The sequence below is a fragment of the Cavia porcellus genome, unplaced genomic scaffold (genome assembly GCF_034190915.1).
Source record: "Cavia porcellus strain 051 isolate PalLab524CR breed Dunkin Hartley unplaced genomic scaffold, mCavPor4.1 scaffold_12, whole genome shotgun sequence".
NCBI lineage: Eukaryota > Metazoa > Chordata > Mammalia > Rodentia > Caviidae > Cavia > Cavia porcellus.
The window spans coordinates 32513144-32585232 of NW_026947495.1; positions in this window are offsets into that span (position 1 = coordinate 32513144).

The following is a 72089-nucleotide window of genomic DNA, read 5'->3' on the forward strand; positions in this document are numbered from 1 at the left end:
ACTCTCAACCTAATAGCCCTAAAGTTTTTATGAAAATTATTTCATTGGCTAAATTTAGTAAACTCTAGTTTCCCATTTATTGTTGATGGGCATCTAAAAGAATACAGCTGCTTTGAAAATAATTCAGCAAATAATTTTTTCAAGTTATATGGTTATTATCATATGATCCAGAGAGATAAGTATTTATCCACGTCTAATAAAAATATTTGTCTGCACCAAACATGTATATAATTATGTAGTTTTTTTTAAATAATATCCCCTAACTAGAAAGATCACAAATGTTCTTCTATTAGTCATAAATAAACAATTTCTGATAAAGTCATACAGTGGAATGCTAGTCACCAATATAAAAGACTAGGTGGATTAAATGTTAAAAAAGGAAATCTCAAAAGCATATGAAATAAAAGAAATCATAAACAATGTGCTACAAACTCTACCATTCCAATTACTTGCCACTAAGACAAAGGCAAAACTAATAACAGAAGTCTGATTCATAGATTTCAGAGTTTTGAGAAGGGGGACTCAGTTATCAAAGATGTGGTAACTTTATTCAGATTATAATTATGATCTATACATAAATTTCTGTGGTCAATACAAAACAGAGAACATTTTTTGGAGCTAAAGTGTAGTTAACTGAAGTGCATACTTAACACAGACAAATTTTGTTGAACATAAATTGCAACACAACCTGAATTTTATAAAAAAAATAGGTTTGTGAAGATGAAAGATGAACTCTCTCATTATCTCATTCTTCAAAAATATTTTCTAAGAAATATTTCTTTATATCCAGGATTCTAAACTTTTGTACATATCAAGATATTTATCTGTGGTCAGAATCTATATTCTACTTTCTATTTGTTTTCAATTAACTATCCCAAATTTCTGTTGATTTAGAAAAGAAATTTGATAGACTATATATTCAGCATAATATTTTATAGACATATCTATTTAAATAACCTCTAACATATTTAAGCTAATTCCATGTTTTGCAACCATGAATGATCTTATGTGAATATCTAAAAATATTTATATCTATTTGAGCTTATGCACTTGTGTAGTTTTTTATTAGAATAAATTCCTATGGATTGACTTTAAGAATGCAGGTCTAGATACATTTGAATATTTGACACAAAATGGCAAATTGCTTTTCACAAAGGTTGCATAAAATTGTGCTTCCATTAAAATTGTCAGAAGCCTGTCATATTTATGATGTCCTTGCTGAATATTACTAAAAAAATCTTTTTTCAATCCCTGATACCTAAAATAAAATAAAATATCTTTAAAACACAACTAAGATCCTCAACTATTAATCTTATGCATGAATCTTCTCATGAAAACCTAAACTATTTTTAAATGTTTGTTCAGTATTCATTTCACATATGCAGGGTATGTAATATTAAAAATAAGGTTTTCTATGATTTTTATCAACAAACTTAGTTTCTTTTCCATTATTGATTGTGATGAGTGTATGATTCTTCATATTGCTTTTTTACCTACTTTGTGAAGTCCATAAAATTGACCTCCTGGGCTCTAACGTCTCCTGGCTTCTGTGTGGGATTTGTAGTGGGACACATCCCTGTTGTGAAAGTTTTTCACTCTAATGTCCCATGGCTCAGGTTTCCCTGGAGCAAAAGGTATTTTCTTCCCTATGCATCCCTTGCCCAGCTCCAGCCCTCCTGCTCAGGCTCTACCTTGCTGGTTGTGAGGCTGTGAGCATTTATTGCTTCTGCAGGGGTCTGGGTCATTTAACCCTGAAGTTATCACCTTTTGGAAGGCTATTAAAGTTCTCTTCAGGTCATAATTTAATTTTACCTTTCTCCTACTGGAATACTAAGTTATGCAAGAATGAAACACAGAACAATTAACTTTCTAATAAGACAGTTCATTTATCAATTAGGGCTTAATCAGAATTCTACACTAAGCCATAAACAAGTAGGAGTTTAGTCAAATTAGTAAATTAATTATGTCATATGAATATTAAGTTTAGGTTATTTTGTCTAAAGCCATGGTTCTTTAAGGTTTACATATATAAAGTATTATATATATAATATTTATAAATGAAGAAAAATCATAGGAACTAAGTCAAATAAAATTCACATAATGGATCCAATACATTTAGGGAAACATGAAGGAAAATTATGAAATGTGAGTGTAATATTAAGACAAAAATATCTTTAAAACTAGTGCTTTCTGTATAAGGTTGCCAGAGTTAGCAAAAAACTAGGATGCCCAGTCAAATTGAATTTCAGATAAACAATGAATAACATTTTATAAGTATGTTTATCTAAAATGCAAATGTAACTTGGCATTCTATATTTCATCTGGCAACTCTATTCTTGTGCATAATTCATCAACACTTTCCAAATTTCTCAAGACTCATCTATTGCAAAATCAACAAGGAAAGGTGTGCTGGTAACAGAATCAAGTGGATCAACACCTGGTATTGAGGACATTAGTGTCTGGAAGAAACTTCAAAGGGGACAAGTCACTCAAAAACATGTTACAATCACAGGAATCCATTTATTGAACCATTAGTTGGAGAATCAGGCAGGAGAGAGATTATTGCATGCACATTTCTTGGGGTAAGTTCAATAGCAGTGCAGCAGTGACAAAAGGAGGATGGAAATGCAATAGCAGGTTAGGTGTAGATATCCAACGATGGGCAGAAAAAGTTCAAAGATATTTTCTGAAGTTGCATGTCATAATAGAGTGAGAATTTTTTTAAATCCAAAAACTGTTAAATTTTCCATCAACATTAGCACTGGGAAATGCCAACAGGAAGAGGTTGAGGAGGGGGAGTTAAATTTTATTAGTAAGGGTTGTTGCATGAACTTCTCCTCCCACAACAGCAAAGAATGAGACATTCCCAATTTTTGCCATCAACCCAAAAAAGAGAATTCTAAGAAATCATCCAAAATTTCAAAGTGTTCTGCACTGTTAGGGGATATAGTGGTCTGATATTGTATTTACATTAAAATATAAAAGAAAAAGTTTGAAAAATAAAATATATGGCTGTAAAGACAATGACTACATAAAACACCTAAAACTATAAGTTGAAAAGAGACAAGTGATTCAATGGATCAGAATTCTGTCACAATCAATATGGAAAAATTATGGTTTTATTTGATCGCATTTAAGGAAGAACATTTAAACTATGCAATAAATCTCAGCAGAAAAGTGCTGGTTATGGCTTGCAGTCTACAGATTGCAGAAGGAGGTACATGTTGTAAGTCACAAGAGAGAGCATCATCCTTATGAAGATAACAAGAGGTGAGAGATGTCCTAATATGTGATAGTAGCTTCAGAAAAAACTTAAAACTATCCACAAAATAGCATTTGAATTTATATATGTTACACTTTCACAGAAAATAAACTGATTTTCTTTAGCTCTTTGCTCTCCAAATATGGAGGGATCAAGTATTACAAGCATGAAGGTAAAAAGGGTCAAGAGGAAAATGAAGGTAAGGGATGGAAAACTCCACACTTACAATGCAGAATTCCCAAGCAGAAAAAGACTACACAGGAGGGGGGACAGAGACATCTTCAAATTAAACCAAATTGGATGTATTGCAGTGACACAATTTGTCCATTTCAAATGCTAAATTCACACTATTTTACATCTTCAATTCAGAGGAATTATAGTCTTGGACCCTACCCAAGTTTTCATCTTCTATAAGAGAGAAGCTAGCTGCTCAGAGGACATTTCAAAGAACTGGAATATAAATAAAGCATTGCTTCACAATTATTTCATAAGTCATCTTAATCAAAGCACCATTTACATTCCTTTTAAAATAAAATTACTTCTGTATAAGAAAGGAAGATATCACTTATTATTAAGCTTGCAATAGTCTGTATCCTGGTATCCCTTGCTTTAGCATAGTGAAAAAGTGATTGACAAAGATTAGTGAAAAACTATCATGAATTTGTGGGCATTGTTGTAAGCTGGCTAAGGCACCCTTATCCTATTCTGTAAAGCATCCTGACCCCGACCTGTGTTTCAACTCTTGTTTCTTGTGAATTATCCCCTTCCAGAACAGCTATTTGGTCCTGAAACCTGCTGACTCTTAGGTTGTAAAGCTTTTGTTGACCACTAATTATAAAACACTCGGTCCCAGGACCAACTGGCCCTGGTTGTAAAACATTTTGCAGAGATTAAACCCCTTTTTATATAAACTCCCTCCATTTTCTTTGTGGCTTTTCCTTTTAAAAACCCCTTGTATCTAACCTGGTTACACGGTTCTGCAGATTCCAATGTAGGCTGCTTTGCTGGGTACCAGCTAAAATAAAGCGCTTCTTTTAAAGATGTCTTGCCCCATTTTTTGAATAACATCTTGAGGCCTCGTTTTTGGGGTACAACAGGCATGACTATGTAAATCAAGAGGAATAAAAGAAGAAACTATCAATTTAGAAATTTATATCTCATGGAATTCTCACTCAAAAATGAAAGCACAAAGTTGAATGTAGTGGCACATGCCTGTAATATTAGCACTTGGGAGGCTGAAGCAGGAGAATCACTGAGTTTGAGGCCAACTGGTTACATAATGAGTTCAAGGCCAGCTGAAACTTCATAGTAGGACTCTGCCTCCAAACCAACAATGACAAAACAAAACCAAAAAGCATAACAGTATCAGACAAATGGAAGTTGAAAATAATTGTTGCCTGGATACCTTCCAAGGAAAAAAAAATGTTCCAAATTTCCTAGAGAAAAAAAGAAATAGGTCAGAAACAGACATTCATAGAAAAGGACAGAAAACAGTACATGCACTGATTATAGTTTAGGAGTGAGTAAAGGTAATGGAGGCAGTATTGTCAGAGAAAGAAGGGAGTGCTCAGAAACGCTTTGCCCTCAGCCAGGAACGCCAGCCTTGAAGCAATGCAATGTTACCTTAAACGGATCCATAATAGTAGTAAATGCACTACTGCATTATATTTTTCATTGCTATATATAGTGTATAGCAAATTCAAGAACAAATAAAATGTTTAAAACAATAATGTAACTGGTATTCTAGGAGAAGAGAGAAACTGAAATCATATAATACATTGCATTAAAGAATAAAGAGCCAGGGATCTAGCTCAGTGACATACTACAAGCCTGGTGAGTATGAAGTCCTAAGTTTATTTTTTTTAAATTTTATTTAAGGAGAAAAAGAAAAAAAAATCAGAAAAAGGGTACAAGCTATACAGAATTTCAGAAAAAATAAACAGTAGGAAATCACTAGTTAGTAGATTACATATTGTCATCTTAGAAATAGTTGTTCAAGTTACAAAATTAAAGCATACAAAGTGGACATTCAAACAGTGAGACTGCAAACAGTTCTGTTCAATGATCTAACAAAAACTCAGTAATATGGTTATCTATCTCATACGCTTAAATATGCATGCAATTATATCCTTTAGAACACTTTCTTTTCCTCTCTTTTGTACAATGACAATTACACATTTTGGGTTTTATTACTCTCACAGTTCTTACTACTTTTTTTAAAGAGAGTAAGACCAAATGTGACATAACAAAACAGAGTCAGTCAAATCAAAAGGATGGATACAATACATAATGTAAAAACAAAATACAATGTGATCAACAATGGTTACCATAATGCCTCTTGCTATCTTAAAAGGAATTGCCTATGTGATCAGTTGTAATAAAATTGAATAAAACAGTAAAGAACAAAACAAATAAAACCAAAACATTGGAGACATTACAAGACTTCAAAAGAAGATAATAGTCAACCAGAACGGGCATCACAGTGCATCTTATTGTCTTCACAGTTGTTGCCTATACTCTCGAACTTGGTACTATCAAGCAAAACAGAATACAGGAAAATCAGACAAAACAAGTTGGTGAGAACAATACAGGGTTTCAAATCAAGTTAATAGGAAATCAAAGTGAGTTACTATATATATCCTGCTATTTTTATTTATTTTTCCCTTAATTAAAAAGATAAAAATAAAAAGTAAATAATAAACAGGAGATTGAGATAAAAGAGGGCATAACAACAAAACAACACAGGTCAAAACATAACCATTTAAGCAAAATAGTGTTTCACCACAAGATTTCCTGAAATAAAAGTAGTTACCATAGAGTCTCTTTCCTTGAAATCTTTGAACATAACTTCATATACTGTAGCATCAAACATATCAAGACAATGTAAAACCATTCAAAAGAATGACAGTATTACAGGGTATTTAGAATCAACTAACATAAAATGAGCAATGGTTTTTGTATAATTTCCTTGTCTATAAAAGTTTTTGTTTGTATTATCACATATAATAAAATCCAATAAGAGACAACATGTTAAGACTGATGGAGACAGAAGAACAAAAGCTTGATGGGACTTCAAATCAAAATGATATTAAATCAGTACTAGCTATTATAATGTCTTGTTTTCTCCAAAATAGCTGTTACTACCATCCAACCTTCTCTGTCTCATTTCTGTTAAGCTCTTTTTCTGTCATTAGTTGTCAGTTTGTCTTCTTCATTTTGCTTTCTGCTCCATTCATTGTGGCCTCTCTGCCACTGTTTCTGGAATTTTGGTATTTTTCTTTTTTAGAATGTCCTGCAATATTCTCTGTAGAGTTGAATTGGTGGTTGGAAATTCCCCTAGCTCCTCTTTATCCTGGAAGCACCTTGTTTTTCCATCAATTTCTAGGGACAGTTGTTCAGATATATCAATCTTGGCTGGAGGTTATTATCTTTAAAAGCTTGAATTATTTTCACCCATGCTCTTCGTGATTTGATGTTTTGTGCTGAGAAGTCTGCTGTAATTCTGATGGGTGTTCCCTTGTAAGTGATCTGTTTCTTGTCTCTGACAGCTTTTAATATTCTGTTCTTTCATTGGATTTCTGGGATCTTGATTATTATATGCCTGGGTGTAGTTCTGTTTGGGTTGTAGGTGGCTGGAGTCCTATATGCCTCATACATCTGAGTATCTTTATCTTTTGCTAAATTAGGGAAATTCTCCTTGATTATTTCTGTGAATAGCCTTTGTAGTTCATTTGTTTATGTCCCTACTTCTTCTTTTATGTTCTTAATTCTTAAGTTATAGATCTTCTTATCATCTTCTAGCCTTTGTATTATTGCTGTTTGTTTCCTTGTTACTTTTAAAAGTTTTTCATTTCATGCTCCCACATTACAAATCTGTCCTCCAGTTCAGATAATCTATCCTTAGTTTCTTTCAAACTGTTATGCCAGCTTTCAATAGAATTTTTAGTTTCGTGGTAATCTCTTTGAACCTGCTTCACATATTCTATGTTTTCTCTATTTTCTCCATCAAAAAATTCTCCCCTTTTTTTCTGTTCTTCCATTCTACCATCTGTTTTTTCTTGGGTGTGCTTAGCATTTCTCCAACTTTTCTACTTATATCTTGCTTTACTTCGTGAAATATTTCACTTTTGAACTTGTCTATGAGGCTCCAGAGATATTGCTTTAGGTCTATTGGTACCGTGTCTGATATTGCAAGTTTTCTGTTCTCATTCTCCTTTGCATTTACCTTTCCTGGATCAGTGTTCTCAGGATTGGGCACTGAGGACCCTTTCTTGTTGCTCCCTCTTCCCATATTTTTTGTTCCTTCTATACAAGCATATACAGGAGGCACAGTTTCTTTCTTTGGCAGTTACAGTTTGTTTGAATCTGCCAGCTAGGTGTTCCTACCCACTGCAGTGTACTAGGGAGACACAGACCTGGGCAGCCTATGCTGAGCCTGCCCCTCCAGGTCAACCTACTGAAGGCTTCACTGCTAGCATGTACCGCCAGGTGCTGGAAACCAGTTTGGGCTAGCCTACTGGGTCTTAGTCCATGGTATCACCCAAGCCAAACACTCTCCACCAACCCAGCTTAAGAGGGGAATATGCGACTAAAGTCACTGCAGCATCCTGTTCCGGCTAGTCTGCCCAGTCCCAGAATGTCCTCAGTTGAAGCCTCCTTATCTATGAAGAGGTCCTCGTTTCTTTCACTCACCGCGGGTCAATGCAGGACTCCCCGCCAGTCCTGCTATCAACTCTGTTTGCTGATCTCTGCTCTCAGAGTTTTCACATCTTTGTCCCTGCTGTGCCGATTCAGACGCAGCAGCAAATTCAAATCGCAGCTCCATAGGTGCGGGTTCCAGCTTCAGCACTGAGATTTTATCTGTTCCAGTTATAGCACCGGGGTTACATTTCCAGTTGGTTTCTCTCAGCTTAGTTCATTCCTGTGTCAGCAGGGTATATCTCCCCTTGCTTAGTACTCCTCACACCGCACCATTCCTGGATTCTAAGCTGGCAGTCTCAGAGAGTCTCCATGGCTGCTGTTATCTATCTGCCATGTTTTCCTGCAAGTGGAAGTCCTAAGTTTAATACTTCGTACAAAAAACAAAATTAAAAAATGAAGAAAGATTGGAAGACTTAAAAAAATCAACGTAGCTCAAGGCAACAAAGAGAAAACAATTACAGTTAAAATATAATATTACTAAAACACTTCTATGTGAATGTTCTAATGGTTTTGTTTTTAATAGTAAAAAACTATAAATAACCAAACACACTTTAATATAATGAAAAACAAATTGTGTTATATTCTTGAAATAGAATGCTTCTTAGTATTAATATGACTTAACTTCAAATTCATAATGAATCTCAAAAATAATTTTGACAGCAAAAACACTCAAAAATTTCATGTTGTATGCTTCTATTTATAAGAAAATTTCTAACTATAACCACACTATATTATGAAAATCTGTAAGTAGATTTTGAGGTGATTATCAACAAAATGACATCACTTGCCTTAAAATGATGCTATAGCTTTATAAAAATGCAGATATTAAAATTTATGGAATAGCACATTTAAGAATTACTCGATTTACTTATGGAAATTTACTTCAAGAGAGAAAATGGCATTGGAAATACATATTGGCTTTAGTTATAGATTTCAGAAAAAGGAATTCATTGGCTCATTGGTTCATGGAACTGAAAATACTTTCTGTACAATTTATTTTAGGAAATGCTAAAATATTTCCTAAAATATAGCAATAAAAATAATGTATAAAAACCATGCATTCTCTCTTTTAGGAGTATTCTTTGCTATTAGCTACAATTTTAGGTTTCTTTAGATGGTTCTCTGCTAGTAATAAGTCTCTTTTTTCCCTATTTTTAATCAAAATGAGTGCATTACCTGGAGACTTTATGCTTTCATACCATTTTATCCAGAAAGGAAGGGAACTCTCCTAAGAAGTAACCTTAGGAAAAAGAAGCTTCTATTTTATTAAAGCACCCAAAAACATTATTTATATATCTAAAATTTCACCCTATTAAGCCTGTCTCTGGAGTTAGTAATAGTGTCAATTACGTTAAACAGAAAAGAATAAGATATTCTCTCTCTCTCTCTCTCTCTCTCTCTCTCTCTCTCTCTCTCTGTCTCTCTCTCTCTGTCTCTCTCTTTCTCTCTCTCACACACACACAAACAAACACACACATTCAAAAAATCTATATCCTTGTATCAGAATGATATAGTGAAACTACCTTCCTGCAGAAAATAATACATTATTGCTTTCCATCCTAACTTTGAAATACTAGTTTTTAAAAACAATTTTAAAAATTCTACCATTTTAATGAGTATCTGATGGTAACAAAGATGCAATTTGAAGTTCACTGACATTGTTAGCCAATTCCATAGCAAGTATTGGACTTCCATTAAAGACTTGAAAGCAAGTGGAGATAACAAGAAACTCAATTGCTCTATACGTTCTCAGTGAATTAATAATATGGTGATTATCAGGCCTTGTTAGATTCATTTTCCTTTTCCAAAGAAGTTACTGTATAACCCTTGAATTAATTACAAAGTTTAGAGTAAAAGTTAACTGAAAATTTACTTCTGAGTTTAAGAATCTGTAGTATTTATCGGTTAATTTTAGTGTCACTTTTGATTGCAAATCGAATCCTACCATCTTATCATCATCAGTTTGCTTCTTATACATTAAGATTATCCACCTAAATCAAGTATCGCTGTTTAATTATCTAAAACACCAACAAACTTCATTTATTTTCACTATACCTTTTATAATCGTTAACTATGTATTCTTACTATTTTCCTATAGAATTTTCAGTGTAATCCTGATTTTTTTTTTTTTTTTTTTTATCGGTATCGGGGATCAAACTCACGACTGCCTGCTTGCAAGGCAGGCGCTTATGCCACTGAGCTAAATCCCCAGCCCCAAAATAATTATTTTTCACTATTATGATGTTAGAAAGGAACTTTTATATGACAGGTGACAGGATTTTCTATGTAGAATTTAGATGCTATAGTATGGTGGGGTGTCATAAGAATTCTAAATCAAATGATGTGGCAAAATACTGAGTATAAGAAGTGGAAGTGGAAGGAAAATACTTTGAAACACTTAATGGCCAACTGAATAGAAGTATATTTACATGATCTTGAAACTAAGCTATTCTTAAAGAAATAAAAAGACATCAAAATTTCTTACATTAAAGAAAGAGGAACTACAAGGCCATAATCAACTGTTTATAATGTGATGTTAATTTCCAAGTCAAGCAATTAGTTAACATACACACACACAAAATAGTCTCAAAATGACTATAAATTATTTGCAATTTCCTGTCATCTGTTATTTTAATAAAAGCTGAATATAACTCAATACTCGGTAGAAAACACTGATGTCATTTAACTAATAAACTGCATTTAGTCTCTCTACTATTTCAGAGTTCTCCAATGGAAAAATGCATACAAAAGAGCATAATTACCTTTACACCTTTTTCTAAGTTCTCTTGGACTCTATAATTATATTCCTACCTAGGATTCTGCCCATTTCTTCGTCTGCAAACTGAAAGGAAAAGCCAATAGATGTCAGAGTTGGGATATATTTTGGTTATCTCTTTGGTTTCCAATTTCTACTTACCTTTTTCTAAGAGTGACCCATATTTCCAACCTGCCTGGCCACCATGACACATTCAGAGCTAAAACCACTCAGCTGAAAGCAATGTAACTTAATTCAGTTTGGAGGTGCATTTCTGACTACATGTATGTGATTCATGTATAAGGATCATAAGCTTATCTTAAGCTTTACAGATTTCTGACAATGTGGAATTCAAAGTGAACATTCTGAAGATGGTAACAATTTTAATAAATTAAAATAGTGACATTAAGTCATGGGTACATCTTTTGTTCAATATAGAGTAGCATGAAATTAAATTTGCTTCTCTGCTTTTGAAATACAATTAAATTCCCATTCTCCACGTATTTGGCTTACCCTGGTTAGCTCAGATATTTTTTACTTGAAAGTAAATGAAGTCAGATGCACATATTTTTTCAAATAAGTGTTGTGTCATTTCATAAGTCAGTTTTGTCTGTATCAAGCATACATAAATGCCTCCACAAATACACCACTACTATCTCCTAGCTCATACAAAAACAGAATGTGACTGCCTCAAATTCAACATAATAGGAGATAGAGCTGGTTTTGCCAAATACTATAAACTTCCTACGGTATCATCACTTCTGAGCTCTTCTTTGCTCTTTGTTTCTACCAAAAAGGAGCTTTTCTTCTTCATTTTCTTCATATCCCTTGGAAATAATGCACAATCTCTAACTATGACTAATAGATTTTTGAGGTACATGAGTAATAAAACTGACGTTCAATTCACTTGTTATAAAGAGATCAGATTAATCATGAATTACTTTCTCTCACAGAAAGACAATTCAAGGCATTTCAATTCCAGAAACAAAATACAGGGCTGGGGGTGTAGCTCAGTGGAAAGTCACTTGTCCATTATACTTGAGACCTGGCACCAGAATAAAACAAAATAAATTCAAATCACATATTTGCAAGATAATTATTTTTGAATTGCCTTTGGAAGAAAAATAAAGAAATGAACAAGGTAACATCATGTCAGTGATTCCTGTTCTTTGAAAAGGGAGTGAAGAGTGAAGGAAAATCCCAGTGAAAACAACAGAAAAATAAAACGTTTTATAAATGTTGGATAAGTGTTTATATTTATGGAAAATTTATGTGACAGACACAATTTAAATACTGATAATCACATTTCAAAAATAAATTTTCTTGATAAGTTTAACATTAGTACTGTAACAGTCAATCAGAATGTCAGTATACACTAATACTTTCTTTAAAAAGAAATTTGTTATCTTCTTGTAGATGTCTTTAAATTTATCCATTTTATGAATCAGCTCGACTTTTTCAAAACTTTACTAAAAGATGTAAGTGCAATCTAGTTCACAACCTTACCAAATTTACAGAGAATTAAAATATTGAGAACCAGTGTGGTAGATTATCTGATGAGCAGTCTGTAAGACACAGTTGAACTGAATCAGCATAGTACTGGGTGTGGAAGGCCCACCTGAAGATTGTTGCCAATATCCTATAAAGGCAACCAGAGGGTAAGATGGAGTGTTGTTGATCCTGCTGGAGAAACTTGCTGTGCTAATTTTCCTGCTTTGAGCTTGGGGGAAGTCTGATGCTTACCTTGAGCATTGCTTCCTGGCTGTAGTGCAGATTCCTTCTGCTGGCACAGAGCCTTGGTCCAGCTGACGTAGACTTCTTAGCTTCCACTACTAGCCTTTGAGCCCCCCCCCCCCTTATAGATCCTTGATACAGGTATGCATGTGACACCGACATAGACTGTAGGCCTCAAGTTGGACTCATGGAGGACATTACCATGGGATCCAGGTCCTCAGCTTGATTCTTTGGGTCTTCAGTGTATGAACAAATCTTCTGCACTCCTTTGCATTTGACTCTGAGTGAATATTATAAAATAATGCTATAAATTATGTGCCCTGTGTTAAATCGCTTTCCCTTGTAAACCCTGACTTCAGCAGCCAGTTTTAACTTTCCATATTTATCTTTTTTATGTTTTATCAAGATGCAGTATGAATCCTTCACTATTTTCACAAGAACTAGTTTCCTGGAACAAAATTATTATTAATAAGAAAATTATTTCCTTGCTGAGTTTTTTAATTCAAATTTTGTGAAATTTTCTTTCTTTTGCTTCAAGCTTTATGATATAAATTAGTGAAAAATAAAATTCAAAGCAAAAAGTAAAAGAAAAGGTTTGCTACATGTAAATAGGGAGTTTCTTTAAGAAGGTTTTACTTAGATTTGTGGAGATTTGAAGGAAATGCAGTGAGGATTTTTCACTTATGGAATTTCTTAGAGTTTCATTGTAGAGACATGTCATTTTATAGGGGCAACATGAGGGTTCCCTAATCTTCCAGGATTCATCATTTTTTAACACTCACATATTTTTACCAAAGGAACATCTACGCTCTTAGAAGATGAGCAGCTTTCTCAAAATTTCTAAGGATTACAAGCTGGAAGGATGGATGCATAACTGGCACGTGAGTGCCATATGCTCCTGGTTTTACCAGTTATCTGTTTTAAAAGTTTTGCTCCTGCTGGATTATTAACCTAATTTACAGTTTTGCCTTTTATTATTCTCTCTTACTACTCATTTTAATCCTTCCTTTAGTCTTCCACAAGGCATTTTATTAAGAGACAAAAGATATCTGGGCATGATAATAACAAAATGGGGCAGGAAACCATTGGTGTTCAACCTTCACTCCATTGAGCTGCACTCCCCCCAGCTGTGTCAACCATAGGAAATGTTTTCCTGAAAATGATTCCTTTTGCTATATGCTACTGCTGCAATTTACTGTTCTGTCCCCTGTAGCCAGAGTTGTTGCATTGTTTCTTCCTAATTCCTTTTGTTACCTCCACAAGCTGTGATTCTACTTCTCTTCTAAATTTTAATATTACATTACCTTAAACTACAATATAATGTGCTAATAATCATATTACTATAAATACCTGTAACAGTTTATTTCCTTCACACCACTTGAAGAAATTTGTGTATTCATGGTGTTTTCATAGTTTCTCAGAATACAACTAGAATCATTTTAACACTTGTTTTTGTGCATAACAAACATTTTCCTGATATAAAATGCCTCAGTTCTTCTAAATATTTGTAACCAAACCATCAAAGAAATGCTATTGTTTCATTTTAAATGTGAGAAAATTATATATCTGATCATATAAACATATTACCTAAGGTTACAAAAATATGAAGTTGTATCATTTTTATTAGAGAATCTCTGACCCTTACCACGTACCATTAAGGTGTATTCATAGTGTATAATTTAGAAATATATCTGTATAGCTATGTTTACAACTTTACAATCCTTTAAACTTTAATAAATATTTTCCAAGAGGGTCATTGACTTTAAGGAGAAATGTGTATAACTCTGTTATTCTTGATCATTAATCCTGTTTTTAAAAAATTAAACCTGCTTGTATTATACTAAATATTAGTAGCAAATGATCTAAAAGTATACTAATTATGATCAAGGATTGTAGAATGTTAAAGGTATGCAAATTGGAGTCCTAAAATTTATCAATAAAAAAGGAATCAGTAAAGAAGGAAGAAAGAAAAAGAAAGAGAGACCAGTTTCTAAAATGTGACACAGCTTCCCCCTATTATTGGTAGGACACCGTGCAGATTAATCTGGTATTGTGAACTTCACTGAGCTAGGCATAAGTTAAAATTATTGGTTTATACAATTTTGCTTTCAAGTTAGCTTGTCAGAGAAGCTGACAATCTCAATACTGTTGCTTTATAGACTTACTTAGCAAAATAAGTTGTTGAAAAGCTACCCATCAAAAAACCAAAACCCCAAAACTTTGCTGTCTTTAGGCCAAAGAACATAAAATGTACTTGATCTCATATTGTTTGAAATGCATCCATGCATATAAGGTCTTTAGAGGCAGCAAGTTAGAAGCAGTAGAAAATGGGAAAAAAAAACCTGGCAATTCCAACTTAAAATAGCATTGAAAAAAATGACAAATCCACAAATCAAAAAACTCTTTCCAAAACTTATTAGCTTCATCTTCAATAATAGTTCATGTACTTACCACTTTTTTGGCCTAATAGGTGTTCTAGATGCCATTACTAAAGAAGGAGAAGGAGAAGGAGAAGGAGAAGAAGAGGCCCTCTCAATATTATATAAAAATTGCTGCCAAATTCCTAACATTATACCTTTTCAGAAACCAATACTACAAAAATATGCCTGTTTATATAAAAAGCATGACATTCATTATAGTAGAATAACTTAAATACTGCAGTTTAGTTTTCTATTTATTTTTTATATAGTTTTCATGCTGTACAACTTTTTTTGTAGAATCTCAGATTCACATATTTCAAATTATTAATCACGATTCTAATCTTGCATTGGGTTATTAATGAACACTGTTGAAGCTGATTACAGCATTGTGATTGGAGATACAATTAGTACTGTAATGTTGGTAACCAGTCTTCCACTTTATTTTTTCACAAGTGAAGTAAAAGTGTTTAATTACGATATTTTTCAGTATTCATTTTGTAGTTTAATAAGGTTTCCTGACAGATAACTGCAGTGATTATGTGTTTTGTGTGGCAAACATTTAATAGCAGAAAATGAGCTTATTTATTAGCACATTTTGTTTATTTTAAGTCTCTTCAATGGGAAACAAATGCACATTTATCCTGTTGCATTCCTCACATAATTATTTATATGTGGGGATTTTTAATAAGTATGGTATTGTCTACTGACATTCTTCCTTTGATATGTAAAGGAAAATGGATATGACTATACACTCAGGTGCTGAAAAAGACATACTGTTTCTTAATATATGCACTACTGTCATCTCCATATGTGAAGTGATTTGTGTGCTCCATCCCAAAACTTTTAGCCTGATGATTGGTGCAGTAAGGATGGGTTCATGGTTATGCAGCTTTGAAGGTGGTGAACCGTAGCCCAAGTTTTATCTGGAAACATGAAAGGGTCTTTCTGATGATGAAGTTAGCAGCAAATATAGCCCGAGGACAGCCTGATGACAAAAGTAGCTGAGAGGTGTGAGGACAACAATTAATTACCTTGCTACTTACCTGCCCTGAGCAGAATTTAATTAAATACAGTTCACACCTCTATAGCTCCTCCTGTCATGTCGTCAGAGGTTTCAAGCTACTTAAGTTGGCATCTTGTCAAGGGAGGAAAGTATGCTGGGATGCAAAAAGCAAGGGAATCCTGACTTAAAAATTAGGCTTTCATTATGATTAAAAATTAGGAAAAACAGGTAAAGAAAAGACCCATTATGATGTGGGGCAAGATCATAATCCTTTAAAGCCTTCATTTTACAGAAATACAGCAATGGAATATTCCTAAAGGTTAATGTTATATTTACAATTAATTTTAAATAAATGTTTACAAGTTACTATTCTGAAAGCCAGTACTTAATATATGAAAAAATAATTATTGAGTAGAATATTTCTATCTTGTGTATATTATTTGAGTGAAGATACCACAAGTTTTTTTTTGTTTTGTTTTGTTTTGTTTTTTGTTTTTTGTTTTTTGTGTATGAGACTCAGGACCTTGCACTTGCCAGATAACCACTTGTGCTGCTGAGCTAACTCCCCAGCCCCAATACTATATTTCTTAGCCAATATCATTGTTGGAAATATATCAGTAAAGTTGCTCATCTTTATAAAGTTCTTCTGTATTAAACTGATTACAGTCACCTAGTATGATGACACACAATTCCAGCACTCAGAAGGCTAAGACAGGAGGACTGCTTCATGTTTGAGACCTGCCTAGATTACACGGTGAGTTCAAACCCAGTGTTAGATACATAGCAACACCATGTCTTGAAACAAAACAACAGCAAAAAGATAATTGTCATGATTTCCATTTAATGATCCTGTTCTTAGTGTTGGAACCAGTATAGTAATTAGGGTCATTTTTGTACTTAGGAATTTGAAGGAATTTAAGTAGTGTTTCAAATTAACAAGCCTCCCCTTTTCCCAATGCATAACCACATCTACTGTCTTCATGATTGAATGAGTACTAAAGAAGATAATACATATTTATAGATAATCATGTTACCTATTTTACCATAAATCACTTCTGCCAATATTTTTCTTATTTGAAAAACTATAAGCAATGTTGCAGGCATTCTAAATACATTCACTATATCTTGAAATTATTATTTTATTTAATTCAATATGTATTCATTAACCCAACAGGATTCTTCAATGTCATATGGGGTACAAGAGTAGATTCAAAAAAAGTACACAAAAATTTTTTTCTTAAGAAGACACTTTATTGAATGAACATTTCAAAATAAGCACATAATACAGAAAACACATGAATGACAAGGAGAATTGATAAAGGTAGAGTCAATATGATATAAAGTTTTCAGTGAAGAAATGGAAATAAGAGCTGAGAGTCCTTTTTTGAGAGAAATGGTGATCTCTGTAGTTTATCATAAAGCCCAGCCATAACTAACTGTTAAGAAAATCCATTTAATCTTTTATAGACAACATCTTTTGGAAAATACATAGACCTCTACACCACCAAACTTGATGGAATATACTCCAGGATCCTCCATCTTTACCAATTTTCCCTTGGTATTACCCTACCATGCTCAGGCTTACGGAAGAAAGCAAGCATTCTGTTGTTGTACTTTTTTTAAATCAATGAGTATTTTTCATTGTGCCCTTATCTGTTCTGTGTCCCTGCTCACTTTCCCAGAATAGTTGGATATAACTATCAACATTGAGTCTGGAACATCTCAGTGGGATGTGTAGAGTGAATCTTCCCTTCCCTTTACTGATATGAACATCTGCACCAAAATACATACCAATTTTCAGGTTTGAGATATTATTCAGTATTTTAAATATTTAATTTCCTAGGTATAATCTCCTACAGTTACTCACAATCAGTGAACTTTGTATCATAAATAAAGGTTTATCACATCCACTGGAATGTAGTGATGATATCAGCCAGGAATCCTTGTACAGGTATCACTAGCTACCTTGGTACTGGATTCTACATAAGTCACCAAAATGCCGGACATTCACAATGCAAAGGAGAAAACAGTTTATTTGCCTCATCATTTCCGAACTTTCAGTCCTAGATCAACTGACTCTAAGGAAGAAGTGTCATAGAGAAAGGTGACGGAGGATCACTGCTCAGTTTAGAGCAGCTGGAAGAAGCAATCATGGGAAGATCCTGACAGGAAGGAGCCAAGGACCAGACACGCTGCTGAGTGTCAGGCTCCCATGGCCCAGACAGCCATGAGAAGAAGTAGGCTTTCCTGACCGCCAAGTGTCTCTCAAACCAATCAGCTTGATGGCCAAGAATAAGCTTCGCAGACTCCTTACGTCTTTCTGAATGAACCCTCCTCTCTCTCGGTTCCCCATCCCCACCATGAGACTTGTTACTTCATTTTCTAGAATTCAGAGCACTCATGTGCATGTGAGTTTTCCATCTGGAACAATATCCTCCTACGCATTTGTGTGTGACATGAAGAAGTGGAATGAATGAAGCCAATGGGAAGAAAGTGAAAGAGCTTTGGTATAAGGTTCAGGAATTTCTGTTGAAGCTCTTAGGCTTGCAGGTGACAGCTGTTTCCAGTCTTCACACCATCTGGAAAGATTATGTACTTCACACTACGTATAGTTCATCTCCACTTGCAACCATTCAAATTCAATGTTTATTTTATGATTAAAATAATACCTTGGGTTGATTGCTAAATCTGCCAAGAAATATCTGGAATATAGTTCTATGCTTAAAATTAAGATGACATAGGAAAGAATTCATATATTACTTCTAGTGGTGTCCCTGTAAACTAGCAGAGAGTTTCATACATAATGAAATCATAACAAATGCATATTTGTTAGGTGAATTAATGAACCTGAATAAATGAAAGAATGAGTGACTAAGACTCATTTGCATCCCCTTCTGTCCCTGTCTCTACCAGGGAAGAATTATCATTAGTAATGAGTCACTGGAGTCTGTCAGTTCTCAAAAGCCAATACCCTGTAATGGTACAGACTTTGATTATATATACCCACGAGTATTTGCTTCTGATTCTTCCTTGGGACATGCTGTCCTGTAGGTTACATGTCATTATCACAGGCTTATGCCTAGAACTGTTTTCACGGGCAGGTGATCAGTGAGTGACACAGAGTATGTTGAAATACAACCCTTATTTTAAGTATTTTATGTCTGTGATAATTATCTTGGTGGTCTTACCAATTCCAACTTTGAACTTGGGTTTTGTAATTGAATTTCAGTTGGATAGAGGAGAATACATTTTGGAGTTTGGAACCTTGATTCTTATGAGATCTGTCATCCCCTTGTCTCCACATTCCCTGGTTGAAGTTCTCAGATGTCTCTTCACCAGCTCTCAAAAAATAGCTATTATTTGAAAATTCCTGATGAAAAGAGCTATGCTTTCCCTGAAGGAGAAATTTAGCCTATGAAGGGTAACTTTAACCTTGTGATGTATGGTTTTCAGCCTGCCCTGATTGACAATGTGTCCTGTATCTTTTGGGTATGTGTGGTCAGCCCCCATGACCATTTAATATAACTGTTCACCACTAGCTCTTAAAGGGTGAGCCCTTAAGGGCATAGGGCATACTCTATGATACAAGTATGGCCAGAATCAGGCCTAGGCAAAGAAAATTCAGCAAAAGAATTCACTTTGGAATAATACTAAACATGGATATTTAGTAACTATTTTAAAAAATTATAATACCTTTTAATTTTCAAAAGCCATAATTATTTCTTAGCAATATTTTCTCTAATGAGAGAATCTGCTTTAAGTTCTTAAATTAAATTGCATGTGCTAGAGTGAGAAGATTGTGAAATTTCTCACTTATCAGAGCCTTCCTACTTACAGATCACAATATTTTATAGTGTCTCAACTCTCAGAAAATGTTTGATTTCAGAATTTATCAAAATAACTTACTTACGCATGTGATTTAGAATTTCCTAACTTGGAAATCCTATGCATTTAGTTAGAAGTTAAAATTTTATTTAACAAGTCACTTAAGATTAGGTAAAAGTATGAGTGAATTAGAATGACACATGTTGAAAGAAGGTCTCAGTCCACAAACATTATCTGTGGTGACAAATAAGGTCATGTACTAGACCAGATCTGCACAGAAGAAAATCAGGGTGGCCTGATAAACCCTCCAAAGTATAAACTATACCCAAGACAGATGCTGAAGTAGAATTTATGGAAGTAGTTGAAGTAGTTTATGGTTTTGTTATCAAAATCTTGCAGACTTGAGCACATACAATTATCAAATAAGTGTTTCAAAGACCACAGGATTAAGAACAATGATGAATATGATAAGCAATTATATTTTCTTAAATACAAATACTGATATCAAGACATTGTCCCACCTAGCAGAGAGCCATCACCACTGAGCAAGGACAGTCCACAATCATTCTCATCTTCCTTCTTTTCACAGAAAACAAAGGGAGCCAATGAAAAGGAAAAGCTCAAATTGTTGTCAGTTCTTTCAATCAGAGCCTCAGAGCTCTATGATAAAACTACATTTAAAAGAGAAGCATAGCAATATCTGGATTAGAGCCAATGACATTTTTAGTCCTTTAAGTATCACAAAGTCACATTCTTATAAGGAAACGCAGCAAAATTAAATAAATTAAATAGATAAAATATAAGACTTCTGACAGGGGAATTTCTTTTTCTGTTTTATTTTTTGGTGTTTAAGATGGACTCCAAGGCTCCAAACATGCTAAGCACATGATTTACTCCAAAAGTAGACTGCCATTCTTTATTTCCTAATATTTTTAATTCTTTTGCTTTGTGCTTTTTCAGATTTTCTACACTGTAGTAGGATACGTATTTACCTCCATTCATTCTTCTTAGGATCTACTACAAATGTAATTTGTAATGCATTTTTATTTATTTTAAAGAGCATAAAACAAAAAAGCAAACCAAAACAAAGCAAAGTGAAGTAGAACAAAATAAAACAATGCAAATAACACAGGATTTCAGAAAACAACAGCAGAAAATCAGCACTGGGTTTCATAACATCTCTTGTTTTCTTCAAAATAGTTGTCCATATCTTCATACATATTGGATCAAATAATTGAAAACAGACTAAAATAAATCAAAAACAAGAATATAAGCATTCTTTGCTTTTGAATCAAAATTTTGGCTACCATGGTGTCTCATTTTCTTCAATGTAACTGTTCCTACTATCACACATAATAAAATCAATTATTGTAAACTCTTTAGGTGAAGTTCTATGCATATATAATCATATACATGTGTATCTATTCTTTCTGTATTAGAGGAAAAAACAAAGCAACAAATAAATAACTATAAGAGCCCAAAGCAATAACAATGTAGGCTTTCAAAACAAGGTAGTAGGAACATAACAATTTTTTTTTGTTTTGATGCTTATCTTCATAAGTCTTATTTAAATTACCAGATATAGTCATGCAAAATTGGTCTAATCCTAAGGATGTTGTTTTGTTCCAAGAACTAATAAAATTAGTAGTATAATTGTTACAAATCATAAGTATATATATATATATATATATATATATACAAATTTATATCTTATTTCATTTCTCTTCTTTCTTTTCTCCTTTTCCCTGAGTTATTTCTTCCTCTTTGAGGAATTTCTTACTCTTTCACAATATTTATTGAAGATTTTGTATCCGATTTACCCTTTTAGTTTCTTACACTAAGGAGACAATATGGTATTACTTGGTATGGTATGGTTTGACTTATTTCACTTATGAATATGGTCTCAAGTTGCATTCATTTACTTATAAAAGCCTCAATGTGGTCTTAGTTTATAGCTAAATAGTATCCCATTGTATAAAAATACTTCATCATTTTTATCCATTCCTAAGTTGATAAGCATTAGGGTTATTTGCCAGATTTATCTATTACAAATTGTGTTGCTATAAACATGGGTGCACATATATCACTGTGTTATGATGTTTTCAGTTTTTCTGAGAACATGCCCAGAAGTGGAATAGCTGGGTCAAACAGAATCTCCACACTGATTTCCACAGTGGCTGTACCAGTGTGCACTCCTACCAACAGTGCAGAAGTGTTCTTTTTTTCTCACACCTTCTCCAGCATTTGTTAGTGGTGGATTTGTTGCACCTGGCTATTCTTTCTGGAGTGAGATGGAATCTCAGTTTGGTCTTAATTTGCATTTCTCTAATGACCAATAATATTGAACATTTTTTTCATGTATTTATTTTCCATTTGTATTTCTTCATCTGAGAAGTACGTATTCATCTCAGATGCCCATTTTTGGATTGGGCCTTTGAATTTTGAGGGCCTTATATTTCAAAAATTCTTTATATGTTCTAGATAGAAGTCCTTTGTCTGAGGGACAGTTGACTAAGATTTTTTCCCAATTCATTGATTTTCTTTTCTGTCTGTTGGAGATTTCTTTTGACATGCAAAAACTTTTTAATAGAATGAGATCCCAGTTGTTGATTCTGGGAAGTATTTCCTGTGCAGTTTGATTTTTTTCATAAATTCTCTTCTGACCCCTATTTCTTCAAGATTTCTACCTACTTTGTCTTCCAGTATATTTAGTGTTGCTATTTTAATATTTAGGTATTTGATCCATTTTGACTTTAGGTTAGTACATGGTGGTAGGCATGGCTCTAATTTTAGTTTTCGGCATATTGGAGAGCCAGTTTTTCTAGCACCACTTGTTAAAAAGACTATCTTTCTTCCAGTGAATGTGTTTAGCCCCTTTGCCAAAGATAGGGTGGCTGAGTGTGTTTATAGTTGTGGTTGTATTTTCAAATCGATTCCATTGATCTTCAGGTCTGTTTTTATTTTAGTATCATGCTCATTTTATCATTTTATCATTTTATCTAGTAGCTTTGTAGTATAACTTCAAGTCCAGGGATTGAAGTGCCTCCTGCCTTGCCTTTGTTGCCCAGAATTGCTTTTGGTATTCTAGGTCTCTTCTGGTCCCAGATGAATTTTAGGAATGATTTCTCTAGATCTGTTACATATACTAATGTATTTTAATTGGAATTGTATTAAATCTGCATAACAATTTTCACAATGTTTGTTCTTCCTATCCATGAACAAGGAATGTCTTTCCATTTTCTGAGATCCTCTTCTATTTCTTTTTTCAGAGAATCGTTATTTTCACTGACTTTGTTAGATTAGATTGATTCCTAGATATTTCATTTTTTTTGGCTGCTACTGTGAATGGTATACTTTCTCTTATTTCCCTCTCAGTGAATTTGTTGTTTATATAGAGGAATGTTTTGATTGTCATGCATTTTAAAGGTTCTAGAAAATTTTACTTTAATATTTTAAGTCCTGCTTCTCTCTCATCCTCTCCTTTATTCCTGGAACCCCATTAGATGTGTGGGAGACTTGCCCAATATACATTTTAAAAATGTTTACTCTAACTGGTGTTCTTTCATCTTTCCTCTTTGGTGTAGTGACTTCAGGGTTCCCTTTCATTCCTGACTTCTCTTTTCAGTTGTGTCATTTACAGTTAATTACCTATTCAATTTAAATATGCAATTACATGTTTTATTTTTAGAAATTCTAATTTAGTTCATTTTATATCATTTTGGCATTTTATTAATATATTTTAAAAATTTTTGTCCTAATTTCACCTCCTGGACTTCATGTTTTAGTTCCTCAGTGAAATCTCTCTGTCTTAGTCTGTGTTATTCAGCCTTCCCTCTCTATAACAAATCTCTGAGATCATCATCCTAAAAATAGAAAAGCTCTGTTGTAGCATGGCGTTTCCCAGGTCTCAGTCCATGATCAATGATGCTGTTGGGTTTAGGCCTGTGTCAAGGAGATCCACGGTGGTGTTTGTGTGGAGTAAAACCACTCAACTCATTCCCAGTATGTAAAAGAGAAGACTACAAAAGAAAAGGGCTGCATGATTTTCTCAAACCACATGCGTTCAGGGGCCCATAGAGCTTCTACCAGTCCCAGCTGCTACGTGTTCCAACCCCTCCCATACTGCTACCCTGAACAGCAAATGGTTATTCTACAGATCTTCAGGAACTTTTAAGACCAAAGTGTAGGACAGTCTCACATCCTTCCTTACTTCTGTCTTCATAGACACAGTTCAGTGTATTTGCGAGGCTGATTCTTACCTCCAAGGACCTTCTTCCTCTAGATATACATCTGACTTTCTTCCTTACCTTCATCAGCTTCAAGTATTTTTTTTCTCAGTGACACTTTCTCTATCCCCAATGTGAAACTGAAATCACACCCTTACCTGGAACTTTCTATCCATATCCTTTGCTTTATTTTTATTCATAGCACATTTCATCATGAAATATATTTGGCTCACTCTACTTTGTATCTGTCTCTTGAAACTAACATTTAAATTCCATAAAGGCAACCCCGGGGGAGTGCTAATCCTTTTATACTATGCCAGGGATGGAGCTCAAGGCATGGAGCTTGCCTGGCAAGCACTAGTCTCAAGTTGGATTCCCAGTACAAAAAAAAAAAAAAAAAAAAAAAAAAAAAGAAAAAATAACACCCCCAAAAACAGTAACCTGAAAAATGTCTGGCATTATTGGTTCTCCATAAATGTTAGTTGAGCAAAATATTTGTTGTTGATTGAATAATCTCTTTCCATTTTAACCCTTTTTGTAATTTAGTCTGATAATTCTATTGAAAAATTTTGGGGTACTAGAAATGGAATGTAGAGAGTGGAGCTATATCCCCAGTGCATTACACTTTATTTTATATAGTTCATTTCTTTCAGGGGTTTTCTGTTTGTATTGTTATTTCCTGATTTTATTTTGTCTTCTTGGTTTTTTGAGACAGGATTCAGTAAGCAGCACAGGCCAGCCATAAACTACTGAATCTCCTGCCTCAATCTGTGAATGGGATTCACAGGCTTATGATACTTTGTCCACCTTAAATAGATTTCTTCATTGTCTAGTTTTGCTGGTTGTGCTTTGGGTCAAATTGTACTTGGATTATAACAATTTATTATGGATTTCTGGACTATGATATTATTAACTTTTTATTTTTAAACTTTGTATTTAAAAAGGGCTAAAGGTCTTCTCTATCTCATATTGTTATATTTGATTCTTGACTTTATATTTTTATCTGCAGGAACCTTCCAAGACTTCAGCTGAACTTTTCATAGAGATTTTGTTATTGATCCAGTAGTACCGTGAGTCACTGATCACTTGTGAGGGTCACTTCTTAGTTTTCCGGTAAACCACAGTGCTTAAATAATAAGCTTAGTTCCAGGGAAGCTTGGGTGAATTCTTCAAGTACTTTTGCTTTCTTTTACTCTCTCTCCTTTTCTCTCATTTCTCTTTCTTCTCATTTCTCTCCAGTTACACATGGACTCCGTTTCCATGTCATCTTTGTCAGTAGAAAGAGTTCCATAATCTCCGATGACACCCTGAAGGCCCACCTTTAGTAGGAGGCATTTTGTTTCTGTCTCTCTCCATATTCAGGCCTTATCTTTGATCGCTGTGTACCTTACTACGATAGCAGGCTGGAAGATGCCATATTTTTTAGCATCAAGATGATTTTTGGGAGAAATTTTGATCTTCTAATCAACTGCATTATAAGAAGCATCAGTCTAAAAATTGTAAGAACTCTACACCACTCACAACACAGTACCACAAATTGTGTTTTTTGGAACACAGAAATATTTTAAACTGTTCATAGTTCTGAAAGATCAAAGTTCAGAATCAAAGTGCTGCCAGGGACTGCCCTCTTCAAAGCCTTGGAGAAGCTTATTCCTTGCCTCTTCCAGCTTTTGTGCTTTTATAAATTACCTAACTGCTTATCTCTTATATGACTACTTATCTCTAATGTCTGTCTACATTTTCACATGGTCTTCTTTGCTTTGCCTTTCACCATCTATGCAAACGGAATTCCGTTTTATCAAGAACACCAACCATTGGACTAAGGATCCGCTCCACTACAGTATAGTAGTATCTTAATTAATTAAATCTATAATAGTCCATTTTTCCAGCATTTTGAAACATCCAGAGTTAAGATTCACATATATATTTTCCAGGAGGGCTCAATTCAGCCCATAAGAAAAACAACTTTTATCTCTTACTTATTAACTCATGTTAAATACAAGCCAAATTGTAAGACTTACAGTATCTCAAACAAAGATTCAGCTTTACCTTAAAATTCTGATTTTAAAATGTGAGCTACTATTATGGTTTAAATCTAAAATGTCTTCCCCATGTCACTTGTCTTCAGAGGTAGAACTTTGACCAGGTGTTTAATCATGAAGATTCTAACTATACTGTTGAACTAATCTACTGATAAGATCATGATGATGATGATGACGATGATTTTATTGGAAGGTAACAGAAATTTAGGCGATGTTGCTTGGCTGAAGGGAGTAAATCTTGAGAGTGCAAGTTGTGTATCTTTGGTGACTGTATCTTATCCCCGGTCCCTTCGTTTTTTGCTCTTAAATCCTCTTTCTGCTTTATGGCTTCTGCAAGGTGAGAAACTTTGTTCCATCATACCCATCTTCAATGACATTCTGTGTCATTTCAGGCCTGCAGCAGTTGAACCAGCAATCACAGATTAAGCCCTTTGAAAACAAGGGCCAAAATAACTCTATTTCCTGTTAGTCATTTGTCTGAGATACTTAGTTTCACCAGTAAAAAGCTGATTAGCACAACTAAAATCTTGAAAACTTTTCCATGATCAAAATGTAACTATAGGCTAGGATTGGTTTGTAGGCTACTGACTTTGAATATTTTTAATAATATAAGCACAATAAATCACTTATCTAGTGATTAGTATGAATCAAATAAAATATTTTTAATACATGAAAATACCATGAAGCAATCCAAAAGGCGTTCCGAATACACAGTAAATGGATCATGAAGTTTCAAATTAAAATTTATGTCCTTTTGTTAAAAAAAAATAGATTCTCAGACCTTGCCTTGGAATTTATTCATTATTATTTTACATATTTCTGAGAAATATGGCCAGGATTTTCTGCTCAGAGTAGATTCAAATTAGGTTCAGTCTGTGAGAAATTTGAGGGTTGTTGGCTAGAGCATAGTGCAAGGTTAAAAATATGAAGTGACATTTTTGATAGGAAGAGATAGAAAGAAATATTTTCAAAATTAGAGTTAAGAATTTCAAAAGTCATAGCAATCTGGCATTATTTGACAGGATATGGCTATTATATCTTGGTACAATAAATCACTTATGCCCAAATCTACCTAATTTTTTTTAAAACACTTAACTTGCAATTTTTGAAGTGAGTAGAAGAAAAAATGGAAAGAACTTTAATATTTAGGAGAGATATTCAACTGTGAACAAGACAGCTGAGGTAGTTGTTAAAATAATGCTGAAATCCATTCATCTTGGTTTGTAGCTTCATGCCTGCACCCCTAGAGTGTTTCCATCCCACAGATGGTAACTGATCACCCTCCAATTTAACAACTTTAGTCAGAAGGGCTAGCTGTATGAGGGATTAAAGTATTACTCTTCTAGAACTTTGGAAACTATATGTTTTGGCTCAATATTTTGGCTAAATATTGTATTTACCTATTTATCTCTGAAAATCCCTTCAATGAATGCACTGTGTATATGACCAATGAAGAATAGGAGTGCCAGAGATTAAGTCAGTGTATGAACAAGAGGCACATAATCTGAGCAGGAAGTAAGTGAGAAAAGTTCTGACTCACCCACTGAATATAGCTAAGTATTCAGAGAAGGTATTTATCTTTGCTCTGATTTCAAGATTGTGAAGGTAAACACTTTTGTTTTATCTACACAGAGAATGTAATGAGCAACAGTGAGAACTCTTTGATCCCCATGGAAGTTATATTTTTGCTATAATTTTTATATTTTTATATAAAGTTTTACATCTATATATCTTTTCCATTAACTTGATTAGAGTCCTGAAAGAATTTAGTGACCTGAAAGTTACAGGGATTTGACAAGTCAATTTTCTAGAGGCGTGGTAAATTTACCAGTAAGATCCTATGGGGACCTTAGAAGTCAGTTACCATGCCATCCCCAGAAATATCTCTATGTGCTATTCTATTGGTTATAATCTCAGTCCCTAATTGGAAATATCTGTATTATGAATTTGTGTAATTACAAAGAATTTACAAATTTCCTTTAATTTATGTTTAAGCAATGTCTAAAACAAAATTTAATGTCTACAATCAATTGTGAACAAATATTGACTTATTTGCAATTTATTGATTTTTTACTATCAAATGCATTAGAAATTGAAGCACAAATGCTAATATATATAAAGTGAATATTACATCTAACAAACACAAATATTCAATGAATATAGTTACATACTCATATTTATTTGTCATAAATCATAAAAGTGTTAACTTCATGGGACCTTGATTCATATATAACCAATAAAGTTTTAATTTGCAGAAAAGCAATTCAATAGAGATCTGAATATCTGAATTTTAATTTTTATAATGCCTGAAATGAACACTGAGCAAGTCACTAAATTCTTCTGTGGCTGTGAGTTTTCATCTGTGAAGCGTATTTCTTTCTTTGTATACTATGGTCCATTTCATCATTAACACTTTATGAACCCTAGGAGACCATTTAGCACATTTTTGCTTTTTTAATAGATGGGAAAAGCTAAACACATAGAGAAGAAAAAAAAACAATAGATGGTCTTTTAAAATGGAGTATTACTCAGCCATAGAGAAGGATGAACCTGAGATTTTTATAGGTAAATGGACGTAGCTTAAGACTATACTAATACGTGAAATAAATCAGACTCACAATAAATCAACATCACATGTGTAAAATCATATTTTCTCCCTAGTGTGAGAAATTGAAAGTGTAAATAAGATCCAAAATGCACAATAGATATTGTTAAATGGGTAGAAATTGTTTAAAAGGCAAAAAGGAAGTGGGGTGGGGGAAATAAGATCCAAAATGCACAATAGATATTGTTAAATGGGTAGAAATTGTTTAAAAGGCAAAAAGGAAGTGGGGTGGGGGAAAGAAGAAAAGAAGGGAAAAAGGAAAATATAGGCAGTTACACTGCTAGTTTGTCTTAGTCATTGAAAAGTCAGATTTTTGCTTATATCATTTTGGAAAATATTCTGTGCCTGTATCTTGTACTCTAAGTAACTACTTTAAAGATAAAAATACACAATGTACTGACTATTGTTATTCTACTATTTTGTTATAAATTTTGTTTTAATTTTTTCCATAAAATGAAGAAAGAAAGTGCCACCACATTAGAGGATATATTTCTAGAATTAATTCAAGAACTAATTGTGAATGGTCACACATTGTATATGAGCATTATACAAGTCAACTAGAATTAACAATAAAATAACTTCTAGACAAGATCATCTGAATTTATTTTCTATCTCAGCACTGGAGCTGTTGTATTTCAATACAAATGTTCTGCCAGTTTAAAGCTTATCACACTTTCCCCTGCAGCATTTCTTGTTTCTTCTTAGATTTTTAGCAAAAGGATATTTCTGTTTGCTTCCATAATTCCTGTGAAGTCAGTGAAATTCCAATATCATGATTTTCCCAGTGAGAGAATAAAAAAATGCTAAAAATATTTTAAACATAAAAATAAAATTTTTATTGGAAAAGCATGTTTTCTTTAAAAATAATTAATGAAAGTTTATCTAAATGTTGTCTGTCAAGCAGAAAAACAAATGCAGAAAGAAATATTTTAGTCCCTCTGTCTCAGGTCATGTGTTTAAGATATAATTTCATCATTCTATAACTATCTTTAGTTAATAAAGATTTTCATCAGATCACTTTTTTTATCTCTGTTGCTTAATAAATCTGTGTCTCAATCTCTGAACCTTTCTTAGATCTCCAAGCACAATGGAACAAGGAAGGATTTCCAGAATTGATTTACTCTTTATTCTAAACCTACTTGATAAACAATACAAATTTATTTCTTAATACAATATAATAGTTACATAAATGGGGCTAATTATGTGTGTATATATCATTGTCTAAAATTTTAAGCATGCTTTACTTCAAAAATTCAAGATTAATTTCAACAAGATTAGGCATGAAAATGTGACATGATATAAGAATCGTAATTTTTAGTTAACTATTGCTATAACAACACTTTGATAAATAGCTGCGTTCTCTAAGTCCGCAAAGATAATCTTCCTATTGTTTAATGATTGCCACATGTCAGTCACAATACTAAGTTTTCTAGAAATAATATTTATTTTTACAACTGCAAATGAAAACGTTTTTTATTAGTATAATTTCTAAACCATTTAACTAGAGCATAATAATATAACTTGCCAGAATTTTCAGAGGAAGTACATGCTGGAAATGAATTTGAATTTATCTACCCATACACTGTATACTCAACACTCAGTGATAATAATTCTCAAAGGATCATGTGATCAAATAGCACCAAATATTACCTTAAAAGATGGCAATTCTATTAGCATTAGTAAGTAGAATTGGATCAGGTATGTAAAGCAAATATAAAATCCTGTAACTTTGATTTTGCTATTATTCATTTTATGTGAAAACTGCTGTTAGTAGATAGTCACAGGATGAATGGAAACATCAAGCCAAGCAATGCTTCTTTATTACTGTGCTCCCAGAGTGCAGACTACAGTGCTACCAAGTAGCAAGAAATCATTTCAGGTTAAGTGAGTGCACTTCAGAATAAACTGTTTAATGATTTTAAGGTACAATGCAAATTGTACTTGTGCATATTCCTTATAACACTGTAGTAAAAAGCTATCTTGAGAGTCCCAGGCATAGAGATGGAAGTCAGTGAGCCACTCAATATTGGGCCCATCACCTGTTATTTTCCTTACTTCTTTAAAACAACTACCCGTGACAAGTTTATCATTGACTTCTATTAGATAATGGATAAGAAATACCTTATTGTTTGAACGATATCATTTCTCATTTTAGATTAATCTTTGTTTAGATTCAAACTCTTGATCAGAGCTATAAAATCTTCAAAGTGTCTGGGTGATTTCTGGGTTTGGCAGGGGTAAATAGTAGTCAAAGAAAATGTGATAGATTTGGGATATTTCACATTTCCTAGTACCCATTTAATCATAGTTTTCAGTTTCCTTGGATATGCTTTCTGTGAATTTTGTTCATGCAGATGCATAGCTAAGGAGATCAGAAACCATGGCAACACTGTTCTTCTCAAAGAAAGAAAGTTGCAGGCACAAATCCCTTGGTTGTCTAACATAAACCCATCCTATGATGAGGCGTACCCAGGCCTTTTCCTTGGACCATCTATTATTATTTCCACCAAGGTGGTTTTGTTGAAAATCTACCTCAGAAACATTTCACAAAACTGAGAAAGTTTTAGAAGTTTTATACAGAGGCTCACAAATCTCAAATCACTGCACTAAATTAGAGCTTACCAACTCATGTAACAGAAAAAGTACTAAACTGTCAGAGATGGATAACTATTTATAAAATCTCACCTAGAGGAAATATAGTATCAAGTTGTGAAAAACAATTTTACTAGAAGTATGTTACCGGTTTCATAGAGGGGCAAAGAGATCACCATTGTCTTTGTAGTTCTCACAGTATCTTCCTGTATAAAAATCTTGTTACCATCTGATGGAATAAGAATAAAAAGTTGGTGAGAGCAATTAGAGGCCAATGGTATTTGCCTCTCTCCCCTCTTCCTATTTTCAGTTATAATTATGCACATAGTGCTCCTAAGCAACATGTTTGAGGGAATGCAGGTTTCTTCACCTCCTCTCTCAGCTTTCCTTTTTCTCCTTCTTTATTTTTATATTGTACTATAGTTGTAGATGAGTCCTAAAATCCTGCAATTGAAGCAGGCAGGGTGGATTTTAACAACTGATTGCAAAGTTCATTAGCTGCACTGGCGTGGCTGGTGAGCCGGGACATAAATTTGAACACATGCCTGTCACATTGAGGAAGTGTGAGACTCGTGTAGTCAGCACTTCGGGCTCTTTCTGACCTGACTCAGACCTCTCCTCCCTTTCTGGGTAGCATTTTATCTCTGTCCTTCGATGCTTACCTGATCAGGGGTGCCCAGAAGCACTCTCAAGTTTTTAACATCATCTCTATCTTGATAAAACACCTGTCTGCCTCCGAGAAGTGTCTGAAACTCTGACCCAGAAAGTCACGAGTGTGCAAAATCTAATCATCCTTTATCCTTTTGTCTCATTTTATCTACAGATAAATTATCCTAGATAGCATAGGTTTTCACCTATTTTCCCAGTATGTCTACTTTCCCAAAAACTATGCTTTGGATGGCAAATTTTATGATTATCTTTCCCCCATTCAGACAGTGTTTCCAGTAATGCCCACATCATTATGCCTTTTTAACTAGGAAACTTTTTTTTCCCAATTACTAAACTGCAATATTTGAATGAGCTGTAGAAAGTGTTATACATGCTTCACAACACTTTGTACTCTAGAAGACAAAAGTGCCTTAAGTCTCCAGATTGACTAGCAAGTGGACTGTATAACTTCAGACATGAAAAAATAACCTCTCTGAGCTTCAATTATGTTCCTTGATATCCTAAAAAGGAGTATCTAGGATACTTAAATTAGTCTTGAAGGAATGAAGACAAACAAGAAAGATACTTTGTAAAATGCTATAGCATAACAGGCAATAATATGAACAATAATTAGAATTGATCAGTTCTGTGCTCTGCATTGTTCTAAGCACTTAGCATATATTACAACTTGATCCTCACACAATTACTGTGAAATTAAAGCAGAAAGACATTGGCCTCCTATGATGATAGGGCTGCTTTTCCTTATTGTGTCCAGTGGTTGACAGAGTGCCTGCTCAGTTGGGCAGAACCACATAGAGTAGGGTAGGAAAGGATGAGACTAATAAAACTGCATTAAGATTTCAATTTTTTAGCTCAGCCCAAGGCCAGGAAATCCCTTTCTAGGTGGGAAGTGAGCTGTGTTCTGCACATTCTACTTACAACTCATTCTACTTACAACGATGTTGATTAGTAGCTGGCTGAGGGTCTGTCCTTCAGAAGGAACTCCATAGTTGTTGCCACTTCATGGCCCTTGTTAATCTACAAGGAGAAGAAAACTCTTTGAAGGATTTTTGACCATGGTCCTACATCTCGGCTCCAAAAATAGACACAAAATCTTTTCCAGATTTAAGCCAAGCATCCCAAAGGATCAGGCAACTCTGCACCTGCACAGTAGAAGCAGGTGTTGGAATTTTGATCCTTTCACAGGAGACAGGTTGAAGCATAAAGAGGATAAGTAATCTCCCCAAACTGGTCCAGCTTCTTAAATTAGGCAGCATCCAGATGAATCTCTACTAAGTGCACTTAATCCTTTTAAGATCATACTATTAGTGCTGCAGTATTTAGGCATTATGGGGTGACTGTCAGTCAGTTTTTGCATGTATAAGTCTTCAAAGTGTTCTTGAAATCATGCTACAGTCTTAAAAATACTAAAGAAAGAATATTCTTTTATGTGAATTTTTTATAAAAGTACAATTTTAGATTTTGCTAATATTGTAGATTCACAATTATTTTGCATTTTAATGACACTTAGAAATCATATTTTATTGCATCATTAAGAGGAAAATACTTCTTATATACAAGATAACAGGCTTCAGTTTAACTAGACTTTTCCTGAAGAACAGAAAGCTATTAATGGGTGGAATGGAAGGGAGATGGAAGAAGGAAATAAGATGGAGTGAGGTGATTGGCACTCTTTATATTTCTATGACCGACTCCCTGAGAGCAATACCAGGTATTTTTGCTCACATCTTCCGCTGATACACAGGCTGCATTGTGTATTGGACTGGTGAAACCCTTTGCCTTCCTCAAGATCAGCAGGCAGTAAATTATACTTTTAGGTAGCATCTGAGAAGCTCCAGATCCCTGCTAAGACTGAATGGAGAAAGCAGAACATTCATGGGAAAACAAAATCCTGCCTTATCCCCCACATACAACTGGATCCCCAAACAGGCAGCTCAAGTTTCAATGTCCCAGAATGGACCAGAGTCTTGCCTCAGACTTTGCTAATTATTTGTACTTTGCAAGTCCCTTCATCCTTCCTGCATCCATCACCTCCATCTACTGAGAACTGGACCTGGTAGTTAGAACCTTATTAAAGACTGTGAGACTTAAAAGATATTTTATATATCTCTCAGTTTATAATGCCTATGTTTTACTATAATGGGTATGGGACAAAAGAGATAAGAACATTCTGTAAATTTTATGCATTTATTTGATTAAACTAAAAATTATTTTTTTTTGCAGAATAACAACAGTACTTACCAGCTAACTCAATGAATTCATTTTTGAACATAAGGAACAAAATAAATAATATGATTTCCATGAATTTTTCCCAAAAAAGCATGATAATGCTAGAAAAAAGAAACTTCATTTCTCTTTTAAATTGAATCTGTTAGCAGAGTTAGCAGAACATTATAAAGATTACTTCAGAGTCCTTCTTGAAACTCTGAGGTTGAATCTAAGCAACTGGTATCACAATATTAGAAGTAAATATTAATATCTAACCATTTTAAGAAATAACTAAGATATCTTTTGTTCTCCCTGACTCCACACAGAAGTTTTGAGACTCTTAGTATAAGCAAATATCAGAACTAAAAAATGGCTTTATCTTTTTCTATATTCAGCAGGGTAACATGGAATTGATTACCTCTTTATTAAGAATGAATCATAAGCATTTTTATTCTCAGTAAATAATTTACCTTTGCATATGAATTTTTGAACATATTTAATTCAGTATAATTTATATTCATTTCTTTATAAAATTAAGGAACATTTAAAATTAACTTTATAGCTACTTTCAATTTAAGGTGAAAATGTTAGTTTTCCACCTAAGGGACTTATACAAATTTCTCTTTGTAAATAAAATAAAGACATTGAGAATGTACTAGTAGAGATGGTACATTAACATATTATGGGCACATTTAAGAAAAACAGGACGACATTCTTATAGATCTTCTCCTTTTTAATGCACTAAGGATTTTACAATATGGACAACATAAAGGTTTGGGGAAAAGAAACTATATTCTCCACAGCTACACCTTGGATGGTAATACACAATACCTTTCCTTGTCTAATTTTATTCATGATTAGAATAAAGATGAACTAAGTTAGTGGTTCCCAGAGTGTGATATTGCGAGCAACAGCAGCAGTGTTCCCTCAGGAACTTGTCGGCAATGCAGGTGCTCAGGTCCTGCCCAGGCTTCCGAATGAGAAATTCTTGGAAGCAGAGGTTAGCAACCTATGTTCTCTGGAAACCCCAGGTGTTTCTCAAGCCTGCCAAAGAAACCAGCCAAAGAAGTATAAATGCAGCATAGCTAATCATGAATTTACCAAAAAAATAGTCTTCTGGTTTTAACTCTAGAGAAAGTAATCTTAAAATTGATGTTGACCAAGTAAATATAGTAAATGTTCACAAAAAGAGAAAGAAAAACAAATCTGATTAGAAATGGGCTTCTTAGAAGAGGAACACTTACCAGCCACCAGGAAAGACTTAATTGTGCTTATCACACTGATATCATTTTTATTAGAGAGAGACAGCTATACGTAAAACTAGCAAAATGCACATACAAATTTACTATGTTCAGTGCATGAAAATCTGGTGTCTGGCTCTAACTACTATGAAAAAGTACACAAAATAGCAATAGTTTTAAATGGGCATGACTGAGTCTTTTCCAGAATCTCCTTTCACATCAGTCAGCTTTGGTCACTGTCATAAAACAAATGAGGCAGACAACTTATGGAAAAATAAAGTTTTATTCATCTCACACTGTTGGAAATTGAAAGGAATGACAATGCATTATTTTACCTCTGATGAGGAAGCTGTCGTCTTTGCCTCATAATGGATGGCAATGGAGAAGCATGCGTGGCAGTAAGTGATTACTGGAGAATTAACTAACTGGATCCCTCGAGAAAAATCTTAAACCTGTCTGAAAGTGGGCCCTGATTCCTTCTAAGGACATCACACAAGGCTTAAACTCTCAAAGTCACACAGCCTCAATGCCATTACACTGAAATTCAAGCATCCATCCCATGCATCTTCGAGGAGTAGACTTTAACAAAACAGTGCATGCACTAGCCAGTAAGGCACCTGGCTGGCATACAGCACTGAAAATGGGGCTATGGGTGAACATTTACGTTAAATCAGATTCTTCTTCTGAAGACCTTGAGATCAGCACTTAGACACTGAGAGTAAATTGTTAAAAGAACTAGGAGTTGTGAAAAATGAGGTGAAGTGGTTATGTTACCTAAAAACAGAAAATGAAGTACTAGAGGAAATGGAGACTAAGTGATGTTACATTATCTGATTTGACAGGGGAGTGCTGTGGTGTATGAAGGAAGGGTAGGAGGTAAGAAAGCACGATCATTGTTTATGCCCCTGATGGTTTCTGATTCCAGTTGCATTTTCTGTTGGTTTTTCTATAATAACTCAGTATTCATCTAATACATTGCCTGAGTTTTGTTGTTATTATTTTTGTTTTTTGGATACATGAGTCTAAAAATTTTTCATTACTAGAAATATATTTTCCATTTATCAATGAATATCAACATTAATTCAAGTCATCAACATAGCTTTATTATTAACTATTTATTCAGAGCAAGAGCTAGGATTCAGAGTTTGAATACAAAATCTCTTCCATAGTACAAATTTTACAGCATTAACACACAGAGAGAGAAAGAGAGAGAGAGAGAGAGAGAGAGAGAGAGAGAGAGAGAGAGAGAGAGAATGAGAATGATGTCCTATGCAGAATTTAAATTGATTTCTCCTTATTAATTAAAGGGAAAGGAACATAAGAATTTAAATTTATAGACCAATCAACAAAAATTGAGATGCAGATTAATCAAAGTCAAAAAGCCAAGATAATCTTTCAAAGGATGCAAGAAGCAGTATAGCTAAGCAAAGAAAAACCTAATGAACAGACATAAGAGCAGGTCACAAGGAAACAGAGCACTGGCGCCCTGCTGAGGCAGTCCAAAAACAAGTGCCAGAGGCAACAGGCACTGATGGATGTGGCTGAAGTACAAAGCAGGAACTGGGCCAAGCACTGTTAAAAGACAAAGCATGTTCTCAGACAAGCCTGGTTCCAATAACAGGCAGGTGGAATGAGACATCGGGCTCCAGTCGAAGTCATTTTTACCTTAAGTAAGCAATTATACATCTGGCCCTGAAGTTCCCCAGGACAATTACAGGAGAGAAAGTTGAAGGAAAAAAAGCTTTTGAAAGTAGAAAGAAGAGACAGAGCTGAGTAGCTCCCCTGAAGTCATTATGCACATGTTCCTTTGTCATGTCTTATAGAATGTTGAGTAGTAACAGTTTGAGCTTAGAGTGACTTTTGTACTGGAAAACCAGGATCCACCTACTGAGTAGGTGAATTTACCCAAGATAATGAAATTGTTTCAGTAAGTTTATTTTGATTTGGAGAAATTTTGAAAAATCAAAAATTTAAAAGTGATGGTTGGCTCTATAGAGTTTGTTTCCTAGTCCATTTTCCCTTCATTAAAACATTGAAGAAAATGATTAAAAGTAATGTTCTCACATTTAGATAAGAATTCTAGCACAGGTTTAGCACAGTCATTAACTCCACTATTGTATCTCATCAAACAAAATATAGGATTATCATTATAAATCAGTAAAATAATAAATAATTAATTATCCTGGATTTTAGTTTACTCCACAAAAGAAGAAACTATTTCTTCATGCCTACTCCATAGCTATGTCACTTTTACAAAATTAAAAGATGGTTTATATCTAGCAACAGAAGGAAATAGATGGAAAGAATTTACTTACATTGAGGTCAAGTGATATGCAATCCAGTCCCTAAAAGGCAGAAAATATACTGAGCTAGTGACACGGATTCAGACAAAACCCAGGAATGCCTAATTTTTGTTTTGTTTTGTTTTGTTTCTGAAATGTGCTCTCAGCCAGTGTATACGGATTTCTCCCATGGCTATTCCTCTCATATCATAACTCAGGGATTGTTCTTGGTCTTGATATGAAGTTGAGCTTGTGCTCCCCCTTTCTGAATCTGTCAGTAACTGGTAGGCAACTAAGAATGAAGATGATCCAGTTTCCAAAGTGCCACATGTCTGGAGGTTCCTTTGGATTTTAACAGCTCTGCAAGACATGATGAGCCCCTTAGCACCGCCAGTTCTCTGTCAGTCCCAACATAGCGCCGTCAGCTCCCTCTCACTGTGTCTCTTTTCCTATCATTGACAATCATTTTAAATTTGGCTGTCCTGAACAAAATGCAGGCAAGGGCACTGGATGAGCTGTCCAGCTCCTCAGTTCGGTTTCCTGAGTTTGTAGAAGGGACAGTACATACTCAAAAGGCAGTTTGAAAGACGGTCTGGGCTCAAAGGAAATTACAATTTTATTGATAATTCAGCCAGAAATTTTGGCTTTGGTGACAGTGTAGCAATTTTCATTCAGAGATGTTAAAATCATAACAATTACCACTCTACTATTTCTCTTTCTAAATAGGCAATTTCATGCATAGTATGATAATACATGTACTCTGATATCTTCAGTTTTTTATAGTTTTTGCTTGAACTAAAAGCTATAGCATTTTTATTCTCTTGATATATTAACTTAATTTGGCAAATTATAATGAAAAGAACTCATGTATAATATCTTATGGAGTTTTCATTCTCATCTTGTTGGAATCAGTAGAATAATGTGTTTAGCAAGATCTATTTAACAATTGCTCTGAGAAGAATGACAAAGAAACATTCAAAATGATAAAGTAGTACAAAATATATTTCTTGAAAATTTTGACAAGAAATAACTGAATAAAAGCAATATAGATGAGAACAATTTTATAACAATCCAAACATTAGAAAGCATATATTAGTAATTCTATCAATAAGTAAAGCAAGAAGGTGATTCTATTTAACAATCAAGCCTAGCATTTTAGAAAATGTTATCTTTTCTCTAGAAAAAGAATTTTCTTTACTCAGACTAAAGTCAAATAAAATTCTTTATGTAATTATCATAGTAATGTTTAATGCAAGTTAAAAACTCAACTTTAGAATTTTCCATACTAGAATCTAGATGTTATTAGGCTGTCTCGGTAGTATCAAAATAAAATACTTATTAATTTATTATATTCTCATGTTTTTATTGTAAAATGTTTCATATGTTGTCATAATTTTTAATGAAAATTTTGGACTGATGGGGAGTTACAAAACTTGGGCAAATACTATATTCTCGTAACCATTTCTAAGATTCTCTCTTTTATTAATAATTAAAAATGTAGAACATGACTTGAAACTGATATCAATCAGTACAATGTTATAAAATAAAGTACAGAACTCCTTTAGATTTTACAACTTTTTCAATAATGTCTCTTTTCTGATTTTTAATCTAATATGGAATCTCATGTTCCCTTTAAATTTCATATTTCCATAGACTCACTTAATCTGGGACCTGTTCTACTTTTTTTTCTCATCTTTTATGACTTGATAATTCTTTTTCTTTTTTTTTTTTTTTTTTTTTTTGGCTTTTTCGTTTTTACCGGTACCAGGGATCGAACTCACAACTGCCTGCTTTCAAGGCAGGCGCTTATGCCGCTGAGCTAAATCCCCAGCCCCCATGACTTGATAATTCTAAAGAGCATTATTCACAATTTTGTAGAGTATACATATGACATTTTGAGTTTCTGTGATATTTTCTCACTCTCAAATTTAGATTATGGAGTACTGGAAAGAATATAACAGATTATATGTCTTTCACGGTGCTGTATTAAGTAGTAAATGATGTTTGTATTTGTTAATATTGATGTTCATTTTGATCAATTGCCTGAGATGGTATTTTTTTGAACCCAGTACTATGCAATTTTGACACTTTTCCTTTTTCAGGTTTGAGCTGGCACAAATGTCATATTTCTGCTTGAGCTTTTCTTAACTTTGGTAGACACTGGTAGAACTTGCTTGATACAAACATGGTGTTCTCCAACATATTTCCCTCCTTTCTCCTATATGTATAAATCAGAATCCTCCAGTAAAAAACTATTTTTCTTATGCATTTTGTTAATTTAATGTAAGCATTATTTTGTGTATATTATTATCAATGCTGTTATTACATTATTGTTCTAGTTTTTTTTTTCAATTTTGATAATTGAGAACTCATTTAAGTTGCTTCCCATATCATTATGTTTATGTCATTTGAATCACTTTGATCTTCCAGTTCTTTACTTTGTGGCAGAGTAAGACAACTTTCACTCAGAATTAGATCATCCAGTTCTTCAAAGAGTATCGCTTGCTTTTATTAGGAAATGATATTCAGCAACCAGTGTATAAGTTATTACTTTTATTGTTATCAGCCTAAAATTCTTATTTTAGAGTTTTAATAAAATTAAATTATTTAAGAATCATTCCTGAAAGATATAAACCCTCAACAAGAAAATTAAAGAATCAGCAAGTTCTCTCCTGCACTTTTGAGTTATGTGTCAAAAAACTGCTGTGCTTTGGTAAGGTTTCATTATCTAATGAATCACAGCATGTTAATAACACCTATCTCCAAAGTTTTATAGTGTACCTTTTAGAATTTTACTATGACTTTAATATGATAAATATATTCCTTTTCCTTTGTTAACCAAATAAATATTGGAAGTTTAACTTCAAAAGACTTTTTCAGGCAACAAATAAAACAAATAAAACCTTTAGGTCCCGGGATTTAGCTCAGCACTTAACACTTACCTGGCAAGCCTGAGGATGTGAGTTCAATGCCTGGTACCAAAAAAAAAAAAAAAAAAAAATTGAATAAATAAAATCTTTATAATCCCTACCCCTTTATTGACCAAATATCACTTTGTTCAAAATAATAACAGTGAAAATACAGTATGTATGCTTATATACATAAATATGCTTACATATTTGTGTTCAAGTACAGTGAAACACAGCAATAATATAAGGTATGGTCCAGTACCAGTGGGTGGACTTTGAGGACCCAGGCTGCACAGCAGGAGATGAACACTATTTAAGCCTGGGAAACCCCTTCTGTATTTACAGCTGCAACCCACATTGATCATATTATAGGCCAAGCTTCTTGTACAGTCGATTCAGAAGTACCATTAGAGTCTCATAGCAGACTGAACCCTAGTCTGCATTCAGGGGACCACCGTTGCATCTTATGAGAATATAATGTCTGATGATGTGAGGCAGAGCTGAGGCAGTGATGGTAGCACAGAAGAGCAGCTACAATCAGATGGACATTGGCAGAGAGGTTTGACTTCACCAAAATCTTTATAAAACAACTGCTTGCAGTCTCATCACAACTTACCAGTGAGTGGCAAGTGAGAATTAAGTTATGGGTGGCAGAGTTTTAGTTACCAAGGGAGTTGCTACATTTCATTTGTGCAGCTGCATCTGCTGGCAGAAGGTCAGAATCTATCACTTACTTTAGTAGTCACATAGTTTTCTCATTGTTTTATTTAGCACTTCCATCTGTGTCCCTTTTCCATACTACACAATTGTCATGATCATAATTTTGATAAGCCGATGATTTAATTCTTACCAAAATGAGTAAGAAACACCACTGGAGAGCTTCTTGGACAAGTGGGAAACACCCAACCATGAGACCAAAAAAAGTCTCTAAAGCTACCAAAGAAAAGAAAGCTATATTTAAAAAAATAAAACCTGAGAATCCTGTTTAAATTTTAGATTCATTGTAATAAGTCATTCATACTCTTAATTACTCCATTGTGTAACTGTGGTAACCAGCTACCCAAAGAAGCCATGAAATATTCAAAGTCACTTTGCTACATGGAAAAGGACCCTGCATTAAAAGACAATCTCTGTACTTTTCAAAATAAAAATTGTAAACCTAAAGAATAGAAACAAGTAACAAAAGTTACAACTTCCTCAAATGTGTCTGCACTGAAAGCATCATTATTAGTGTCCAGCCACACTGCTAAAGGAAAGAAGTCATTTACTATTGTCATGAGTTGATCTGGTCAGCTAAGGATGTTTGTCATGAGATTTTAGGAGAGGCTACACAAAGGCAGCACATATTCTTCTTTTAGCTACCTTTATAATTAAATGAATTGATGCAATGGCAGAGGATATAAGATACAATTTTTATAGAGGATAAATGTCACCCTGGTACACAATCCAGGCTGCAGAATCTGCCTATGTTGAGAATAAGGATACAATGCTTACTTTTGTGCAATATATCTTTTATATGTTATGTGAACTTTTGCTGCAGAACTATTCAAGTATTTGAATGATTACATATCAGGAAAAGTGAACTGGTCATTTTTAGTTGGTAGATGCGTGGTTGAAGAGGTGACCATCATTGGATGACCTTGTTCCACTGCTTGAGTGCAAAAGTTTACTACTAGATGTGAAGCAGATGTATATACTGTTAGAAATATAGTAAAAAATATAGGATATACCCCAAATCCAAATTAACAAAAAAAGAAGAAATATAATTGCTGTATATTATTATGTAAACTCATAATAAACAATTTGTTATAAACACAAAAAGTCTGTTTTGAAGAATTCTTAAGAATCTATATGAGCTCCAATTTCTTATTCACAAACTTTGAATATACCACATCTCACAGGAATTTGGAATTATTATCTTTACCAATAAAATAATTTACCCATAAATAATTCTGGACTGGACACAGTTTCCCATAAGGTGTTAAACAACTCTGAGAAAACAATATGATCTATCCATAGCTAATACTTAAACCCGTTAGAAGAAAGCACTTGTTTATCAAGGTGAGAAACCACCTTTATTGGCCATAAAGCGCATAGTGCTAACCAGCTTGACACATCTACCTAAAAAGCATTCAATTCAGGGCCTGGTATTATATGAATATACTCATCAGTTATGATTGTTCTAAGAAAATACTAAGAATCTTCATGTAATACAGGCATAGCAATGGTTATGCAGTTACCTCATATATCCCAACTAATAAGAACAAGAACCAAAAATACCATGTAATTTCCTTCTCCTCACCATGATATATCTAATTCTTTAAAATAATTTATTTTTAAAAATAATTTATTATTTTACTACAGATACATTTTATCCATTTTCTGAAACTATCTCCTTTTGGTTTGCATTATTTGCATATATACTCAAAACAGATCAATTGTCTATGAATTCTTTATAATATTTTCTTTCTTGAAAGCATTCTTTGAATAAATAACAAGAATATCAATATCATCTCTGAATGTGTATATTAGATCTTCTACATAAAGGTATTTTAATGGCATTTAACTGAACATATAATTAGTAGCAAAAACAAAACAAAATTTAAAAAAAATCAAAAATCTAATTTACCGAGTTCTCCAAGATCTGTATTAACTAACATTTGATAGTTCTCCGGACTTATATCTTACGTTTTATAAATGCTTCATTAATTTCTCAAACCAGAACATTTACTCTCTCTCTCTCCATATATATATATATGGATATATGAGTTTTATTTTCCATTTTGGGTTTTGAAAGATGTCAGTACCAATTAAGAGAATATTTAAATGCAAAAGAAATTTATATGTAAACTACAATTCACTTGATGCTCTTATTCCTTAAAATATAAGTATAAACATGGATCAAATCCCTAGTTTCATAAGTTATGAAATCTGAATTGATGCTCTTATTCCTTAAAATATAAGTATAAACATGGATCAAATCCCTAGTTTCATAAGTTATGAAATCTGAATTTGTCTAGAAATTGTACATCTCTCTGTTGCCTTCTCTTTTCATTCCTTGTTTCAAATTTATTGCTTAAATTATGTTTGGTGAGCTGGAGATTTAGCTCAGTGGCATAAGCGCCTGCCTTGCAAGTAGGCAGTCGCGAGTTTTATCTCTGGTACCGATAAAAACGAAAAAGACCAAAAAAAAAAAAAAAATGTTTGGTAAGATGTAGTGTAAGCTTTTTAAAATTTTACCAGATGTAATTTAAAAATTCAACCAAACTGGGATTTTTGAGAGTTTAAATTATCTAATATTTTTGTGTGCTATAGGAACAATGCAATTCTGCACTTCCAATATTTTATGCCTACAACCTCTGTCTCAGCTGCTTCTGACATTGACACCGTCAGCCAAACACACAGGTCCATGAGGGTGCCATTGGGTACAAGTCCAATGTTTATTCTAATTACAGAATTATCTTTTAGAATCATTAAAACTCTAGAAAATATTTATGTTTTCTTTTGTATTTGTTTATTTTTGGTACCTGGGATTAAATTCACAACTGCACGTTTGCAAGGTGGGCGCTTTTTCCACTGAGCTAAATCCCCAGCCCCATATTTGTGTTTTCTTGCATACCTAGAGAAAATATTTTTGCTCTTTGGAAATTATTTATCTCTATTATTTATACATGAAACAAAGATTATTAATGGTTATAGATGGCAGCTATTTGTGGATAAACTCTTTCTTTTTGTTCTCTCTAAAGGGATTGGGCAAAATTTTTCTCTGAAAGCTCTTCAATAATCTCCTTCTCTGGATTATTTTTGGGCCAAAATAAAGATGAAACTTTCTTCTTATCTCACGATCAAGAATTTATCATGTCTAAGCCAATCACAATTTTGTTGGTTTGTTTCTGGTTTATTGCAGAGCTGGGGATTAAACCCACAGTCCCGTGCATGGTAAGTATGCAGTCACTCAAGGCTACATTTCACAACCCAGGAAAAGAGGCCAAAGGATACTGGCAAATGTTATGCTTTTTCACAGATTATAGCAAATTTTATCAAAAGTAAAGATAATCCAGGACAGGACTGTTCGCTCTGCAGATTCACTGTAACTCCTTCATAATCAGAGATGTTCTGACCCTGTAAGAGGTTATATGAGGGCCTTTCATTTTTCCATCAATCCGCCTTCCTTAGAAAGTAGAGGCCTTTAATTCTCTTGAATCTGAAAGAGTTCAGTCTTCTGTTCTCTTCCCAGGTTTTCAATCTTCACTTGTAAAAGGAGATCCAAATCAGACTTTCTCATATACACATTATCATTTGTTACACAAGACAGCCATTCTGCTAGTCTCCACTCTCGACTGCATCCTGAGGTATTGGGTTCCAGAAATACTGATAAGGCTGTTCATAAATTTCAAACAGGAAATATGTTTGTGAGATATGGTCTCTTAGCTGTGGCTCAGGTTTATAATCAGAATTCATGAGTACATATGTGAAGGTATATGTTCCCATATTCTCAGACCCCACTGGGATGAATTAGAATTTCAGTCTCTAAGTCATTCTTTTATATCAGTTCTAGCGCTATTACCATGTACTAAAGATTCTGATCAAAACCAATGCTGTTAGATTTTAATCTTTGTGGAATGAAAAGCTTTCTCCTTGGCTACATCTCACCCAAGTTTCTTGATTAATAATCATAATGAAGCTAGATAATGAAAGAAAATGGGTTCCCTGTCTTGTGTTCCTTGGTAATGGTATTTTTCTGAATGTCATCGCCTTAGCTTCCACTTATTGACACTGACATTTTAAATTTCTCTTAAAGTATCTCACATCCTTAAACAGAAATATTGAATAAAGCCTTCTTTTTATATTTATATTAATTCATGTTCATGTGTAAAATAATGTGCAAAACTGAACATGTTTCTTCCGTATTCCTTACTCAAACTTGTCCTTAATTTATGGGTCATTCATAAAATTTGTACTTACTGTCTTCATGGCAAATGTATTCTACGTCTGTCAGGTTATGCAGTTTTCCCATCACTATTGCTAGGCTTGGAAACATCTGAATTGCCTCAAGGTTTAAGCTGTCACAATGTATTCTCTCTAGCTGTTCCATATTAAATGAAACCCACAAAAGTTATCCTTACACTGTGCTTACGATTTGAGGAATGCAGTGGATTTCGGTAGTTATGCAAAATCTTTTAGTGAAAGTGTTAACCAATTGCAGAAGAGGAATTCAATATAACAAAATGGTGAAGTTTAAATTAATGTATCTTTTTCTTCTCATACATAAAAGAAGACACTTCAAACCCTGCATCTAAGAGTTGCACTGGAGCTGTGTTCAGGGCATCCTTATCTTTTGCTTACCTTCCACTGTGCTCACTGACCTGTATGCACGTGCATTAGATTGATCAATATGCCTGGTATCTTGATTACATTCTCACAAGAGACACAATGTTTACACCCACAATTTAAGAGAAGAAAGGTAATTTTGGCTCATGGTTTTCATCTATGGTCCACTGGCTTCAACTATGTTGAGTAAGAGAATGGTAAAAGTACCTGCTGTGGATGAAAGCTACTCATACACTGTTGGCCAGGATGCGGAACAAGTAAAGAAGGTTCCATGGTGAGTGACATACTCTTCCAGGTTCTGGTCCCAGTGACGTAGCTCTTCCAACCAGGACCTATTTCCAAACAGCACATTTAACCTCCTAAGTGAATGAATTCACAGATGAGTGCAACAATCTTGAGACATAGACACCTTACAAAAGCCCTACCTGTGGTACATGAGAGGTATATGTGCATACACGTGTGTACATATGTGTAAGCATGATTTATAGCAACAAGTATCTATTAACAAACTCTTCTTGCCCCCGTAAAATACTATCACTTCATAGGCCTATAACACCTACACAATGTACACTCACTCCTGCCAAACCCCCAAAACAAGAGTTAATTTACACCCAAAATTAGTATACTAACATCCTCCTCACCTGTTACATCAATACAATGCAAAACTTATCACATTCATAGAGTGCACTCTCCTTTCCTCTATACACAACATATATACCCATCCTATGAATTTTATAATGTATTTCACCTATGAAGTTAATGTAGCTTATAAATAAAGCAAGGCACCGAAAATGCCCAGATGAGTTTTTAACTCCATAAACATTAAGTTTGGTCCTGGCTTTTTTATTAGTTGTTAGCAGCGCTACACACGCAGGAGTCATCACACCAGTGAGAATTCCCTCTAAAGCATAAAGGCTAACAGGAGCAGGCATCAAGCACACTACAAAGTAGCTCATCACATCTTGATTTGCCACACCCCCACGGGAGACAGCACTAATAAAAATTAAATAATAAACGAAAGTTTGACTAAGTCATGCAACTCCAAAGGGTTGATAAATTTCATCCCAGCCACTGCCGTCATACGATTAATCCAAACTAATAAATTCCTGGAGTAAAAAGTGTTTTGGACTAATAAAAAAAATAAATTTTATCTAAGTTGTAAAAAAAAAAAAAACAGATAAAACATAAGCAAGAAAGGAAAGTAATCTTCATATATCTGAATACACGAAAACTAAGGCCCAAACTGGGATTACATATCTCACTATGCTTAGCCATAAACATAAAAATTCACACAGCAAGAATTTTCGCTGCTTAAACTCAAAGCTTAAAACTCAAAGGACTTGGCGGTTCTTTATACCCACCTAGAGGAGCCTGTTGTGTACTCGATAAACCCCTATCTACCTTACCACGTCTTGCTAATGTAGGCTGTATACTGCCATCTTCAGCAAACCCAATCAGAGAAACACAGTAAGCATATTATATAAAAACATTAGGTCAAGTTGTAGGCAATAAAGTGGGAAGAAATGGACTACATTTTCTTAATAAAGGATAACAAGTGCAAATCTTTGTGAAAACTAAAGATCTAAGGAGGATTTAGTAGTAAATGAAGAATAGAGAGCTCAATTGAACCAGGCCATGAAGCACGTGCACGGTGCCTGTCACGCTCCTCAAATATCCAAAATATCCAAATATTAAAAACCTAAAATTAATACATAGGAGAGGAGACAAGTCATAAACAAGGTAGGCATACTGGAAAGTGTGCTTGGAAACAATGTTCCAAAATCAAACTACACATTTGTATACACATCTCTGTCTCTACTGATTAGATGTATTTGTGTCTGAATATCTAGCTATACCTACACATTTTTTCCATAATATTGTATAATTTAAGATAAAAATTCCTCACAATGATATTTTTCTTCTAAGTTGCCCTTAGGCATACTGTATTTCATATACCTTTCAAGTACTATGTCTTCAACTTACTCACATGTGATTTGCTAGTCATGGAATTTCTTACCCCAATTGTGCAAAGATTTAATTGAGGTGAGCATTTTGTCAAATATTTTTCTAGTAGATTATGTATCTTGCTAGCCTGCAACCTAACATACAAATGTTTTTTTTTTCCTTAAAATGAAGAGTTAACTAAGGCTTGCTGTTAGATTTTTTATTGGCTCTATTATATCAGTGAACTATGCTTTGCCATGATAATTCACTCAAAATTTTAACTGTTTTGGAAATGATTTGAGGATTTTAGATCATAGGAAACAGATACCTATTCTGTAGAAATAGCATCCTTGGTATGTGGAAGCTTATGACTATTTCAGTTACGGATCATATTGCTTAATAATTAGTATTTTTTTTCTTTTCCCTGCCCTCTTCATCATGGGCATTGCCATTAAATGACGATGATTAAGAATTCCTATTTGAATATTTACAAGTATTTAGAAAAAAATCACTTGACTATTTCCCTGCTCTAAAAAATTTAAAGTATAAAAATCAACATTATCATTTTCTGTAGTTAATAACACACGTTAAAATTACATAAATAAAGCATTAAAAATTAAGAATTAAATGATATTTAAGTTTTTATGTAACAGTTATATAGACTGGAAATAATATAAATACTGGGAAATGTGGCATTAGGAAAAACACAATTTTTCTAATCCAAAAAAGACTTCAGTGTAGCTAATTTAATGATTTCTAAACGGGATCAGTTACTAAGACATAATGGTCTTAGTGTGATCCACAGTGTTCGGATAAGTGCAAAAACCACTCACTGTGTAAAAAACTCCTCCAGTGAGCAGATACATACAATTAGATCAGTTTTATTTCAAAGATATTTTGAGTGAATTTTGAAAAGAAGATGTAATTTTAGGCAAAGAGACCATAACTAGAATAAGTCAGCAGAAACAAGATATATTGAATCATTTTTGGAATATTTGTTCTGCTCAAGATAATTCTCAATTAACCTCAGATTTCCAATTGGGGGAACACAAAGCCATATTTGCATTTTATGAGCAACTGATCATATTATATATAGACCAAGGGTAGAGATTTTAATAAAGTGATAGAATTGCTCCTTTTGCATAAAATTGAAATTAGACATATCTTTCCTTTTCTGTTGTTATATTCATGACATAAAACTTGCAGGTCATTAAATGGCCATCCTTTGCCTGCTAAGCAGATTGAATTTTAGAAAACGTTCACAGAAAAAAAGAAACCAAGAATCATAGAAAGCAATAAGATCAGACTGATGTGAGAAAAGTAAAAACTCAAGAGCCTGACTTCACTTCTATGGCCACTCGTCTGGTATCTGGCTAGCTTCTTCCTCTTTATTTCATGAAAAAGAGTAACTGGAGTCTGTTTCTTGCAGTGAAGCACCCTGATGTAAGTGAAGTGGATGAATTAATGCTGTGAAGAAAAGAAGAGGAAAGGTCAAATATAAGTAGAGAAAGAAGCATTATATATCCAGTTACAAGTTCTTTATTTCTCATTTGCTTTCTAAATGACTTTCTTAAAATGCCTTTAAATTTTGATTCTATATTTACAACTATAATGGATGTATGCAAATATTGGATTTAGGAAATCAAAACTTTGTTTTTATATGGATAGATATGGCATAGGAACATTTTGCTTAGCATTTAGCACTGTGTTGTTTGATACAATTAGATTTTGCAAATGGCAAACAAATGATTTGGCAAAGGATAAACATTCTCACATGCTTTACTATCAGCAGCAGAATCAACTCTGGCTCTTGCCTCCTACATCATGTACTGCCCTATTAAAAGATTCGCTGCATGATATTTCTGAGACTAAAATCTCTTGACTGTTTTTCTTTAGTTCAGAATACTTCTTCATATCTTTTTATTATTTTCTCTAGCTCATCCTGAGAAACAATGTGCAGAACATCAAATACATGCTTTATGCACATTTAGTGATGAGCAACTGTTCTCTAGGTTAGGCATCAAACTTCTGTGGAAACCAAACCGTAACTCTTGCCTATGACATTTAACAGGTTTCGATTTGCTGTTTCTCAGCAGTGTGACCTTATGGCAGTTATTTAACCTCCGTTGTCCTCTGCTTTCTCTTCTGTAAGTGAGGATAATAATGTTCATAGGGTAGAGCTTTTAGGGTTACAATCAAGAAGCACAAGGGAAGTATAGGGCTTGGAATCTGTCACATCAGAGACACAAGCACAGTGCGTACTATTATTACTTGCTACAGGGAAATCCCTTAACACTCTGATTCTGAACTTGGTCACGTTATTGATGACCCAAATCCATTTGTACTCCTTATGTACGCAGAAGCTCTCAAACTTTATTTCCAGCAGCAGAGCTGCACTCAGGTAATAACTCAGCTAAAGAGATTTTTTTCCTTGAATGAATTATGCCTCTGCTGTGCTAAATTTTCTCAAGGCAGTGAACCATAAAAATTATATTATGTATTTCTCTTGTGTAACTTGTGTGAAAGTAGAGTTTGTCAAAACTGGCTTCTCAGCATTTAATGAGACCCTTCACTGCATTTGATCCTGAGTCAAGCTGTATATAAAGAAGGTAAACAAGGCAGGCCAGGGAGGAAAGCTAAAACTGACAAAAAGAGGCTATAAATATTAAGACGAGAAATTTTAAAAGAATTTAAATTGAAATTGGTAGAGAACTTCGACTAAATTGGCATTTTTAAAAAGTGAAAGGAGAATTTGCTTCGTGTGGGCCAGGACCTAAAATTAGGAAACTCTAGTTCCACTGAAGTCCTTAATACTCATTGCTAAAATATGGAGCAGATGTCTCTCTGACCTCTAACTAATTGAACTGGAATGTCAGGGGGAGGAGAGTCATCAATCTGCAGATTGTCTTAGAGAAGGGCCTGAGGATTTTCAACAAATGATTCTGTTACACAGAGTGTAAAAATATTATGTGAAATTGAGAAGAAAATACTGGAGTACCTTTTCTATTGTAAATGTGCATTGAGATCCTATAGGCTTTGCTCTTGAAGATATAATAGAAAAGGTTTTTTTTCTTTGTTTCTAATATCTTACACTGTTACATGTTGTTATATACTTGAATTTTTTGGAGGAATTATAAAATACTGAGATTATCTTGTTTGTCACTACCTTTATTGGAGGATCAAAGGTTCATCCAATGTCTAATAACCTGCTGCAACACAGCGCTGAAATACGTACCACGGTATTTTCGTGTGGGTCCCGGTCTTTTGCAATCATTGCAGCTTATGAAAGCCATTAGCACGGAACATGCTGCACTGCATCAGGATGACCATCTGCTTGTCTGCTGTCCCTATTTAACTATGAGAAATTATGCTTCCTATTTTTGCTTATCCTGATCACCTACTAAGACCATTAGCCCCACTCACTGTAACATTAACTCATCATCTCTTACCTGAGCTGTTTCAACAACCTCTTACAGGTCACCTCAGCCTTCATTTCACCCTGCTTCACTCCAGAATGAGCCTGATAATCAGAAAAGAAGTATAATATCACCTTTTTACACACATTGCTCTAGTTATTTCCATTGTATGACGAAAACACAAGTTTTACTATGAATTTTGTTAATAGAATGATAAAATTATGCTCATTTTTTGCATATCTTTCACATGAGTTCTAGCAATGTGAAACTCAAGATCTTTATTTATACTCATTTGATAAATACATAAATCAGAGAAAATTCAGTGTCAATGGGTTAGATACTGAATAGCTCAAGACTGCAATCCTGAAAGTGGTCCTTCACAGGATGGACACAGAATCACCTGTTTCCACATTATTTATTAAAGACAAGTTTCTAAATTCTTGTTCCAAGCCAAACCCAGAATTAACATTTTTAGTATTTACTAGGATAGTTCCAAGTTTAATGTGCTCTCTGATGATTTTATATTCATTATAATTTGGTATTTATATAATTAGGCCATAGAATAATTACTGAATGTGATAGAAATGTTACAGACTTAAGGGCCTCTGATGTGAATTTAGGGAACATGTAAAGCGCCTACATATACTACTGTGAACACTGACAATAAACATAAAACTCAGGAAGAAACTTTTTAACAGTTATATATTATGCAGGTATGAAGAAGCATTACAAAATTTAGTTCTTATTATGGGTTGTAGTTAACTGTCTACTGAAGTAAAGCAAAATGTAAAACAATATGGTTTTAATATCTGCATGTGAGTATTTATACATACTTTTTAAACATTTCTTGGAATTAAACACAAGGTCTTACACATATTAGGCAGGTACTTTACTACTGAACTACAGTCCCAATTACGCCATTCTTTCAAAACTGAGGATCACAGGGACAGTCAGATGGGTCAGTCCATACTTGCCTCTCTTTCACACTAAGTTGATACTCAGAGGAGGTATGAAAATCCCTAAAACAGTGACCCATGTGAAGTTGGAGAGCAGAATCATGTTCCATATAAACCAGAGTTTCAGTGTAACCGTTTCCCATCTGTTCATCTGCAGCCTTCAAAAATCAAATATTTTGGTGGGTAAGGAGACCAGTAGGATGATAAACACATCCTTGGTTTCTCCCCACTACCCCATTTTACACTGAGACTCTGGCAACCTCCTCAGTCCTAGGCCAACTGGGACAGTTGCTCATCCTATATGTGCTGCAATCTATTGTATAAACTTTTAATCTTTCTCTCCAATATATTTTTATCTGGAGTTCTAACATGAAGCATTTGCTGATGAAGCTTTTCTGGTCTAACCTTGTGTAATTAGCCCAGTATTGTCATCAGCATCACTAAGTTTTATGCAAGGCTCCGTGGCCTGCCTTCCTGCCTGCCTTGTTGGCAATTTTGCTGAGTATTATTATTTCGCTGAGTATTATTATTACTATTTCTAGTTCCGTCATCTGGAATACAGACATCATGTTTTTCTTGCAGCATGGCCATCCTATTTAAAGTTTTCCTTCTCCAGACCCACTGGGTTTTTAGACTTCTTGCACAACAGCCTACTTTAGTACTTTACTATGGCAAGAGTTTGCAAAGGAAAATCATACATCCTGAGTTTCCTGTTTGCGCAGATAGGTTTATGGAATAATATATAAAGACTGAAATTTAAGTAGTAAGTGCAGTAAAAGTATATGTGTCAGATACAGTTGTAATACATACTTGTATTTTGATGTTTGGATTTTAGTAGTCTCTTATAAAAAGATCAGGACACTGCAATTCTTACATGACCATGAAAAGTCAAAGTGACCAGACAAGGAAAATTTTCACCAAATCATAACATAATGAACAGTTAATTATCATTATATGTTCTATTTGTGAATGTGTTGCTAGCCAGTGTGAGTTGCCAGTAAGAGCTGAATTCCCACAGGGAAAATTTTCATTTTTGCTGTACTTTCAATAATGTACATGTTCTCAGTTGGTATCACAAATTTACCCATTACAGTTTTACTGGAAGTAAACACATAAATGTTTGGTTAATTGGAATAAAAAAATCCAAAAAAGCTAACAATGATTATAATTTTTAGTAAAGACTTAATTTAAAGAGACTGATGACAATTCTAAAGGCATTCAAATTCCTTTCCACAGATAGTATTTTTAGCTTTGATATTATATAGGTCCAAATAAAACTTATGCCTCAATATATTACTTTTCTTATAAGAATTATCTCAAACTAACATTAATTAAAATAGCTTCCCCATAAATTCATAAAGTGGAATTGCGATTCTTCTTGACTTGGAAATTGGAATATGATAGAGGCAAAGAAAATACTCACCACGGAATTCACAACTATTTTAATCACTCTCCTCTTAAAAATATCTGGCTGAGGCCCAGCCACTTTAGGCCTTTATTTAAAATGGGAATTGATTCCTGGAAAGAAACCAACTCTGTCCACAATAAAATCCATTGCTTTGTAGATGAATTCAATTAATATCCTCAAGTGAATGTAGAAGACAATGTAAACCTGCGGTTATGAGTATGGCTCCCCAATCTCACAGAATTTTGTCCATTACAATCAAACGGTTTAATAGTCTTCCCAATAACTGATAGCTACAGAAAGTGCTTCACTTTAACCAAAAGTGTTCCTGGGGATAGAATTTGGGGGAAAATCAACTTTACTTATGATTGCATGATTTGAATGGCACTTGTTGTAATTTGTGAATGCTTCTGAATCACTGCTCATTTCTTTTCTCTGTGTTGTATCTGAAAATGGCTTTCTGTATCTCTCCTGTATTCCCCTGGGATTCTGGACAAAGAACAGCTAATCTGTGGCAGTTTGCAGTCAGTCACCTGGGTTACTCTTCTCTCTGTATTTTCTCTGCTAATAGCTGTTTGGACTGTGAGTTCTGCAGTAATGAGATTTTCCTAGACAACCTAACTAGCTGGCAAGTTCCAAGGGCAGAGGCCAACAGATTGCAATATTTTGGATCTTCAGTGTAGGTTGCTTTGATAGATTTCAGAAGTCATCTCCCAAAGCAAAACATCATTAAAAATTATTTATCCTTTACTTTGAATATACCAATTTCTTTAGAAAATATTATATCTGGGCTCAGAAATGAAGGCAGCGGGTCATTTCTCAAACAAGAATATAAGCCTGTACAGAAGCGAGTAAATTATCCTGGTGGTAGAGGTGTTCTAAGGGGAATGGAGTAGTGTTGGTGGAGAAAGTAAGCGTTAGGCAGGGTGATGAGTGAGCAGTTGAGGTAGTGAATCACATCTCACTTTTAATATTGCACAAAACTCACTCTTCAAATAGCTCAGGCCTCCCACACACAACCTCCAAAGTGTTTCCTTGACACTCATACATGGATGCACACACATACACACACATAGACCTAAAGAATAGAGATCAAATAACAGGAGACACTGAATCAAAGACTCAGCAATAAGTACACACTATCCTTAGCTTTCATTAGAAAAAATATTATACATATTAATTTGTAGATTCTTCTTAAATTATTTTAATGAAGTTCAAGACAACAATATAGTCTCTTTGAAACAAAAAATGAAATATACATTTTGTTCTAAAATATGTCACTTTGTCCATATATTATTTTTTTTGTGTGTGTTTAGTCCACCCTGTGTAGTATTTGCTTCTCATTCACAGGACCTTCAAAGTTTTACCTTCACAACTTCTAGCCCTTGACAAATTAGCAGAGCAGGAAGTTGCTCTGTATTACTCAAGAGGAAAAATATACATTATTTTTCTCTAATCCACTGAAACATTTGACATGATTCCCATGTCGATTTTCACTTTGACAAGACAGATGACAAGCGAAGTACAATTGTGTAGATTTGCACATTTATTCCCATTTTCAAGGCACTAGTGGAGAAATCTTCCCTGGTTGATCACTTAAAGTGCCCTGTCATTCTCTTCTTTAGAATGCAACTGTTCAGAAATCATGACATTCTAGCATGCCATTGCAGTATCTCATTAAGTCACTGGGCTCAGCAGTACTTTGAGGTGTCAAGGGCAAAGAATTCCAATTCAGCTGCCACTGATTTATTACAATTCCAATGAGAGGAGACACACTAATGCCAGGGGTTAATTTTAAACACCACCTTCAAGCTTAGCAGAAGATCAGCACTTGTAGGAGGAGGAATGGCTTTCTCAGAATCTGCTGCAACGCTACTCACAGCACCTGAGCCATGCATGACAGGTCTGGGTGCTGAAACCTAGCCTGAAAGTGGGCTGGAGCTAGGTGCAATTCTTGCCTTGAGGAAGTCCCGGCCTTCAGAGAATCATGAACAAAACAAAACAAAACAAAACAAAACAAAACAAAACAAAACACAACTAAAACAAAAAACTATAAGACATTATAATGTAACTTCATATTTTGGGAGAATTAACTCATGACAGTACTCTGAAAACAAAACCCACTCTTCTTGGCTGAAGGTTTCTCTCACTGGTACATTAAATGCCTATGGTTTCCAAGACGATGGCTTGTGCCTCAACCATTGCAAATGAAGACACAACCATCACCACAGCTCAGACAAACCTATATTTCCATATTTTTAGGTGAAATTAGAGCATAATAATGAAATTCATTCCCTGCAATGTCTAAACTTGTGCTATTGTTTGGGATAACAGGATTTAACATTTTCACTTAATTACAGAGTACACATGTAAATCTTACTAGCTATGTTGCTATGCATGGTTGGTGAAAAAGAAATTAGAAAGAGGATGACTGGACATATGAAAATCTATTAAAAACCTCAAAAAAATCACCACAGAATAACCAATCTTAAACCAAAACCAATCAAATAAATCTTCTTGCTCTCACTTTTAAGAGATCAGCAAAACTTCTGAAGAAATCAAACTATAAGATATTGCCAAATATCATAAAGCAAAATAAATGTTCTTTCAGGTAAATGTATCTGTCTCTGTCTCTGTCACTGTCTTTGTCTCTCTCTCTGTATCTCTCTCTCTCACACACACACACAAACATGAAATGAGAAAAATTCTGTCAAAGATTCTTGTAAACATAATATTTTGATGGTATAGAAGAAGAGAAAATTCCATGTGTGTAAAAATATAACTGGAACAAAAATTATGAACATAAAAACATTCACATAGTTTTTTAAAACTTTATATGTGAAAATTCCTTAAAAAACTGGGATTAGAGGATTCATTTGACCCACTTATTTCTCTTTTTGTGTCGTTCCAGAAGAATTAAAGACATCACATCACAGAAATATATGTGTACCCAGGTTTACAAGAGCATAATTTGTAATAATTAAATCTTGGAAACAATCAAAATGTTCATCAAATGAGAAATGGATAAAAAAAGTGGGTAGATTTTTATGTGATGGAGTACTATTTAGGCACGAAGAAGGTTAACTTTGAGACCTCTATAGGAAAAATGATGCAACTTGAGACCACACTGATAAGTGAAATAAGTCAGGTCCACATGTGTAAAAATCATACTGTCTCACTAGTATGAGTAACTAAGTGAGTAAATAAATCCAAAATGTGCAATAGATATTGTGAATTTGGAAGAAACATTTAAAGAGATACTGTGATATGGGAAAGGAAAGAAAGAAAAGGAAAAATATGTATATGTATATACACAAGATAGTTAAGATAGTTATACTGTTAGTTTGTCTTAGTTTACTGAAAAGAAGTGTTTGTGCTAATATCGTTTGGACAATATTTCATGTCTGTATCTTTTATTCTGAATAACTACTATGTAGACAACAATATATAATATATTAAGTATTGTTAACCTCCTACTGGCCTTTTTTGAAATTTTGTTTTTCTGCTATTTTTATTTCTTTCTCTTTAAATTAAAGCAAAGTAAAATAAATAAAATACACTCAGAACCTATAATCCAGCACTCTTGAGACAGAGGCAGGAGGATTGCTGAGTTCAAGACCAGAGTGGACTACACAACAAAACCCTGTCTCAATAAATACATAAATACACAAATAAATAGAGACATTTAGATTTACAGAAAAGTTACAAAGATAAAACAGATTTGCTATACACCAGGTCAACATCCTTTATAGCAATGGTGCATTTGTCAAGTAGGAGGCATTCACCTTAACTCTGTTGCATGTAACTAAATTTCAGACTTTGCCTGCAGTGCACAGAAGCTTTTCACCAGTGTCCAGGGCTATTCTATATAATTTTGGGGGGACAATCATTTCATAACCAATTTGTAATTAGGGCTTCTCTGCAGTCCAGTGTCTAGCCATGAGAGCTGGTTGTTGTATGTGGAAACATAACTCTGTGCACTTCTGGTCACAGTTGTGGTCTCAAGGATCCTGTGATTCTGTGACATCCCAGGGAAAGATTACAGCTGCTGAAGACATCCTGATACCTTGAGAACTGAGCAGTAATAATAAAAAAGGGGGGGGTTCACCTTGGGGAAAGCACAAACTCTTTATTAGCCTGTCATCTCTTCCCATTATCCTTATCAATGTAAGATCCTCACAAGCATAAAATCACCACGTCACTCTGCCTTATCTGATAATCCCCTCATCATTTCCTATATCAATGATTTTCAAGGTTCTTGCTACCTTGTGGCCTTTCCTATGAATAACTGGTCATTCCAGACTGCTTTGCATTGCTGATTTGTGTTTGCTTTCTTTTCCTGTGTGCTGTAATGCCTTGCAGGATACTGGGGTCCATTAAAAAGTCTGTGATGCACCAATGTTCACTTTCTGTTCCAGAAGTCAATCTAGAACATATCATTTCATTAAGTATAGTTAAAAATTTAATTCACACATCAGTAGTTTCTGTCCTTGTTAGAAAAAATAGCATGCTATTCTCAATTTAAAGGGGAAAATTTTACTTAGGTAATGGTTTTGGAGGACTTAGTCCATGATCAGGCAGCACCAGGACGGAAGCATTATGGTGGATGAGCATAGCATAACAGAGCTGCTTAGTTCACGCTAGTCAAAATGCCTGGTATCAAATTCTCATTTGCCAATTATCAAACCACTATGACACTAATCAGTAATTTAAGGTTTCTTGATCTCAGTATATTCATTTCTAAAGGAGAAATAATGGTAGCAACTTCTAGGTTGTTATTCAAAGTAATCAAACGTGGAGCAAGCAGCAAGTGACCCAGGGGGAGAACCAGTCAGTGTTCCCCAAGTGCCACCATGTTAGAACTTAGGGCATTTGGAAAGAAAGCAACCTGCTCACCTCCAGTAAGCAGCTGTGGCTCCAGAAAGTGGCAGGCACCCCAGGAAGAGAACCAGCCAGCATCTCCTGAGATCCCACCATGTTAGAATTTACTGCCCTGGGAAAGAAAGAAACCTGCTCACCTCCCTGGTAAGTAGCAATGAGCTGACCAGCACACAGGCTGAGAATCACACTCCCCCTCTCCCCCCGCCGCCAAAGCAAATGGGAGTCAGAGGTCTGAGCATTTCTTGGGAGGTTGACCATATGCAATATAGAAAATATGCAAGATTTCCTTCTACCATCTCGTTGAAGGCAAATATTGTTATCACTGTTTTGCTTTGTTCTGATTAATTGTATTTCTCTACTGAATATTCTGTTTTGATAAGTTCTGTAATGCTCTGTATTTTGTTTGATTTTTCATACCTGATTGAAGAACAACTACTCTGAAGATAACGAGATATACTATGGAACCTATTACAGTTATCCCAGTATCCTGCTGTGATGGTCTGTACCATTTTTACTGCATTGTCTCAATTGGCTTTGTTTTGTCTTATTCTATTGTATTTTACTGTCTTCAAGATAAAAAAAAAAAAAGTAAGAAAATGTTTTTGAAGTTGTTAACTCTTGCCTGACCATAGCATTTAACAATTCTTAATCACTATTGAGCTTTATATCATTGATTCCCTTAAAACTAGGAGTATGAGAGGGAAATATGTAGATAGTTACAATTGTGTAATACGTTGTGAAAGTAGTGGTGCATTTTACATTTAATTAACATTACTTGTATTAAAGCCAGATTTTGAGAGTAGTTCTTTTGACATTAATAGGAAGGTGTTGCTAACATTTGGAAAGACAGAAAAAATAAGTTATACTTTGAAGTGCTTGTGTAAAAGAGCACAAAGAAAATCTGAAGAGGGGACAACAAATAAGGTTAAGAATAATAAAATTTATGAATATGAGAATTTAGTGGAAGTCTGGAGAGGTAAACTGAGACCAGTCTTAAGAAGCCTTGAGTGCCAGAGTAAGTAAAAGGATTGGACTTGATTCTGTTGACATCAGATACCCAATGGAGATCTGAGTACCACAAAGCCTATGTGAACATCATTTGTGAAGTAAGAATTCATTCTAAAAATATTAATGGCCCATTAAGAGTATACACAAAATAAAAACACTTTAGAATGTATGGCAAGACATTAAATGGACATGTGAACACATACTAAACTTACACTCAGTATATGTTCTTTTGGGCTTTTTAGAGTAACACTTAGCTCTCATATAATGATCGTATGAAGAAGTTATTCAGTTTTTATTTTGAAACTACCTGCGTGCTTAATTGAAGATAAGAGAGTAAAAGTAGTGAAAACTCCTTAAATGATAGATATTTTCTTCTATTCTTGTACATTAATATGAAAAATATGTATCTCATTTCTGGGTCAGTTCTCTTCATGTGTCACTATTTTATCAATATTTGGTTGCTAGTGTGTCCGCCATGACTTTTTTTACTTATTTTTGTGCTATACCAGACATACTGTATATCCTCTAAGATGTACCTCTAAGATGAATGTGGTTGAATGATAGAACCACAAGGTAAAATAATGGGGGTAGTTATAAAAAGTATTCTTTGAACTTAGTGTCAAAGTTTCATGTTTTATATCATGAACTTAATAGGTATCACCCATGTGACACCAATAAGTTTCAGATCTCTTGTGATTTATTTTCTTTCCTGACCAAGAAGAAATAATAATATACACTACAGAGTCTCAAATTTAGCATAAGACCAAATTAAATGCTGAATGGGGGAGTACTTTAACACATACAAATATGTACTATAAATATTAGCAACAAATTCATGATCTTTTTTATTTCATATGCTTTCTAATGTTTGGCGTCTGGAAACATAAGTAATTCATATCTCTGAATTTAATTTTGTCAAAAAAGTTTTAAATTTATTCCCCACCAGTTTGTCATTCATATTATAAAGAGGCAGTGAGATAGTATGACTCTTTACTTTGAATGCATTATGCCACTCTATCTATTTCCAAATAAAGTTTCCATGCAGGTATAAATAATAAAAGGAATAAAATATATGGGAAATAAATCAAATTAAGAATTGAATCACTCAGAAAGTATGTCATTTAGGATTTTTTCCATCAAACAAACTAAAATACCTCTTCATTTGACCCTTTAGGTATTTAGCTAAAATGTATATTCTTTTGATGTTCAAAAACATTACCTGATGATGCTTTTAAATGAGATAAGGACTTATAAATGACATAGTAAGTCTGATCCATAAAGAGAACTCTTAAAAAATGTGTATCTCTTAAAAAATGTTCGTGAAGATATGGATTCTAGAGTCAGAGACTTGTAACCAATCCCCAGAAATTCAAACTTAGTGAATATCAAGGGAAGTCAGAACTTGGAAATGGATTTTTAGAGCCTTCTGATATTGGTGAAATTTTTCAAATGAATAAATGATTAAAAACGCTCAATGAAAATCACATACCAAAGGGTGAAATATAATGACTATCTGATCTGTTAAAAGGAAAAAGCTTTTAAACTAATCGATCTTTTCCACAACAATTTATGTCATAGCCTTTTAGAATGATCCCACCTTAAATGGGGAAGTGACAAAGAAATATATATCTAATATAATTCCTCAATGGATAGATTCTCAGTGTCTTAACAAAGGCATTTGAGAGCTTTCATTTTTAAACCTAAATATACATTAGATTATTTGTGGATGAACTTTATCACTAAGATTTGCAAGATAAGAAGTTGAGAACAAGACGTTTTCTCCTTCAGCCTTGATGGGAAGTTGTGTAGCAATCATTTAACCTCTGTGTGCTTCATTGATGGCATTCCTCAAAGGACTGCACTAATGTATGTCACATTAATGCTGCCCATCTATCTGCTTCATGGGCATATTACAAGGGTTAACTAATAGGCAGATTAGTACTTTGCAAATCCAAAGCAGAAAGTAGTAGTGCTAAGTAAGCTAAATAAAAAAGGCAAGACTCACCTGATGGTCAACTGCTTTGAATTTGCTACAATGTATGGATTTTTATGAATACTCATGTTGCATCTTTGTAATAAAGCCATTTTGGTATTTTATTGAAAATTCATTTCAGAGACATGAGGAGTGAACAGTATTTGCATTAATTCTAATGTTAAAATTATTTGCATTAATTTTTCAAGACATATCATGGTTGTGCTTCATTTTTTTTTGCAGCAATCTTAAATTGGATTGTTTTGCTGTTGTTTCTGCTTTGTGCCACGATATACTATGTCATGATGACAGAAGAATAAAATATGCCTTTTAATGAGAAACCAGGATGGCAAAGTACCAGTTCCATTGAATTCTGAGTGAAAAAATATACCAGTCGCGGGTAAGAAAGATAAACTCTTAAGGAAAAGCAATTAATTTCATCTTGGTTTAATATTCAGTTCTAGTCTTACCTATACTCAGCTGTCAGGAAGAAAAGTAATTAGAGCCAGTGGTGACGGGAGTTTTTGTAATGCCATGGTTTGTCCTCTAAGAACTGGAATAAACTCAAAACCATTTCCCACACTGCGAAGTGGACTACATTGCCTGTGTCTCAGCAAAGTCATGGATACAAACATTTCTATCAGACTTTGACATTATGATCATACCTTTAGGCAGAGTGGGATAATCATCTGACGTAATATGGACCAAAGTTCACTCTGTATATTAGTCTACTTGGACCAATATTACAAAATATCTTACACAACAATTTGTTTTCTGACAATTTCAGAAGTTAAAATTCCGGGTTGAAGTGTTGTGATTTGTTTTCTGATGAGGGCTTCTTCCTGCTTTGTAAATGGTCACATTCTTACTGTGACCATTTACACAGCCTGTCCTTTGGGTCATTGAAATAAAGTGACCTCCAGTGTCTCTTATAAGGACATCAGTTCCATCTGACAAAGGCCTAGTATTATGATTTCACAAATGTCTAATTACCTACATAAAGGCCTTCTCTCTGAATAAAGTCATATGGAAGTAAGCACTTTAACATAAGTTTTGGGGAGACACAATTCAGTTCATAAAAATAAGCCACTTCTAATTATTGAAACTTTACATAACTGTTCTAGACATTTGTTGAACCAAAATATCCCTAAAACACTTCATCTATAAATATAAATATATATTTATAAATATATATTCTTTTAAGTATAAATATATGCTCTTCATTTTAGTTTTCACCTACAGCAATGCCTGTAATTTTGAACAATAACAACAATAATAATAAAGACTCATAAGAATGTGAGTCCATTTTCATTTTAAACCATGGTGAGTGGCTTAAACATGTCTCTTATCCTTCTCAGAATGACTGTTAGAGTTAGTGAGAAAAATTGAGTGATAAGACTTAATGGATGTAGCTTTTCTTACTCCAATAAGTGACACAGAGTACTTGGTTTTGAAATTCAACCAGAGAGAAAATCACTTAAGTGCATAATTCCCAGACTAAACCAAGGTTTTTAGATATAAAAAGCAACCTCACAGAGAACACCTGATATAAATTGTCAGATTCTTTTCTCCTAAAAAGGAACAGCATAAACACTCTTTTCCCCAAATGTGAAAGTATATTATATCTATGGGATCACTATGAAGATTAATTGCAAGTTTTGCTTGTTTATGTAAGAATTTATAGCCTTATACACCTTTCATTGTCTACAACTGTATTATTTTAGCATAGCGGTATTCAATTGTTCTAATGAGGACAAACAATGTTTCATGAAAAGAAGACAAATACCAATTTTCCCTAGTGTCAGAAAAAGGTTACACAGTAATTTTATTGGAGAAAATACTCAGATCATTGGACAACACAGAGCTCCGGGTTAGATGTGCCCTGAGAAACTCCATGCCATAATCAGCAGCCTCATTAATCTCACCAGTGGTGCCTTGCTTTAAAAAAATAATCATCCATTACATTCAACTAATGCCAAAATTTGAATTATTTCTATTTGACTTTTCCTCATTATTTAATTTTTAAATACATTTTGCTTATATAATTGAAGAAAATGTCTAAATACAGGGAGTTTACACTTTGTTTCTATTAATACTTTTAGCTGACTGTAGTTGTTTGATGTTTACAAAATATATGAATGTGTTAATTATCACCATATTTCGATTATTTTGATGTTTTCATTGTGTGAGATGCGTACTTCAGACATAAACTGATTTAAAACTTCTCTGCCTTTTTCTCAAAAAAGGGGAACTAATTAGTTGGTTTCCTAAGGGTCAAAATCTCGCTAGTCCAAAGGATCTAGTTTTCAATTGCTTATCATTTAGACTCCAAATTTTATTATCCAATCAGACTTTTCTACCAGGAGAGCACAGACAAGGTTGTTGGTAATGGGCGGAGAAGTCAGGAGACAGAGAAGCCCTAGAGGGGTGCTGAGTGGAGGCCTTAAACAGTGATCCATCAGTTAAGTAGTTGAAATGTGATCTCAAAATAGATCTGTGTATTGTCCAGAGCCTAAGAATATGGCTTTTGGCAGGGAAAAAAATCTTTGATGATTTCACTAAGGAAATAGCTTTCAGATAGGATCATCCTGCACTGTGATGGTACCTAAAACCAATTCTAGGTAACAAGATAGAGGAGGATGGGGAAAAGGTCATGTGAAGACTAAGGCAAAGACACGAATGAAGCAGACACAACTGAGCAATGGCTGGAACCACCAGAGGAGGAAGAGGTAGGGCGCGATTCTCTCTTAGGGCCTTCAGAAGAAGGGTATTCCTTCTGAGAATTACTTGGAGTTCTTGTCTTCAGAATTCTGAGTGAATAAATTTGTGCACTTTTAGCCACCATGTTTATGATGATTTATTACAACTGTCTTAAAACACTAATGAACCATCTCAGGGATCTGATAATGATGATAATGTCCAGGGTGCATAGACGACAGAGACAAAAGGAAACTTGGTACATCATTAGATCACAGTCAAAAGAGTGGCATCATGGGATTCCACCAAAAGTCCTGCATAAGAGAAACCCTGAGGAAGTTTACACTTGTTCCAGTATTTTGAGCTTTGTTTTATTTATTATGTGCATGAAAATATCAGTAGATGTGTGTAAACCCAAAATATCCTATTCAAAATTAACCTGTTTCACAGAGTTGTTCTAGTACTCACTAGAAGTCACTCAAAAAACAGAAACAGTCTAAATTAACAGTTAATAAAACTTGTATAAGAAAGCAGTATGTGAAATGGCTAACTACCTATAAATTCAGCCTAGAAGATGAAGTATTATATAAACTGAAAATATCAGTCTTTTATAGAAATCATTACAAAACAAGTGGAATTGAACTTGCTGATAAAAGCTCACGAGCTCAAAAGCAGGAAACTCTTTAGACTATTAGGTATATCACTTTGAGGTCATCAGCAAGGAATGGTACAGAATTTAAACTATCAGCTCATTTTTTTAATTTGCATTCTTCATTTATGCATTGGACAAGGTTAAGGTAATAATCATATGAGAAATCTACTAGAGATGTCTGGTAATTACACGAATTCAGACAAAACTCACATCAAGATGTTATTAACTAACTTAAAAGAACACCCTTAACATCCAACCTTTCTTTGGCTCCTGGTGATGGATGTGAAGGGCACACATACAGTAAGTTCCCTCACAAAGCTGTCTCTACATTTTTAGTTCTAAAAAGTAAGCATCTGTCAAAAACAAACAAGAATAAATCTTATAAATTTTAGCCCTTTTCTTTAAAGCCATATACTCGCTATTTGGAAATTACCATTCATTTTATGCTCCTTCTATGTCTTCAAAAATTTTGACTTTTTTTTCACAAGAGTTTTCTTGAAGGCTTTGATTACAGCCATGTCAGAGCCCTAGCACTACCAAGAGAATGCAACAAAAAAAAAATTTGCTTGGCCCCAAAATTTGCTGTGACCCAACTAAAACTGCCTTCCACTTCTTTAAAACATTTCTATTTTTTAAAGAAGCTTCCAGACTTATTTCATTTCATCACTGAAGAAGCAAATCTCAAGGCCAAATTGTTCTATGCAATGCCAACTGCCTCCGTGGATTTTTGGCTTTCGCTTCCCAGTGTGCCACTAAATATTGAACAGGGAAGTTAAACAGAAACCTCTGGAGATCATATTTCAGCCCTAGGCAATCGCAACACACATTCTCATACAATTTATTCTTCTTTCATATGAACTGAGAACAATTTTCCCTAATTAAGTTAGCCTTCAAGTTTGAATCTCATATATACAAAAATTAGTCAGATTTTTTTTTTTTTTTTTTTTTTTTTGGTTACTCTGACTTTGACTTTTAGAAAGAAAGGGGCATCTTGCCTTTTACCTGCAGTAGGGTAGAGGGAGACAGACCTCACGCATCACATTCCGAAGACTGCCACAATGCCTTACAACATGCTTGAATGTGCTGGATCGAACAACATTCAGAAGGTCAGAAACGGAAAATTGTTTTACACAATGGTTTTACTGAATAGCTCAAGGTTATAAAGGTGAAATGCTACCATTTTTTTTTTTTATTTCAACCTTTAGAAGTAAAACTATCACGGAAATGAAAGTAGAGACAGCAGTTAAACTTGATACATTCTTTGCATTGGCATATCAGAAGGACATCTGAAAATCTTACAACTGACAAAGAAACTTTATAATGTTTTAGACAGAACAAAAGACCCTCAAAGGTTTCTATTTTTTTAAGAAAGTGGAATTATGAATGCACGTGAAGATGAAACTTTACTTTCCACCCAAGTTAAAGTTTGAAACAATAATTGAAACATTCATTAATGTTGGTGGTAAAGAATTCTGAGGTTCAGAACAGGTGAAACATTTTTCGAAGATTCAGAAAAAAATAACCAAAAATTGAATGATTTCAAGCCATACACTGCATAGAGCTAACCCTTAAAAGTAGATGTACAACATGGTATTTTTCTAAAGTTTCACAATAAAAATATACATGCTATTTCTACATTGGCTGCCTACTAAGTAAACTGTCCAGCATATATATATCTCTTTAGGACTAGGAAATGGTTAGAGTGCAGGAAAGCATATCTGTCATCTACTTCTTGATGGAATTTTAACTAATGACTTTGTAATGGAGTTTTTCAATAAAAATAAGAATTTTTAAATGTTCAAATCTGGACAGTGAAGAGTTATATTTTTGAGGAACTAATTTATTTATTTATTTATTTTTGTACCGGGGATTGAACTCACAACCTTGTGCTTGCCAGGCAGGTACTTATGCCACTGAGCCAAATTCCCAGCCCCTAGAGGAACTAATTTAAAATAGTACATATTATAATTAAGAAATTAAAATATTTTAAATACTCAAAAACAGGAAATAATTTATCACCTTATATTATGTATCACATAATTATAAAATAGTATATGATGAAAAATATTTTCAGTACTTCAAATAACATGATGAATTGTTTGTGCATAAAAAACAAAATGTAGGGGAATAAATGTTCACAGAAAATATGACCTCTAAGCATCATTGTAAGAATTTACATTTGTAATGAATCTTGACACTGATAGTTAAATCATTTTATCATTCAAGTTTTCAAAAAATACACTCTATAAAACATTATTAAAAGTTTTCTGGGAAATTGTATTTTTATATAAAAATAAATGATGAGTAGATGACTTAATTTTAACTTAAATTAACTAAACAGACATCTGGAATATTGTTTTAAATCCTATAAGGATTGTACTTTGTAATTGTACTTATCCAGGTGATTTGCTCATAGTTTGAGTCAGTGGTTTGTAATGATCTTCAAATTAGGATTTAATATATTTTCCAAGAATAGCAAATTATCAAAATTTATTGCTGTGGCATAGTAAAACATGACAACATTTCAAGAATATTTTTGGTGGTTACATGTAGGAATTAAGTGCTCTCCACAAGGCAAGAAAAAACTAGATTAACTTACATTTGTAATAGTCTCTAGAAAAGTTCTGGCTTTGAATATTAATTCCTCCTGTATAGAAAAGTTGTCTAGTCTAATATTTCAAAGCAATTATTTCACATAATTAAATGACTCAGAAATAAATAAAACAGTCATCAGCTTAACCTAGTTACAATTTTCCTTAACAAGTAAGCCAGACATTTTCAGGATAGGGAAAGAAATCTGTAAATGGAAGAAGTTAGTAAGGCAGCATCTACAGAGGACTTAGGCTAAACTCCTCAGCTATGGTAGTAGAGGAACACAGCACTTTTTAATCTGGATGACCTTAACATTGTTTCCTTTGAAGATGGTTTCAAAGAACCTTTTCGACTCACCATAATGGATAATAGTTGAATGAGGATGTGGGAATAACGTCCACACCTAAGTGAGATAAGCAAGGAGAGTCTGCAAGAATAAAACACCAGTAAAATGTGACAAACAGCTTTAAATCAGTAATGGCGGGGAGTCAGTGCAACTACTAGACTTGAAGACAAGGAAGAATGATTACTTGGAAACTAGACCAAAGTAAGGAACCGCGTGACTGAGATAGAAGCTGCGACTTTTGATAGAGGGACACTGTCACCTGCTGTGGTCTATCCAGGAAGTAGTCAGGAGACGGATAATCTGACTTCAACCTCCTCTCCATTTCTCATTGACATTTCCAAGTCTGAAAGAAATTTAATCTCTTGATGTAACCTACAAAGGAAAGCCCCAAGGACACAAAAGAAAACAGAAAAGTGAGGGGTGTGGATCTGAAAAGTGGAAATTATTGAGCACATAGCTATTTTTGGTGGTGCTACTTTTTCATGAAATCTTTGTTTTTAATATATTACTGTTTTAAATAGAAAGACGTGACTAAAAATCAAATATTTTAGCTAGAAAAGTAGGAAACAGGGAGTAAAGTATTAGAGAAGGACATAAAATGTGAAGTAACTGGTTCTTGATCTATTTCGAGTGTTCTGTTTTAAGGTTAGATCTCTATGTTTATGGGTGGTAGAGCCAGTAACTGGAGAAACCTTTTTCTACATAGATGCAGTGAGATTATAGGCATAAGCTGAACACATTCAAAGCCTGAGTGACAAGACTGTGAATTGAACTAGCTATTATGGGAAGAAGAATAATTAAGGGAGAAGGAAGAAAATAAAGGAAGGAGTGCCCCAGTCCTGGGGGGTTATTTACCTCTGATCGTGGATCTTCCGCTCTGCCTTCACCAGCTGTCAAAGACTTGCTCTGAGCTGCGGATGTCCACTTCAACCAGAGAGAACTTAGGCAAGAAAGATAAATTTGTAATAAAGAAAAGAATTTAATGCCTATGAATAATCTGTTAAAATATCTGTTTAATATATTCACCACTCAGTTTTGTTTGCTTTTCTCACACCTGTCTCTGACTAGAGGATTAACCATTGAGGACTTTTGGGGATTTCAAGTTGGAATACTTGATGAATCTAATTTCTTAAGTCAGGCTGATATCAATTCAGAGTCCTATAATCCATTTTCTAATGAATCAAACTGGCCTCATATGATGGTCAGGATTGTTGAGTCTTGGGGCATATGGGCATAATTATTATTATCTAATTGAAGGATTCTAACTCTGGGCAACATTAGAGCCCGAAAATGGACCTCACAAGTATAGCTATTCTTTACCACCAATTTCTGTAAAGGATGTAAACTAATGTGTTATTATTTCACTTTGGATTGACAATTCAAAATACCATCTGCTACATTTTAATATTCTTTTAGAGGGAAGTAAGAGGAAAACAGACTATGTTGTTTACATTTTTCAATGAACTAATGAGGAAGATGACAGCAGACTAACATTTTTCACAACAAATCAACAATTTTAAACTTTAGTTTGATGTTTATCCACATTCACAAATCCTCATTCGTGTTTACTATTGTGTTGAGAAGCCACGGAAGAAAATAAGAAAATGGATGAGTAGGCAAGAGTTGGTGATTTGCTGAAATTCCTTTTGCTACTTGTGGAGTATATCTTTCATCTCAGGAAATCCTATCAGGACTGGGAGTTTGGTATTGAAACGCAGGGAGCCGATCTGTCTAAACATTGCTAGAAAATACCCATAAATAACCCTACACATGGGTAGTACCATTTAATGAAGGGTAGCAGATGCCTAGCATTAGTATGTTATAAAGCTCGTAGCTTGGGGCTGGGGATTTAGCTCAGCAGCATAAGCGCCTGCCCTCCAAGCAGGCAGTCGTGAGTTCGATCCCTGGTACCGATAAAAAGGAAAAAGACAAAAAAAAAAAAAAAAAAAAAACAAAAAAAAAAACCAAACAAACAAAAAAAAAAAGCTCGTAGCTCTACTTTACTCCTCACTAGGGGGAAGGAAATAATTGGAATGTTCATATCATAGAGTTGGCAAATTTTATTTTTAAATGAATATAGAGTATTATCTATATTCACAATAATCAACAATAAAACAATATTTTAATTCACAATAAAACAGTGTTTTAATTCTTTCCTCACAGTATCAAACTAGTACACCACATCAAATTTTCACTACAGTATAGTACATGCTATAAAACTACTGATTCACTTAATTTGAATAAGATAAAATGAGAGTAGAGGTGACTGACTTGGCATTTTGGTTTGGTTATGGGAAAAGTTAATTTATTTTCAATAGTATTTAAAAGGCATTAATATATAATGGGATACTTGTGACAGTTTTTTAATAGTATATGAGTAGAAAACAAAGATCAAGGAAATTTATCAAGGTACTGTAGGTTAGTTAAAGGGATCTTAAAATGCATAATACATTTCAAAGACCAATTGTATATTGATGTCATATTTCTCATATGTATGAGGAGAATTAAAATCATTTTATAATAATTAAAATATAGGCTTGAATTTATACTTTTGTATATGTTAGGGAGCATAATTTACTAATTCGTGCAATTGTGCCATTCTTCATATTTGAAGCTAAGAACTACTAGCTTCTTAGATACAAAGAATTCATAAGACAAAACCAATGAGCTGATATGCCACATGAAAGAAGCAATTGTGCTTCTGATGACAAAAAATCTTCAGAAGATATAACTATTTGCAAAATATTGCTATGTAAGTATCCTCCAGCCCCTCATGTTCCAAATCAATGAATCATATTTTTTGCCATTGAAGCAGTTTTCATTCATAATCCACATAGAAATACTTCATCAACGAAGACTTGATTAAATTTTGATTTCAGAAATGAAAGAATAATAGTGGAAACTTTTCATAGAGCAACATGGTCCACTAGAAGGAAATAAACTTGATACATTTTGAATCCTGTCAGTGAGCAATAACTGAAGGGTGACTGCACCTCAAAAATGGAAGTAGACTGATACCGGGGAGTTGAAGGATGAAATTAATCCTCTCCCTGACATGGCGAAGCAGATAAAATATGCTCAGAAGCAATCCTAGAGAAGCAGAAACTATTCCCATGAGGAAAAGACCTATTACAAATTCCAGAAATCTTAAGAAGAATTCAGAGCCAGCTGACAGCAGTATCCAGCAAGTAAAGCATTTCCTGTGTTTAATCTGGTCTCATTTCTCCAGTACATCCTGGAACTCTGCAGAGACCAGAGTGGCAGTTGTTGAGAAGGGAGAAAGGAGAAGGAAAGGACTCACTTTACAGGTTTTTCCTTTCAGTACTATTGAAGGAAGCAATGTGAAAGTTTGAAAACAGACGATTTAGACAAGATATTTTCCTCATTGAACCAGGGTGAAACTAAAATAACACAGCGTTTTACAATTTGAGAAGAATGCCTTGTAAAATGAGAGAACCAAGGTAAAATTCATTTAGGACCAAGAATTTGGTGAAAATAAAATCCACTATTTTCTGCTTGTCCATCAGGTGGTCTGGGGTATGTAGTATTAGATGCATATTAAGCACCTACCCTGATGGAAGTCAGGGAGTAGTAAGTTCTTAGTGTAAAGGTGGAAATTTTGATTTTTAATATTTTAAGGATTTTGGCCACACTGGAGATGTAAATCTATTTAAAATAGAACCACAAGAGACACATATAAATTCAATAAATTTTCCACAATGCAGGATCCCTCATAATAAAACAATGACCTGAAGAGGTGGTAAAGACTAAATTCCTCTACAATAGGTTGAACAAAGGGAGACAGTTGTGCAAAAATAACCATACTCTGTGTGTAGACTGAAAAAGATAAGAATTATTTACACAAGATCTATTTATACAGAATTATTTTGACTATGGATTCTTATTAATGTTTCTTTTCCTTGAGCACAAGGAGGATATCTTTCACATTGGAGATTTATCTACTATTTTTAAGAAGCAGAGTTTAAAATTTCCCTTCTTACAACTCATGCTTTTCTACTGTTTGTAACTCAAATCAGTCATTATGAAAGGTCAAATTTTGGAGTGACGTATTCTGCAAACTTCATTAGGAAATTCTTCAGAATTGAACTGAAAATAGATGTTAGATATTTTCACATATATTGCATAATTTAGATATCCTAGGCCTTAAAAAGACCCTATTTTATAGAAGAACATAATCAAAGTAGCTCTCAGTTTCCTGAAGCATAGAATTAGTGGGGCTTAGAAAATGATCTTTGACATATCTGCCACCATAGTCCAGATACTATTCACTCTTCTTACCTTTATTCTCCTCTTCCTTTGGTAGGCAATTTGTTCTTTCATGGTTTTGAAAGTAAAAACATTGCCAAGTCCCTTCCTAATGAAAGATAATCATTAAACATAGTCTTAGCAATGAG